The sequence below is a fragment of the Labrus mixtus genome, chromosome 15, assembly GCF_963584025.1.
Source record: "Labrus mixtus chromosome 15, fLabMix1.1, whole genome shotgun sequence".
Lineage (NCBI taxonomy): Eukaryota > Metazoa > Chordata > Actinopteri > Labriformes > Labridae > Labrus > Labrus mixtus.
Genome location: NC_083626.1, coordinates 23,971,366 through 24,043,008, shown reverse-complemented (window position 1 = coordinate 24,043,008; position 71,643 = coordinate 23,971,366). Strand labels below are relative to the sequence as shown.

Genomic DNA, 71,643 nt, shown 5'->3' with positions numbered 1-71,643 from the left:
TTTCAATCCCCTGGGCTACAAAGCAATTACAATATGTGAATGTTTTTTGGGGTTTTACTTTCTCGGAATCGAGAGATTATCCCCATCCAGTATAGAGTGGCCTCGGGGGGAAGTTCTTTTTGCTCTCAGGGTGGCTGAAGCCCTGTAGATTTGATACGAAGCTATAAATCCATCAAAACAGCCACCCTGTTTCTTCACGATGCAAACACAGTCAGGAAAGTCACTCCGTCAGATGCTATCATGCAGAAGGAAGCAATGTGCCCTTCCTTATCAGACAAACCATTGAGTTTACATTCCCTCAGGAGGTCATGAGAAGAAAAACTGGATTCCTTCATTGTGAACATTCTTAATTTGGCATCTCCGAGTCCCTGTGAGGCATTCGGTAGAGACAGAGAGGAGCAAAGAGCAAAAGAAAACTCACTGGCGGCACTTGAAATAGGATTTTCTGTTTGTCCTGCTTTGATAATGGTTTTTCAATGGACAGCAGTGAGTGGAGCGTCCTCATGACTCCACAGAGACTTGGTAAGAAGTTGCTTTCTGTTTTTTTTCTGAGAGATTCTATTAGGTACGCCACAAAGTACAAGGGGGATAATGTATCAGCTGTCGTGGAGTTAGATAAAGGCAGGGTTGTGAATCAAAAGACGATCTGTGAGGTTCCATCATTCACTCACCACAGGCACTAATGGAGCAGGACTCTGAGAGAGAGGCAGTGATGTCTGAAACAGAGGAGACATGGTAACAGGTGTAGGACTTTTTTTTATTATGATGCATAGAAAGAGCCGTTCTACACATTGCACGTCTGTGTCTTCTTGCTGAATGAACACGCAAACATGAACCATGGGAAGAAAGACAGAATGGATGGTCTTGTGTGTGTGGAAAGCCGAGTCGATCTGACTCGAGCGCTGAGTTCAGAACAGGAAGGGCAGCCCCGCTCGGGAACAATAGCTGGGCTTTAAAACAAGCCTTACATAACGTGTCCAGCCTTCAGGACACAGTTAACCATGAGCCAGTTATAACTGGAGGTGAACAGGAAGTAAACTGCAGGGTCTCCTGTCCTTGTTTGACAGTCTGCAGATTTAAGGCTCCTTTGCTTTAACTGAAGGAAAGGCATGAAAACGAAAATGTCCCCGACTCTTAAATAAAGTGATCCTATCATGTTTGTCCGTGTCTCACACAGATACTGTTCAAGCCCTCAGTATGGAAACTATGGTGAAATCCATATTCTCTCCAGCAAGACGCTGCACAGCGGAGATGTGGGAAGTAAGTCAACTTATTCTACTCTACAACCCAAGCAAAATCAATAAAACAACATTTAACCACAAACTAGGGTGTTTCTGATACCGAGAGGAGTATCTCAAACACCAAACATCCTGTAATGGTATTGGAATCAGTATTATTATCAGTATCTATATTGGTACTGGTAACGGTCTACAACAAAAACAAAGTCAATAGAATAACATTCAAACAAAAACTATAGGGTGGATCTGATGATATAGAGTATCTCAAATGCTAAACATGCAGTATCTGTGTTGGTTTTAGTTTTGGTTCCGATGTCAGTATGAGCATTGGTATTGTAATTGGTATGATAACTCTACAACACAGACAAAGTCATTGAATAACATTTACCCACAAATTAGGGTAGTTATGATAAAGATGAGCGTATCTCAAATGTCTTATAATCAGTATTAGTATTAGTTTTATTATCAATATAAATACCAGTAACAGTAACGACACACACAAACTCAATAAAACAACATTTAACTAGAAGCTAGGTTGGTTCTGATACCTATGGAGTATCTCAAAAGGCAAACATGCAGTATTGTTTTGGTTTAGGTTTTGATATCAGTGTCAGTGTCAGTATCCAAACTGGTACATTTACTCTACAATGCAAACTGATGTAACGATATTGTTTGTTTGTGTGTTTGAACTGACCAGGTGACAAATGAGTTTCCCCGCTGTGGATCCATAAAGTTTTCTAATCTAATCTAATCTGAACAAAGTCAATAAAATAGTATCTACTCACAAGCAAGGTCGGTTCAGATACTGATAAGAGTGTTTCAAATTGCAAACATGCAGTATTGGTGTATCATTGTCAGTATTATTGGTATCAGTATCAGAATCAGTATTGGTATCTGTATTGCTGTTAATGCCGTTCTGTGCATTGATCCGATACCCTGGTTTATTAGCCTGACAAAAACACTCCTTTTTTTCAAAATAGGTCAGTACTTCTTTGGTGCTTTAAAACAGTATAGCTTTGACAGCAAGTTACACTGTGCTCCTACCATGGATTGTTATGGCTGGCTGAAACTGGAGAATGTTTTAGGTCAGTTTAAAAAGCGCTGATTTCAGGTTATCCATCAAGCTGACGCCAGCAAACAATAGACGTTGTGTTAATAGACATTGTGGTGTTAGGTAGAGTTGGCAAAATTGGCAGCAATTTAACCATATTTTCACTGAAAAACAAGAAAACAAAAACAAAAATGTAATGTGTGCATTATGCAAGGCTCAACTTTCAATGAATAATGCCATAAAGGCCGATTAGGTTAGGCCTATTTTACTGGAATTGGATCTGTTCTTATTATGGACAGAAATATGAATTGAGGTATCATTATCTGTATGTGGAAGGAAAAATTGTGGTATAACATCTCCAATGCATACGCCAGAAACACACAGAAGGCAAACGAGGCAAACGTCATTCTCATATTCACTGAGCATCTCACCTGAGTGTGTTATATACAGCAGTGTGAGTTTTATGAATCTATAAACCTGTAATGGGTCTGTAACAGTTTAACACCTGTCCAAAGGCCAAACACCTGCAACCAAACTGAGAAATGACAAAACTACTGATGAGCGACATCAAGTGCTGTTCTATAAAACTTAACTGCTTTCTAACCTAGAGGCAGTTTATCTGAGCGCCCACAGAGCGGGCAGAGTCAGACAGCTGGACAGCCTGATAAGTGTGTGTGTGTGTGTGTGTGTGTGTGTGTGTGTCCAGAGTTCTGCAGCTCAGTAGTGGGGGCCGCTCTGTTGTAAAACAAAAAACAACAACAGACAATACAGTGCCTGCATGGAACATCGTGCCTCCTTAAGTAACCTTGACCCAGTTTGTATGTGAACATACACAGAGTCAGGTGATCAGCTCTACAGGTAGTTTACAATCCTCTGAGCCTGTTCAGTGATTGAGTGGTTTATTGTGGTTAAGGATGTCAATTAATATCATAGTGATGTTTTTAAATAAATTATGGAGAAGAGGAAAACAGAACTTATATCTGGAGAAAATTAAGAAATATAAAGGCCGATAGAAATATATGCGGAATATATCATGTCAATATTTCAAGGAATTACAAATGCTGTCTTCAATAGATCCATCTCACCTGGGCTTTTCTGTGTTTTACATCAAAAATAACATGTTTTGTATTATAAGTGGTCACTGTATAATGCTGAGTTATTGTTAAAATTGAAAAAATATCAAGGAACTATTTAACTATTATTACTATTGTTGTGATTTATAGTAGTAGTAGCTGTTGTTGTTGTTTTGAAATTGGTATTTTTTTTAGAACAATGCAATGATAAGATGAATTGTTGTTAAAAAAAAATTGCAACAAACGATAAATCAGGCCCCAAAAAAATATGGGGGCACACTGACGTCACTTTCTCGGGCAATCCCGTTTGTGCAGATGGCAGATGGATGTCCACCAAGGAGTCTGGTTCAACTCGAGGTGTCCGCTTGTTTGGAAAGATTTCATATTAAGTTGACTGATTGATACACTGAGGATTATGTGTCTGTCTGTTTTATTATTATTTTGTTGTTGTTTTCATTTTCAAGAAACAAATAAAATAGTGAAACAGACACAAAATGTTCACCGTGTACCTGTCCGTACACACACGCAGTTCAATTATGTCACTAAACCAATCAAACGCCGATAATTAGGCGGTGAAAGCTCCCTGGGAGGCCGTCAGTCTGGTGACTCCGGGTAGTTCCTGCCAGAAGCCAAAGAAAAGCGCACACACGCAACTCAGCAGTGCGCCTGTGCTGCAGGATGGCTGGAGAGTATTACGCACTCCTCAGCGAGAGGACACGTCTGGAGAGGTGCAGGGTCTGAGTTTAGATGCAGGGGCGAAGAACAGGAACAAAATGCGGAGTCCTGAGCTGCTGACACTGTCGTCGCTGTACAGTAACAAGAGGTGTTTTGTGGGTCGATCCTCTCTCGCTGTGAATCATGTCTGCAGGTAGATCTTGTGACCGGGAAAGTTGTTCGTCGGTTGTTTTGATCTGAGGCGAGATGCATCTGTTTCGGAGTCATTATTACCGAGTGTTCCCGGACCGATTCTCGGTGGAAACGCCGAGCATCCGAGGCATCAGCTGGGTATGCTTTTTTTCTGGTATTTTCTTTAGAGAAGTGTTCATGGAAGACACAAACGTGTTTTTGTTGTAGCCTAGTTATAAAGTGACACACATAGATGATCAGGAGAGGAGATTACAATGATGTTTATACTACTTTTATTTGATCAGTGTAAAGAAGTAACCTAACCAGATATTTTAAACAGAAAATACTTAGCTGCATTGTAAAAATATAAGCCCTTCATTAAAATCTTAGCTGCACAAATATCCTAGGTGTATTATCACAATGCACTATAGACCTACTTACTTTGCTGAGTTGCCCATTTTAGAATGCTTTGTTGTTGGATTATAGCTTTATAAGGGAGGCATAAATAAGAAATCTCTGTTTAATGGTCCAAATCTGCAAAGCAATTTACCAGTGTTGTAAAGTAGCCTAAGTTGTATTGATTGATAAGTAGAACTCAATAACTCAATATTGTACTTATGAAGAAGTATGTACCACTACTGATAGCCCATGTTACATTCCTCCAACGACTTAAATCGCCACCTTCAGCATTTTTTTTTACTCCATTACCACTACACACTTGTATAGTGTGGGATCTTTATGAAGCATTGATAAGGATAAAAAATGACATTTTCCTTTCTGTGAATTCCATTAAATAGTCCCAACACCACTGCTGGAGGACACTGATGAATCCTCTGAAAACCCATAATCATAATCTGTTGTGCAAATTGGCTGATACTGAATGTCTGGTGCGTGGAGGTTTAATAGCCCTAAAAGCTTTTTTTTGTGTGTGTGAGTGTAAACACAATCCACTGTGCAAGCAAAGCTGCATTTTGTCCTGAAACTGAAAATGAAATGTGTGAATGCGACAGATGCAGCATTGTTACTGTACACTCGCTTCTTTCTCACCTCCACATGACACTGTTAAAGCCCCCCCCCCAAAAAGTATGCTTGGCAGATATTCCAAGAATGCTTGAAGTTGACTGAGGCAGATTTCGCTATTGTTTTAGCAGCTTGGGTGTGGGGACACAAGGAGGTAACAAAGCCCAAAGGTTTTTTTTTTTCCCCCCAATCAAACTCAGGTTATTAATAGTGTATTGTTAACCCTCACCACACACCCCCACTCAGTTTACAGAAGACTGTAGAAGAATGAGCAAGGGGCAGGTTTCCAAGACGCAGGAAGACAGAGAAGCGGCGAGGACTCTAAGGTTCTAAATTTACTTGACTTTTAAGCATGAATAGGTCAAAGACGACTGTAAATCTAGACAGGCCGCCTTCTGAACTTCCTGCTGTTGTAAGCCAAATATCAACGCAATATTTTATACGAAGCTGCTCAAAAGGTTAGGCTACAATAAACTGTAAATATAGCTGACAATTATGTTTTGGCTGTGGCGTCCTGGTTTGACCTGAAAACCTTAGAGCAGTAGTCCTTTAACGTAACATGTTCGACATATTTCTCAAATGTCACGAGTGGTTAAACTTGTTGTCTCTGCCAGGTGAGTTTGTATTTATTCAGGTTATCTCACACGTTATAAATCACACAAGAGCTCCTTCAAAAAGACGTCCTTGTTAATGGATCTGCACAAAAGTGTAACGTTCAAGCTGACAGCACCTCCTCATAAAATCAACAGATGCATTAACCTGGCATTGTTTGCATATTTGGGTGCATTATTTGTAATATACTGAGTGAAAAGTAGAGCCTCAATTCTCCATTTTGTGCAGAGGCCATATTTCTCTGACATCCTTCTCCGAGAGGGAAGCTCAGGTGCCGTAATGACGTCAAGCTGCTGTTTCCCAGGCTAACAAATCATGAACTGGAGGAAATCTGACAAACAGTTATTGTTTTACAGCGTCTGGATTATTTAGCAACTGCAAAGTCTACTGAAAATAGTTGCGTTTCTTTAAAGGAAAAGATGTTAAATCCTTGCTAACAGAAGGCTTGCTAAATTATCTTTTTCACGTAGCTAGCAGTAATGTTAGCTTAGGATTGGTGAATTCCTACATTAGCTGTTTTTGGAGCTTTGAACAACTTCATGGAATGCTAATGGCATGCTAGCTCACTAACATTTCTTAACTGTAGAGTTAGCAGGAAGAGGTAGACTTATAATGTTAGTTGGTTATTAACCCATTCCATACATTGAGGCAACAGCTTACATCAGCTATCAGGTATTTTAGCTATCATAATTTAAGCTAAAGCTATATTGAATAGGACTTGGTTTGATTCTGAAGGTAGCTTAGTTGTTCGTTAACCCATAAGAAAACTGATAGACAGCAATCAAACAATTCCTAGCTACCGGTAGTTTTACATCAAACACGTAAGTCCCAGTGTAATAAAATGTTGGCTGACTAATTTGAATTAATCCTTGAATTTAGCAAGGCATGCTAACTTGAGCTATGTTTTATTATTACAGCTGACCCTCTGCACCCCCTCTGGTCAGAGTATGAACTCTTGAATTCAGGGCGCAGGTACAGAATGCCCAGGATGAGGACTAAAAGAGGCGTTACATCCTTTGTACCGCGCAGTATTCAGCTGCTTAACAAGAGCTGATTATACAGGACGAACTCGACACTCTGCACTTTATTTAACCTGCTGAAATCCCTCATTGAATCATGTGATGCTTTAGTGTGTTTTTATGTGTTCTTACGTGCTGTCCTGTAAATTTTTGTTTGTATTGTGTTTTTTAGCTCTCTGTGCAAAGGCCAATTCCCCTAGGGGCAATAAAGGTTTCATTCATTTTTGTAAAACTCTCTTGGAGGGAACTACAAAATCTAGCCAAACCACTTCCAAGCTAACACAATTGTTTGCTAGTGTTTTGTTGACAGAAAACCAAGAATATAAAACTTTCAAAAACCTCATCTGAGCTTTCCAGCCTTAGCGTGATGTCAGAAGAAAATGGCTTCCATGTGAAATAACAAGGTTCATTTCATAGCTGTGTTTACATCTTTGTTTTGATATCCACCAAAGCTGAGTTTTTCATTTTTCCCTGAATTACATCCAGTATCTGTGTTCGTTGAGGTGTGACATGTGCAATGAGAACGATTAATCTGGAACTGAGGCATTGGCTAATTCCTTCTCTGAGGGCACGCGGGCACGGGGACAAGACTGAGCTCATTTTTGTCGACATCATTAGGATATGTCAGGGCTTCATTTCTCTGGCCATGTTTCCTGAAATGTGGAGACAAAGCAGAAAAGAGCCTGTGCGTGTCAAAGCAACTTTGAAGGCATTCAACATTTTTGGTTTACACATGGGGAACATATCATTTTGGTTGGGTCGTAGCTGTCATAAACTCTTTTATATCTGGATTTATGGAGTCATATTCAGATGAAAATACTTTAATATGAACCAAAATTACAGTGTGTTAAACTGCATCATGTTTGTCTTTCTCTTAAGCCACTGTAAAAGACGCGCAGTAGAAACCAATAATTTTTTTTTCACGAGTGAGTGAAAACAATTGGCAATATGTCATTCAGGCTTCCAGAGCAGACAAAACATGCCACGACGTCTGCCTGCTAAAGGCCTGGAGACTCTTGACAGATGTTTATCGGCGATGTGAGGAGTTGATCGCAGCTTCTGGATCAATGCTGACGGCTACTGTATGTTTGAGTGTCGGCTATGCCATGTGATTACAGGGCATACTTTAAATGTTTGTGCAAGCTCTTCATACAAAGCATCACATAGCACAAAGACAGACATTCCTATAGAACAGGTACCCATATCATACATTTGCAACATGAGGAACCCTAGTTGTGGTACCTGTATGTGTGTTGTCTTCAGACATAGCAACGCAAGCTAATTACCCCCGAGCTAACAGTTTTGAATATATTTGAACTCATTAATTGCCTCGAGAAAGGCCTTCATTCATCTCTGATCTCTTTAATTCCACGGAAAGCATTTGTCTTGGGAATACAGGCAGACAACAGTAGCTGAGAGTGAGGGATCATAAAAACATAAAAACAGAAACACATAATCCAGAAAGAGGAAATGCAGCCTAGGCTGAAGTATACAGACATGGGATTTTTTAAATATTTGGACATGCAGCACCAGGTTTAAGTTCAACACAGCTGATCTGAATCTTCAAGAAGTTGTGGAGATTTGATCTTCAAAAGATTCAGATTGTCTAAAGCACTTTAATAAGAGAGGATAGAGGTGGTTAGAAGCACCTTTCCACTTAAAAAAAAAATGCGTGGTAGCAGACTGTGTTCTGTCCTCCGCTGAGGTCTGTGTACTCTTTCCTCCCACTCCATTACACACACTTCACACCCACCCACATCCCACTGGAGACAATGGTAACACTGCACAAGTTGAGATAATGTATTTGTGTTGAACTCCATCCCAATGAAGGAAAAGAAGAGATCTTTGTATGTGGACGGCCCAGCTTGGTTCTCTGTGTTTGTTTGTGTGGAGATTATCATCACGTCCGGTCCAGCTTGTTCCAGAGGAATGTTGCTTTAAAGAAAGTTATCTGCTTTTATTTCAGAGGCGTAAGATATGCAGAAATGGTTGAGCGGTGGTAACGTCTCTCTCTTTTCTGTTTCCCTTCTAGACGCCGCTGCCGGAAGCCCTCGGTCCAAAGGACACAATGAAGCAGGTGTGTATGCCAGAGATGTGAGCTATGCTTTGGTACGTCTCCTCCCCACAGCCACAGGAGTACTTCTGTGTTCCCAGCGGTGTTTTTCAACTCCTGCTGAAGATATTAAGAGAGACAGTGTCAGAGGAGGAGCAGGATGCCAGCAGGTTTTAACCCTTAAAGTTCCTTTGGAATACATTTTAATCACATCCTTCTCGGGCTGATTGTTGTTTAAACCCCAGTATCCAAACTAACACTTTTTTATTTTCTCAAAAAAACAAAACAACTGAAACATGATTTCTAATCCTGCACTTGGTGTGTATTCCAATTTTTCAATTTATTTCATTCTTTGATTTTTACAACCCCGCCCCCACCCCCCATGACTGTGTATCGTGCCATCACCACCAGCTGGTGTGCAGTAACTACAGTTAGTAAGTAGCAGTTCTTGGTCTTTGTGTTTGAAGCAAATGTAAACCCATATCCATAAAAGTAAGCAAATAAAAAGTATGACAGAGCTGTTGCAACAGATCACTGGTTTCTTTTAAGGAAACATCTGACTAAATATGCAGAGTCAAATACCAGAGTTGCAGTGTTTGCATCCTCTCAAACTGCTGATCTCGGTCCTTTGTTGTTATTATATCCTGCATTGCCACTCAAGCGAGTCTTGGAAAAAAAAAAAGAAACACATTCCTAGCGAGGCAAGCAGTCACAAGGAGTCTAAAGGGCACTTCAGGGTTCTCGGTTAATTGACCCTCTCCACCCTCCTTAGCCTTACCTTACCCAACCCAGGCCCCTCACACTGCTTTATCTCAGCTCCTCCAACTGTGTGTTCAGGGGGAGAATATTAAAAACACTGATAACAGGGTTTGACATGGAAAATGAATTCTGAGTGGGTTCAGGGAGAGAGCATCTTTCAGCGCTGGGGAGAGAATATAGAGAGTAATGGTGTCTGCAGGAGGCAGGTGTTGTTAACCTCTTGGAGCTTTGTTTGGTTGCTTAGCAAGTGTTGGCTCCAGGTTCTTAAAGTCACTAAGTAGTATCATACATTCTCATCTCTCTATACAAGATAGATCGTTTTTAATAACCTGTCTTATGGGAAACATGCAGTTTTTTTTTTCTTCAGACAAATGCACCCTGATTAGAATTTTCCAAATGTAATCACAAGCTTTATATCTACCGATCCTTGGGCACATTTAAAGATTAATTCGTCAATGCTGTAACAAAAGTTTGACATGTTAACGACCTGATCTAAAAGGGCTGGAAAAACACATTACGCTTATCAGTCATGGGGCTTCAGGATGGGAAAGTTGCCTTCAGAAACCGGCTCTTGTATTTTTCTCACGCAGCGAGAGGGGAGAAGTCAGGTATCTGTATTCCTAGTCAAACTCGCACACAGTGTTCATCCGAAGCTGCTTCTTCTCACACGGCTCAGCCCACCGAGGTCAGCGAGAGAGCAAGAAACAGAGAAATGTCTCGCCTACAAAGGAGACAGAGTGGATCGCTCGCTGGACTCACCATCGTTCCATCCCACAAAGACAAATGCATCAAAACAAACCACCGACTTCACACTTAACACCCATTTGGAAACACCCCCGATAGCTTTACAACCATGTTAAGCATCTATGAGTGTTAGAAATGAGTAGCTTCAACAAAGTAAACAGCAGCTACTCCTTTATTAGCACCAGATTCATTCTGACAAATGGTGACTAAAAATGCAGGCTAATGTTCAGGGCTGCATTGCTGTTGTGTAGGTGACCCAGGGACACACATTAAAACGAACATATCTAGGAAGAGTTTATCACTAAAATTGCCTAAGAAAGAAAACGATATCCATCCATCCGTTATCTATGCCGCTTTTCCCATTCGGGGTCGAGGGGGGCTGGAGCTGATCCCAGCTGTCATTGGGCGAGAGGCAGGTACACCCTGGACTGATCGCCAGTCAATCACAGGGCTGTAAGAAGAGACTGTGTAGGACCGTGGGAGGAAGCCGGAGTACCTGTAGGGAACCCACGCATGCACGGGGAGAACATGCAAACTCAGCACAGAGAGGCCCTGTCCGACGGGGATTCAAACCAGGGTAAAGAAAATAATGTAAAGAATAGAATTTGATTGTGCTATAAAAAATAAAAATAAAAAAAAGATGGTGTACACCATTGATCCCCCAGAGGAAATTGGATGTAATAGTAGAAGGAGACAAAAATATGAAAAAATATGAAATTTCAAATAGCGATGAAGGCCATTACATCCTTCTTCAAAGCAAACAGCCTTTATGTTGGTGTAAGTGTATGCTTTGCTCATAGCAGACTGTACAGGTTGTTCAGCAGCTGTTCTACACGAACCCTGCAAAAAAAATATTTGCAGTCATTTTTGATCATAGGTAAAGGTCATGTAAGTCTGACAGTGAAAGCTAAAGCCAGTATGATTTATTATACATTACATCAACAGTCTTAAAGCACTTTTTGACTACAGACTGTTAAATGTAAAACGGCTGTCTATTGACTGTCTATTCAAACTTCACAGATGGAGTTGCACATCACTGCCGGGAATCAAACTCTAGCTGTGTGTGTATTGTACTTGGGGAAAGGTGTTTGCAGTGTAATTTGACTCAGTGGGAACACTTGCTTTCCGAGATGGCATGATTAGCTGGCCTACATGCAGACAATAAACAAGTAGCACAAGCACAGTATGCTGAAGAGATCGAGAAGTGAAGGAAAGGAAAATAGTTCAGTTTTCTGCATTCAATGGCCCCCAGTGAAATATTATGACGTTTGAAATTGTTTTCACAAGGATTGGGTTAGGTAATGGAAACATTTCCTAATCAAGAAAATCAGTTTTGTTGACATGTCTGAGAATGTGCCTACGGGATTCCCAAGGGGAAAATTGGGCCCCATGAGAATACTGGTGACCTCCTGAAAACATAACTCAAGTTGGGCACAGCGGACGCTTTGGGCACATTTACTCTGGTTGATGTCAGTTCTGGGAACAGGCTGATAGAGGACACGATAGGTCGACATTTGTACAGTACTTTGGAACCCACGGTAATTAGTCAAGGTAGTTTTATCTGTTACAATTTGCAGCCCTCTGTGAACTTGGATGTAACGAGCATGTGTCGTGGCCCCAAGTCAAGGTGAAAGGGCAGATGTTGTTGTTTGTGTCATCAAGGCACGGGTAGGAGGGTCTGTGAAAGGTCAGAAGGCGTTTTTAGGCTTCTGAATGAGATGGAGAAAACTAGGGGGAAGGTTCTTATTAAACACTATCTCCCTTTCAAGCCTGCTATGTAGAAAGAAAAGCGATAATATGTCATGCAATAAATAAACATCACCTTAATTCTACAGTTCATATGCCTTTCTGCTAAAATGTTGTCCTTCCTGACTGTGAGATAAATTCAAATAGCAGAAGGGCTGTACTTCACCAACCCAGTCTTCTTGCTCTGCTTTTCTGTCTTAGCTATCATGCTTGCCAACTTCACACTTGCCACCCTAAGACGTCCACTTATCTGAAGGTTATCTCCATTAACAGACTCAACCTTTGAATGCAGAATCTAAAGGCCAAGACTAGACATGACTTATGGGCGAAAGGTTTCCATTTGTAGTCCAAGTATAATTGTCCACTAGCTTCTTAGCTTGAAGGAACATAGTCTGTGTGGGAAAACGAAAGAGGGCATGCACAATCTGCTTTAATGGGAGCCCTGCACACATCGGATCACCTCCTGACAATGATGCCTTTCATTCATTTCTACAAATGAGCATGTGCATGTAAGTGCACATTACATAAAATACCCTAACTTCATTCCCTCTTCTCAAGTTGCTAGTCCAACTGAAAACATGCAGAGCACCTAAAAAGATGTATTGAATGGATTTTTTTTTATTGCTAGCTGCTGGTTACTCCAGAAGCCCCCAAAAGTTGGCGGTTCGTCCCATAGGCCACATTGTCTCCTGACGATAGTTTATGGGTTCAGGGATTGATCAGAGGGTGGCTTACATCTTCTGTAGGTTTGCATGCTGAGTTTGCATACATGCCACGTTAAACTTCCTATATTTGTATTCTGGCGGTGTTTGTGTAAATGGGTTTATTGCACCTGTTCACTTTGGGATGATTCATTGTGCAGCCCCATTTCCTTTACATGCGCTCTCTTCATAAAGAGAAAACTTCATCAGTGTCAAGTCCTGTGTGCATGTCAAGACCACCACCTTAGGCAAACAGCAGAGCTGCGAGGAAAACACAAAGAACAAACATGCAACTGTCTGAGTCACTCGTGCAATCACAAGACTAAATGCAGGAGATGTGAGGGAGGGAGCCAGGAGCAGAATTAAGCTTGTGTTAATCATTAAAAGAATAAATGAAATGTTGTTTTTGGGGGTTTGATTTGTTTTTGAAGCAGTGGCATAGCATGCTGTGTGAATTGTACCGCCGCATTGCAGGCACAAACAAAGCACATTAGTGTTACATAATTCTTTCTGCACCGGTGGCTTACAGGTTTTGCACCAGCTGTCTGCAAGTCTTTTCGGGTTTTGTGAGCTGTGTGAATGCGTGTCTAGAGGTTGAGGTTAGGGGGGTGCAGAGGGGGAAAGAGAGCTTCAAAGGAAATACACAACGCTAAGTGTGGTCGGAAAGTGAAAGTGTGCCGTCGCTGCTTTTCCGACTGAAGAATGAGTTGTAGAGGCTGAGAACTCAGAGAGGTGTGGGAGAGTTTAACGCAGCCATTTTTACACTTTCCCACCTCTCTGCAAACCCCCCCCCCCCCCCCCCCCACACACACACACACACACACATACAGCACATTACACTCCAACACCCACAGAAATCTCCACTCACGCTGTTGACGTACATGGCATGCCACATTATCTCAACACTGTAGGAATAAAGTCCTCTCTCTTTTTTCAATCACACTTGTTTTTTTTTTTATTCTTCAATGCCAACACACGAGTTGGCTGCTTCAGTAAACACGACAGCCTGTGTTACTACCCTCCTTTCTTTATGCATGCAACCCGTTCTTCATATCCTTAAAGGGAACACAACTCACATTCATCTTTGGGAAGTTTTAATACTTAATCTTCTTCTTTTTTTTTTTTTTTTATGTTTTCTGAAGTTTCTTTCAGATCGTGTTGTAAAGGCAGCGAGATCAGTGTACAGCGTCATGATCGAGAGGAACCCCGGTCTGATCCGAGACAGAAAATATCACCTGAAAACATACAGGTGCTCATACTGGTGGCAGGAATATCTTCAGTGTCAGAAATCGCATGCAATGTCTACAGAAGCATGCAAACTCACGTGTTAAATGTCCCTCACAGACAGTGCTGCTCGGGTAAGGAGCTTGTCGACTGGCTGATGAAGCAAAATGACGGCCTGCAATCAAGATGCCAGGCTGTGGGAATGTGGCAGGTCCTGGTGGATGAAGGAATCCTTGTACATGGTAAGAACTAAAGAGCTGCGTGGTGGGTTGGTGAGCCTGCCCAATGTACAGAGGCTTAGCACTTGAGAGTGAGCGGCCCGGGTTCAAATCCGGCCTGTGGCTCCTTTCCCGCATGTTGTTCCCCACTCTCTGTCTCCAAAGTATCTGACTCTATCTCTAGAAAAAAACAAACATAAAAAGTCCAAAAATAAGTCTTAGCTGAAAACAAAGGCCATGTTAACATTCTATTGTATTCACTATTATTTGTATTAACTGTCAGTGTATCATGCCTTGCCGTGACTGTACGAGTATGAGGAACAGTTTTATAATAAATCCAGTCATATTCTTGTGTTTTTTCAATAAATTTATATTCTGATGATGATTGTCTTTAGAGTTTCCTCGAAGCCCTTAAGAAGCTTGAAATTTGGTGTCTGGGCCCGCCAGAGCAGATGTTAGACAATGTGTCCTCACTCAGTCAAGTGGTCACTAACTCACAGCTTCTGCTGTCTGGATTGGACACAGTCTACCCGTAAGAGACCACTCCAATCAGGATATAAGAGCTCCATCATCACACGGAGGGGATCGCTCACAATAGATTTGCACTCATTTCCATGTAGCTGTATTTTGTAAAAAGGAACTTTAAGACAGTTGAATTCCACTAAAGATCAAAATGCATTCAATTAGGCTATTCCCCATTTTTAAGGTAATCACTGCATTTTAGATTCATTTTCATGCAATCACTAGTATCTTGAAGGGTCAATCCTCTTTGGGTGTAATTCATGTGGTTTCTCTGTTTTTTTTTTGCCTCACTCTAGTGAAAAACGAGGTGAACTTCCATGACAAGGACACCCAGTTCTACCGCTTCCAGGACTCTGAGTGCATAAAAGATGAGAAGGACTCAGAAGAGGAGCTGCAGGAGGGCCTGTCGCTGCTGTCTCAGCTCGGCCCTGACGCTCTGCTCACCATGATTCTGCGCAAAAAGTCAGTATGTCAAACCTCTGAACGCATGAAAAAATATGTCACATGTAGTCTTACCAAATTCTATGCTTACAAAGTTATCACATATGACAGTTTGAGTTTTACGTTCTGTGATTACTTACATGTGTCCTCTCTGCGTGTGTCTCAGTCCCAGTCAGAGGAGCGCTGACGACCTGGAGGTTATCTATGAGGAGCTTCTCCATGTCAAAGCTGCAGCTCACCTCTCCACCTCTGTAAGTCTGTTACAGGCTGCTCGTGACATCTGTGCCCTAATGATCATTAAAGTCCCCAATAGTAGAGTTTTTATGCATTTGTTGTATTCTTAAATTATTTTAAATGTGGAGGCCTTTGGGTGTAAAAAGTGAGACAGTTCAGAAGCTTAACATTATTGGTTATAATACACCTTTCATTTAATTTGATAAAAGAGCGACATTTTAATGTATTTTATGGGCCAGTTGTCTTTATAGTAGCTGTATATTTCCAGAAAAAAATCAACCAAATAATGCATGCTGTTTCCTCTGATTCTTAGACTACTATTACTATGCAGCTCAGTGTAAATGTTGCCTTGTTTGTGCTGTAGGTGCGTAAGGAGCTGGCGGCGGTGCTGGTCTTTGAATCACATGCCAAGGCCGGAACAGTCCGTGAGTGTGACAGCTCTGCTGACGCTTGAGCTCTGGTGGTGGAGAACCTTGCTTACACACACAGATTTATTGTGTAGTAAAAAAGCACACTGCGGTACACTGCTGCTCTGATGTGCACAAACACCACGTCACTGTCCTCTATGCACAACAAGCCTCCATGATTAGAATAGTTACCGAAGCATGCACCACATGAGGAATATTCAAGCTTGCTCGTGTCATGATCTATTCATTTTAACAGTGGGGGGGCGATCATGTGTCCTTATTTTCGCCTCTCGTCTCTCGCTCGGCCCCATCTGGTCTTGAATATGAAATGACTACATACGTAATAAACCCGGTGTGCAGTAAACGTGATCTCCATCCAATTATGAGTGTTTACACAGAGACACGTGTGAATGACATATGTTGGTGTTGACCTTTTTTTTTTTTTTTTTTACGCTGTAGTGTTCAGTCAGGGCGACAAAGGGACGTCTTGGTACATCATCTGGAAAGGATCTGTAAATGTGATCACACACGGGAAGGTGAATGAACTAGCTGCAATAATAATCCTAAATCATATGAAGGCCTTGTTTTGCAGTATAACAATGAGTGATGCGTTGTGCATGCAGGGTCTGGTGACCACGCTACATGAAGGCGAGGAGTTTGGGCAGCTCGCCTTGCTGAACGATGCTCCTCGCTCTGCAACGATCATCCTGAGAGAAGACAACTGCCACTTCCTGCGCGTCGATAAACAGGACTTCATACGCATCCTCAAGGTGCGTTTGTGCTAACTAGTCACTATGCGTGCGGTGTTAACGTGCATTAAGGCCACGTGCGACTGTATAAACGCTGCAGGCGTGTTTGTCTTTATGAGCCGCAAACTCAGGTCTACACAAATATGTATCATTCTCAGGTTGTCATACACGTGTGTGCGTGTGCGTGTGTTGTTCTATAGGATGTGGAGGCAAACACAGTGCGACTAGAAGAGCATGGGAAAACCGTGCTGGTGTTGGAGATGAGCACGGTCCGGGCCGAGCAGGGAGGAGCCGGAAACAACTGCAAGTGAGGACTTAATATGACGCACGTGTCTCAGAGGTTCACAACCATTATGATGCTTATCCTGAGCGGGGCAGATAATGTATTATTCAAATAACTCAGACCCTGGTGTTGTTCGTCTAAGCATATTGACAGACGAGCGTGCAGATGCTTTTGTTAAACGTGGTTAAGTTCTCAATACTTAGACTGTGTCTCAGAAAAGAGAGGAACCAACCTTTCTTCACAGCATGAATTCGTATCAGCTTCTTTTTTTTTAGTTTTTAAGTAAACATAGTCATGAATTAACATGACCTTCCAATTAGGTCAAACACAAAACCTACCTTAACACTCTTCACTTGCACGACTGACTGCTCACACAAACACTACGTACTCTTTTTGTATTCACTCTAACAAAAAAACAAGATGGATTATCTGAAGAGCCCAACAAAAACAAGATAACATGTTTTTTAAAAAGACACTCAAACTTGGCATTAATAGAACTACGTTGCAAATACAGTATATGCTCTTTACAGTCTAACCATGAATATAGGATCTGTAATGGAGCATTTGGCATTTCACGCAATAATATGTACACACCAAGTGTTGTGACAACCAAGACAAGACACTACAGGACTCAGATCAAATGCTCCTTTCTGTTTCTTCTGTGTGTGTGTGTGTGTGTGTGTGTGTGTGTGTGTGTGTGTGTGTGTGTGTGTGTGTGTGTGTGTGCGTGCGTGTGCGTGTGTGTGTGTGCGTGTGCGTGTGTGCGTGTGTGTGTGTGTTTACTCTTACTTTTCCCAGGACCTCTAGTTTTTATTTCATTCCTTTTGGCAAATGTTAGCATGCTAACAGACTAAGCTAGGATGGGTTAGCATACAGCACCACAGTCCATGCACATTCTCACACAGGCTGCTAGCTTGACTGTAGTCTTTGTTGAGTTCCAGCTCACTACCTCTCTTTTCTTAAATAAATGGCTCCCTCTGTATTTTTAAAAGGAATATAAAAGAACTATCATTTGATTGATTGATTGATTGATTGATTGATTACATTTATTTCAGACATATCAAATAAAATCAAACATATCAAAAATACAAAACAAAATGAAAAGCACGAAAATACAATAAACAAAAAACAATGTTCAAATTATTTCACAAAAAAAAGAAAAAGCTAATTAAATATATTCAATTGATATGCCTGAAAAGGAGTAGGAAGAAGTACAAAACTTATTTAGTCCTACCCCTTTTCCACAGCTCAATAATTAATATTTATAAAATTAAATTAACTTCCTGTGTTCCTTATAATCTATCTAATTGTGGCTTTTGATTTGGGCTTGGGCTTTGAAACTGATGAAGGCAATCAAAAAGTATGGAAACCAGTCAAAGGGAGGAAGTAAGACAAGAAACACCGGGGAAAAGAACTACAAAGTAAAACAGGAAACACTTAAGACAAGACTAGGGAAATGCACACAGGTACATTTAGAAACACGAGGAAGGGAAAGACCAAATAAAAGTAAAAAGGCTAAAATCTAAACCCAGAAATATAAACAGACAAATACACAGGAATCAGAGAAACACAAGGATATATGAGTAAATAAATTAAAAATACAAGGAAAAAACAAAGTAAACAAAGGTAAATCATGGCATGTTACCCTCAATATAGACTCATTGTTATAAGCATGCAGAGAAATTAAAATGAAAGCGAGGCACTACAGTGTTTGCATGAACTAACATCTCCGCCCTGTCACGCTCTGTGCAGGTACACAGTTATGTCAGGAACACCTGAGAAAATCCTGGAACACCTGCTGGAAACGATGAAGCTGGACTCCAATGGAAATGACGCTATAGGTAGGATCCTTTTCCTGTTTTTACTCAGTGATTCAAGACGGTCAGACGTGGTCAGCTTGTAAGTTATCATCATTGTTTTTAATGTTCATCTTCCCTCAGATCCCTGTGTGAGCGACTTTCTGCTCACCAACAAAATCTTCATGCCCTCCAGTCAGCTGTGCCCCGCACTACAGAACCAATATCCTGCGATGAAAAACAATCATGCACAATAATGAGAATGACGCTGATGATGAGTCTTAGTTTGTACAAATGTATATGTCATTGTCCTGAACCGCCATTGCACCTACCGCGCAGAGCTCTCTGAGGGTTCAGATCTGGAGAAATCCTCCTACATCCTCAACACCAAGCAGAAGGTAGTGAGTCTGATATGCCAGCTGGTGTCGCTGTATGGCCTTCTGCTGAAAGAAGACCCTTTTGCTTTGGATTTCCTGGAGGTGAGGTTGCTGGCTTGATTTGATTGGATTTTAGTGTTTTTTTGGGAATATTTCCATTTCTTTTAAGAGGCTAAGAATTGATTTATAAGGATTCATTAATTACATTTCCGCATTATATAATCCATGTGCCTGAAACAGAGGTTGAAGAATGAGGTAGCGGCTGATTTCCGTCTGTCCAACATGCTGAAAGAACAATTTAGGGACAAGAGGAGAACAAAAGTGTAAGTTGGCCTTTTTATCTTAGAACATCATGCAATTTCTCCAGCATTTCTCAGTCCATCATGCAATATTATCTTATCTTTCCATACTTTTTTACAGATTAGAGAATGGATATCAGTCCCTAACCAAGGTGAACAGAATACTATCAGATATAGTTCAACGGTTTAAATATTATGTAGTTGTCATTTGTCAGTTTTTTGAATGTCACTGACTTGATAAGTCGCTCTGATGCTATCGACAGATCCAGAAATTTGATTGGTTTTCACACTGTGAGGAGCCAGCGGGGAGGTTTCAACCAATCAGAGGGCAAGACAAAGGTGAGTGACTTAAACAATCCAATCAACTGAATCAGGAAAAACTTCATGTTCATCTTTGAAATGTAATCAACTTGTTCTGCTCTTTGTCACATTCATAGTTACCTCACATTAACTCTTCGTCATCACATCAGCACATCTTGACATTTCAGCATCTGTGTCCTGTCTGTACAGTTCTGTATGAGATCTTCAGACCAGACAAAAAACCTCTCACCCTGATGCTCCCAGTCAACTCGTCTGTGCAGGAGGTGATGTCAGCGGTAGTCAAACCTGGAGGGGATCACATTCTGGTCAAAATGAACTCGACAGGAGGTAGGACTATGAAAGTGATGACACTTACTTATTTTTTTTTTTAATATAAGTATTATTGAAACCCTAAGAAGCAGGAATGGGGATGTTTTTTCCTCTGTTTATTACTTAAGAACAGTTAAAAAAAAAGGTTTTGACAGAAAATTGACTTGGAATTCAATCCTTTTTTTTTTTTTACATGTGAAAATGGTTCAAGGCTTATCATGTTAGATAACTAGCTATGATAATACATGCCTTAATTATGGATTGAAAGAAGAATGTATAACTCACCTGGAGTAGAACTGGAATTATATAAGAACATGTGGTAGTTGTGCACTTTAGACCCTTGTGGCCAAAAAGTAAATTACAACATCAGACCTTTTAAAAATGTGCCAGAAATGTATTTTTTTTTCACTTCCCAAACTTTTTCTTTCACAGCCCCAAAGTTAGACAGATAAAATATGTTGAATATCTCACGAAAACCTTTCATTTCCCCTGTTTTTAAGTCATAAACACAGGAGATCTTGCCTCTTAGGGCTCCCGTTGAATACACTGTTTTTCATTTAAAACTGCTGGCACTCATAACAGTGTTTTAATAAAGAGTTCAGAGCCGCTAATTAATTATGCTTTCCAATCTAGCCTGACTCACGTTCATTAATTTTTCAGCGTTATTTCTCAGTTCATTGAACCTAAAATGGGTTTTTTGTTCTGTTTAATGCACACAGAGAGAGCTCAGTTAAAGCTGGATGCGTCAGCGGTCTACACCGCTCTGGGACTCAACGAGAGACTCTTCATCTGTACAAGCAGCCAAGTGGAACATCTGGTGAGGCATCGGTGCATCTCATACCTTTCCATTTTGTAGAATCAAATCAGAAATGTCATCACTTCAGACTTCATCCAATTAGTTCATAATCAGTTATGCAGAGCCTTAATATAGTGGATTCATTTAAAGCACTATCATTTTGGAGAAAGTCCCCAAAGGAACAACCCAACACAACTTAGAGCCTCTCTCTCAATCTAACAGATTCCCCTGAAGGAGCAGCAGGGACCAGAGCAGGGGTCAGCCGACATCCTGGAACAGATGGGCTCTAAAGACATCGCCAATGAGCTCACCAATCATGACTGGGAACTTTTTAATGCTGTGCACGAGGTAACTCAGCGGAAATGACATCAGTCCATGGCATCAAACTTTTTAGCACTATATTGTGTCCCTGGTCTGGTTGAACCTAGAAATCACATGTTGAGTGACCCCAACCCTTCCCACGCCCAAAAAAGCCAGCAACACCAGTCAAATTCAGATTTAAAGCAGCAAAATTAATTTTCTTCGGGGGTGAGTTAATGGCCAAAATAACAAAACAAAACGTATCTAATCATTTAAACAAATGACAGTTATGTTACCTGACCTCCGATTCACAAACAGGAGAAAACTAGTGAACAAACAAAAAGGGCTAGTCACTCCTACACAGCTGCTAAAGTGCTCAGTATTAACAATGTCTTACAATTAATCTGTTTACAAAAGCATTGACATGCTAACTGTCACTAAATCTATCAGAATCTAACACAGTCTGAAATATCAGAGCTACACAATTCACACACACACGTACAGATCAAAGGGCGATTTACACACTGCTGGTTTTGTTGGAAGTGAGAGGTGAAGTGGCCGGGCAGACTGCAGCAGCTGAGATTTAAAAAGATGTGATGTCAGGCTTGATCCAATCAGGAAAAAGCAATCCAAGTTGTACTGATCAATCAGAGGGAGCACCTGTATCCAGACCTTGATTGACAGACACACACTGCTGGGGAGGAGACACAGATCTGCACATATACTAAAAGAAACACGATCAATAAACAACATGACCCAAAAAAAGCAAAAAAGAGAAATTAATTTTTTATACCTTATCAGAGCTTAGCTAAGGTAGTCTGTCAGGTGAGTAAAGCCAAAGGTTAACCTGCCATTCAGAGTTGACTGTTTTTATCTGACAGCCATCAGATCATCTGGCCGTCCTGTACGACACTTCCTGCATGCTCCACATGTTTCTGAAGCAAGGCGCGTTAATTAAGTCACCTGTCCTCTCTCTCTCTTTGATTTACAGTTTCTCTTTCACAGATGTGTGTGTGTGTACTAACTGTGAGCGTTGTGACTCATTGTCCCCGCCTCTCCAGGTGGAGCTGATCTATTACGTATTCGGACGCCACAAATTCCCCGGTGCCATCACAGCTAACCTGGAGCGGTTTGTGCGTCGCTTCAACGAGGTGCAGTACTGGGTCGTGACTGAGCTGTGCCTCTGTGAAGACCTGGTGAAACGAGCTGTTCTGCTCAAGAAGTTCATAAAGATGGCAGCAGTGTAAGAGATACAGTTACACCAATCTTTACATGTAATATAGGTCAAGTGGTCCACCACTTTGACCAGGACTGACATATCTCTACATATGTTGGATTGGCATCACGTCGTCATAAATGGTCCGTAAGGGATGCTGGTTTCCTCTATAAACACCATGAGGTTGATATTTGGGATTTTTGAGGGACATGTCTCAAAACTAATGGATGGATGACCATGAAATGAAACAAACGTTCATGATCCAAACATGTTGTCACTTTAGAGATCTTTTGACTTTTCATGTGGCTTTGTGTAGCTTATTTTTCCAACATTAATCCATGACCAAATACCGTAAAAATGTATTTATACCATTCCTATCAGGCAATGTTGTGTTTACTGCTTCACGCTAACTAGCAACATTAGCATGCTAGTTAGTTAGTTAGTTAGTCATGCTGACTTCTTGATAGTTTTTCATGCAGACACTAGTTTATGACCAAATACCTAACTAAAAACTAACAAACATTTCAGGTTAAGTTTGACTTTGTTTTTAGTTTGTGTCAGTCATTAGCAAATGTTAGCACGCTAACTAGCTTACCCTTCATGTTGCAGTGTCGGAATAACCAGAATATAAGTTTCGAACACTGCAAAATGTATTGCAGTCTTCCTCAAGTCCAAACAAAGTTTGAGAAACATGCTATACAATATTTGCTAAATTGACAGACTTGACGTTGAAGTGTGTAGCATAAATATGCTAATAAAAAGTAAATGTTGGTGCCATATACAATTTCGAAGTCCTTGTATTGAATATAATTATTTTAGCTAACATTTACTTTGTGATGTAGGTTTTAATCATCGTCTCTAACCATGTAAAATGACCCAGATTAGCTTATTATGTTGTTAGAGTTACATAATATAAATGTCTTAGTAGCATCCACAATGATTCTAGGCATGATGACTTAAAGTTTATGGACATACGATGTCAGAAAAAACATCAAATCAGGAAATGGCACGTTGTTGCAGGGTTAATCTCTTTTCTGTCACTTTTACCATGTTAGCATGCTGATGTTAGAATTCATTTGCTAAACGTGGCTAACATATCTTCATGAACAGCGCTGTCAGCCTTAAAACTTAAAGTAGATAACCCTGTGTCCTCTCCGTCACAGATTAAAGGAGCAGAAGAATCTCAACTCATTCTTTGCTGTGATGTTCGCTTTGAGCAACAGCGCAGTGCAGAGGCTCTACAAGACCTGGGAGGTGAGGACCCCCTGAATGCAACAGTCAAGATTATATTTAAATGTCATCTCAACGTTTACTGAACAATATTTCTGGTAATGGCTCATGCAACAATGTGCTTGTTATTGTCTGTCACAGAGAATACCCAGCAAGACAAAAAGGATTTACTGTGCATATGAGAGGCTGATGGTGAGTTATATTGTGTGCTTTCATTTCAGCAGACTGGTCGATGTATCTACTGAAAGAAAGGCAGGATTTTGATAAGTTATGTTGCCAGAGGATTAAGTGGCAACATAACTTAACAACAGGGTGACAATATTTGCGTATAATTATACAAATGTAGTGTTACAAGTGGTGCTCTCTTTCCTGTTAGGACCCCTCACGGAACCACAGGGCCTACAGACTTGCTGTGGCTAAACTCAGTCCTCCCTACATCCCCTTCATGCCTCTGCTGCTCAAAGGTAACACACACACGTCAGGGTTTTTGTGTCTTCAGTTTACATAAATGAGTAATTCACTGATAACCAACAAGTTTCCTTTTCCTGTCTATTCTCAGATATGACATTCATCAATGAGGGAAATCCAAACTATGTAGAAAAACTGGTCAACTTTGAGAAAATGGTGAGACAGAAAAAAAGTGTTGGTGTCATTGTTCAGCTCAACTATTCAAATCAATATCAGACTGACATTAAATATTTGTTTGTCCTCCTTTCAGCGCATGATTGCCAAGACAGTGAAGAGTGTACGAGGATGCAGAAGTCAGCCTTATGGTGAGGGATTCAGTTTGATTTTGACGCACTGGCGGTGTTATGTGGTTGCTTGGTTTTTGGCTCTGACTGATGCATGCAGGATATATTCAGTACATTAAATGGAGCGTAGCGTTAGCTCAGGCAGGTCAACGCGTCACGCTCTACTATCATGCAAGAGTTTCAGGAAACGCTGATCTCACACAAGCCGCGTCAGCTGATGGCCAGCTGATTTGCTTCAAAGCATCCTATTGGTCAAATAGTACTTATGCCGCCTTATTTAAACTGCTCTAGACCGCCTACTCTTTGCTGCTCCCTCTGCAAGCCGCATGTGCAACCCTCTTCCACCTCACCTCCTTTTATGCTGTTCTGACTTATCAGTGCCATGCTTGTCATCGATGCCTGCTCTTGTTTGGGTTTGCTGCTTATCGCCCTGCCTTATGCTTTCCTTGTATGCACGGGAAGGGCAGGAATGTGTGCTGTTCCTGCCTAATGCTTTTCACGTAAGCACATGGAAGGGCAGGGAAATCCCAGACAGAGCCAATACCGCCAAATATAAATAATTGCAATAAAGTAATTTACTTGACAAAGTGATCCTGACTGAACTTCTGTTTCTCTTCTGCAGTGGCGTCATCTCCACAGAGGGGCCTGGCAGATCGGATGTTTCTGGAAGTGCCTGCAACTCGATTGTCTACATGTAGGCAACCTGTACATCTACGATCCCAGTTGTAATATCACCTTTTCACCATTTCAAAGTTAAACATGTCTTGAATGGTTTCTTCTTCTCATCCAGACTCGGACATCACCCTCCCTCTGCGTAGTCCGAGCAACATCAGACACTACATCTCCAACCTGAAGGTGATCGACAACCAGCGGAAGCTAACGCAGCTGTCGAGAACATTAGAGTGAAAGGAACGTCTCACCTGCTGATGTGCAGAGGCTGTAAAACAGTAGCACAAACCTGAACCACAGAACTGACTGCAGTGGGATGAACAAAAACGTCAACACTGGATGGACCCCGGCTTGGACACAGACGGATGAACTTTCAGCAGGAAACAGTTTCGAGAGTGAAAATGTGCAGTGTGCACAGTAATGACCTCTGAGGGGGAACCAGAGAATCCAGTGTTTTTTATTCATGGGATACTTACCCCAGTGAGAGTCATTTTTAAAACCTGTACAGTGTCAATATTGTGTCAAAACTCCTTTATGTAACATTTTATACAGCTATCTGAAAAAGAAGGACTCTGGTGGTTCTGCATAAAAGGGCCGTAGGAACACATATCAGATATATTTCACAAACCATCACAAACCACTAAAGGTCATTTTTCTGTGCACTAGTGTTTACACATTAAAACTAATATATTGTATGAGACCTTTAATTGGCAGCAATGCCATAAACTGACATGCATATATTTCATACGATGTTGTTTTATAAATAAATTATTTTCTCAGTTATGTGTATTTAACCCTTTCATGCATGATGCATTAAAGACAGCAATGTTTGTTTTTCACTTCTAAGGGCATGCAAAGTGACATCTTTTTTTTTATATTCATCACTGGGCAAGTTACTTGAAAGCCCTCTGTGGTCCAGAGAATCCATTTGAGTACTTGAAATTGAATTTTGAAGTTTAACTCTTTTTTTTATGGGAAAAAGATGCGATTGAGGTGATCAAACTAATTCAACAACTTTTGCCAGGAGGCTGCGAGAATATCACAACAGCAGACATTTAATGGGAGAGCATGAATTTGATTTTAGACTTGAGCTCTACCAAAAGAAACACACTGATGATAACTAACAATACAATTATATAATGCAGTGGACTCCTCCTTCTCTCAGGCAGGATCCAAAGAAAGTTTATCGAAACGTTAGTCCTTTACACCTTAATCTATTGGCCTTAATTGATTTATGTGCTCCAATACTTTCTTTGGATCCTTTCTGAGAGAAGCACTCTACTGAATTATACTTTGAATGTCTAAGGTCCTTCTCTGAGAACATTGACCTCCATTTGTTGAGTGGCTGAAACACAAGAGTGTCCTACTTAACAACATAAATCCATTAATGTATAGAAATAAAAGTTGAACTCCAGATTAAGAATTCTCAAGAGCAGCCAAGTAAAAAACAATGTTGTTGATTGTAATTGAAATATAGCCAACAATGCATGACACCAAATTTAAAAAACAGATGATAAATCCTAATTTTCTCCATGCATAAAATCAATACTCTGAAATGTTCACAGGTTCATTGCTCCTTAGTTTGTACTTCATGTCACAAAAAATGATCACCCTAATGCTCATCTACAATACAATGATTGGCGAGATATCCATTGGCCATCAGAAGTTTCTGGTACACTTACGACATGTGGCCAGTGTGTAGCAGTATAAAGGGTGAAGTCCACTAAGGTGGTTGATGTGTAGCCTTACCATCAAAACCAGTGTGTTCTCAATAGCTGTCCACTGTAGTGACCTCTATGTGTGGGTAAATGAAAGCACAAAAGTTTGTAAAAAGGGAAATATTTTATTTAAAGTACAAACAATTACAAGTAAAAAAAAAAAAAAAAAAAAACCAACAACCTCCCCCCTTGAGAAAATGTTCCCCCCAATATGGGGTGAGAAAAAATTCACAACAAATCAGTTTTTCCTTTGAATTCAAAAAAATACTCTCCTTGTCATAAATATGTACAACTTCTTTGATGGAAGTCTCCGGAGAGCCAAAATGTGTTTAAACATGTGAAATTAAATATAAAAACCAGTGCCTTCTCCTGATGTAACATGGAGGAAGAAGAAAAAAATGTATCCCCTGTCGTTATAAATAATGGGCTGACATGTTCAGTTGGAAGAACAAACTTGACAAATGCAATGTTAAAGGTTTTTTAAATGAAAAACCAAATGGGGATTTTGTGGATCGTTTGACGAATAGTAAATCACTGTCTTATAGCAAAGGGGGAAAAAAGAGTGTGATGAGGGAAACAAATGTTGAACATATGGTTAGTATCACGTTGGTGTTTGGACAGGTGCAGCTGCAGAGCGCATACAAAAAATATCCGATGATTTCAACATACCAGATCTCAACTCAGATATTCGACTCTGCAGTTCTTTGGTTTCTGTGTCAGCCTGTTGTGTGGAAACGCTCAGTACGATCAGAAAAGTGGTCCAGCCGTGAAGTGGTGAGTAAGGTTGTACATTTTTTTTTACAAACTTTTCGATACCTCGTGTTTTAAAACGATACAAGCTTTAAAAAAGAAACATCTATTTCACATGAGACACATGTGTAGGACAGATGTGAATCCGTTAAAAATTGCATGCAAACTTCTGCACAGTCTAAATTGCACAACTACATTGGCACCCATATAGTGCAGTGTGTGCAGGAGCCTGATGTCTAGGACTTCTATTGTCATGTTATGTCATGTTTTGTTGCCATGGTATCGAAACAGGTGTCAAAATAGTTGGATTTGAACTAGTATCGTATCAAAGTTTAAAATTCGACTTTTATGACGTTGACAACCCTAAGTGGTGAGTACATCTGTAGTGGAGAGCAAAACAAATCACACTTAGTGAGAAAGCATGTGACAGTGAAAAAAGCTGAACCTCACACATGATTTTGATTGTGCTTATGACAGACAATGACACAAAATGGGTTTTTTTTCACACGATAAAACATAAAAACAAAAGAAAGCACTGTTAAAAAAGAAAAAAAAGAAAAGAGTGAATATAAATATTGCACTTCCAAACAACATTGAGTTCCCAGTGCCTAGTTGTTATCCCTTTGTTCGAGGTTCACAACATCCTGTTGGACGCTAAAATATCTGGACGGCAGCTTTTTTTTAAAAATGATTTCCACTGAGGTTCTTGGTATTACATTTGCTACCTGAATCATGAATATTGACCGTCTTTATGATATAATGAACATTAGACACACAGAATGGCTTTACCTCTATCATCTGAAGCTACAGAGGTGACGGGGACAAACGAGACGAAGCAGTGGGACGGATAATAACCAGCTCATACCGAAAAACAAACATTCATAAATATACCATTCACACAAATGCATGTAGTCACACTTACATACATGCAAACTCACACATCCCTTAACTCTAACCCACAGGCATGAAGTATTAACATTTAAGGCACATCAAATCTATGTACATAAAAACACAAAGCATTTATATGTTCAGTCCCTGCAGCCCTTTTGGAAGTGGGTTTTCCGCCATTTCTTAGCTAAGAATAGATCTTCTTTTACTCAGAAACAACTCGAGAGTACACAGTAACACACACTGTGACCTCAAAATGGATCCTTCCCACTTGAAAAGGAAGCATTGATCCTGCCTGCTCTTACAGAACAGCTGATTGTCCCCTCTTTGGATCAAGACTTCAAAACAGCATGGCTTATAAATGTGTGGTTTTCTTTTAAAGTAATTTGCTTGCACGTGGGTTTCCAAATCAAGCAGCAAAAATGCTCTTTTGCAGAAGCACCACATTGCTTCCGAGGCCCACTGTGAGGTTCCACAGGTCTGTGGTGGTTCCAGTCCCCCATCCCAGTTGACTACGCTAACACTGGTAACTCTGAACATGAGCAAAAAACAGGACAGAAATATTCCAACAAAATTCATTCATCAGTAGGAGTCAAAAATAAGAACTCAAAGGAAGGTCAGTCAGTCAGTCAGTCTCAGGTGTCTTTGGATTTAAATCAGTAGATTTCCTTTGAGTGCAAAAACAACCCAGCGCTGTCCACCAACCTGAGTGAGAGAGATCATTATCATGAACAGTTCAGAGACATCCATCCGTGCGCTTTTCTATGCCGCTTTATCCTGCTCGTGGGTCGCAGGGGTGCTGGGTTAGCCTTTCCCAGCATGCATCAGGCAAGAGTAGAAGCAGAAAAGGGATTGAATTACGTAATACTTAAATATTGAACAAAATATGAGTTATCACTGGATTTGGCCTGAAACTCTAGGCAGGTAATAAACCTCTGCTTTGGGCTGGGTTTGCATTTTTAACTGAAGCCTGTTTACTGATCTTCTGTCAATAAAACTCCGTGTTCAGGAGACACCAGGCAGATACTTTCAGGCCTCAGCGGGCACCATAAATCACAGCTCCTGGCTGCCTCGTGCTACATGTGAAAGCATCAGATCATTAGCACCGAAACAAGGCTAACACAGAACTCTCCATCACAAGAAACCACATAATGACACCCCGACAGGCGACTTGATTGTAGCCTGCGCCTCTACTGTAGTCACTCCCCACATGTTCAGTCTCATGTTAGCCTCGAGGCATTGAGAGAAAGTTCTGTTGTTGCCATCAAAAACATAAATAAAAAAGAAAAAGAAACATTCATTTGGCTTGGAGAACTTTGGATTTTTGTCTCTTCTAGTGCAGCACAGTGGAGTTCCAGTGGTCTCTCTTTCGCTCAACTGCATCCTGATCCACTCTACATCCATCGAGTTTCTCCATTGCAATCATACGGCCAGGTACTGTGGTTCCGTTCGCTCGCCTAGGCCTCGGACGCAGCCTGTGGTTTGAGTTGAGCTTTCTCCATGGCCGTGCCGTACGGTAGAGACCTTTTGAAGAAGCCGAACTGCAAGAAAACATTTTTTTAGACAAGCAGAAATTAGGAATAGGAACAGGACGCATCAGTTAATTTGAATGGTTATTGATTATACTATATTAAATAATTCCATGCGTAAGCACTGACCTTGTATAGGACGTATATTAGCAGAGCCAGGAGCAGTAAACCAGCCAAAATGGCCAATATGATGATCCACAGAGGAACCGAGTTCTCGATGTCAGGCTTGTTCCACACAATTGGGGTCACCACCTGAGGGCAAAAAAGAAATAAGTGTTTCAGATTAACTCAACAGTTAAAATCAACAGGATCCTCTGTTTGAAGTAGGGCCACTGGAAGGATTAACCAATGAATGAAAACAAAAGAAAAAAAAGATGAAAAGTACCTTTTTGTGTCCACTTGGAGAATATTTGGGCAGGATGGCGTATGGCATCGTCTTCACGCTGTATCTGGCCAGGCACTCCATCACATACTGCTTGTAGGATCTCTGAAGGTTTGAAGAAAAACAGACACATGCAGTACACCAGTTAAACACTAGGTGGCAACAAAGACTGTGTGTGTTCTTCAGAAGAAATTCACTTCAGCATTCCTATCGTGAGAGAGGCAGTGAAACTAGATCGTGAATTTCCAGTGCATTCACAAATATGCCATGTGTTACAGCAGGCAGGGTGTGTAAACAGTCTGTAGCTAAAACATGGCACATATGACAGAATCAAAATTTTTTTGCAGAATCTGCAGTCAGCTTCACTCAGCAACTGTTGTCACATTTGTTGGGACGGTTATGTGTCTGACCGTGCAGAAACTGGCAGCTCAGTTCTTAAAAACAGATCCAGAATCAATGCTGGGGCCGAGTCAACATCAACAAATATGTGAGACCGACTACTGCAGCTCTGCATCTGCGCCAGAACCACATTTAAGGTTTTTAACTCTCTGTGTTTCCTTCTTTGAGGCTAAATGAAGAACAGCTACTTTGTTCCTGCCAAGGTCTGACCTGAGAAAATACACAGTGACGTGTGGGGTGAAGACTCCTTTATATTGGCGGCTTCTTCCTCAGCCTTCTCTTTGTCGTCTAGTGGTAACACGTGTAAACGGACATGTGTATGTGCAGCGAGAGTCATCTCTGACAAACCTCGATGAAAGTCTCGGCCCAGACGCGGGATCGCACTTTGAGGATGGCTGTTGTCCCCTTCTCCAGAAGACCGACTTTGCACTGCAGCGTCCAGCACTCAGCGTTAGAACAGGACTACAGGGAGAGAGAGAAAAGAGTTTACTTAATGCATGATCAGATTAAATAGTCATTTGGTCGCACGCATGAAGATTATTCTCCACACAAAACTTAACCTTTAAGATGACAAACCTGCAGGGGAAGTCATGCAGAAAGTAAAAACTGGTGGAAAAAAATGTTTGAAGGGCAAATAGCAGCCGTGTTAATGCTACATGTTGAATAAGTATAACAAAGAGGCCAATGTTATGATCTGTATTCCACGCCTGCTTCAAATTAGATTGAAGGAATGTCATGAGACTGTAAAAATGCAGCATGCGCCACTCTCCACATTATTGCCCAACCGCTGAAACCAACCCGTTTTCCCCAAGACTGTAGAATACTCAGTCTTAATTAGAGCCCCATAATGCCGCTTGATGCTTCTTACATTGTAAAACATGCGCAGACTGTGCTTCAGAGCTGGTGCTGCAAGCTCGACCACCAACCAGACACAGAGGTTTCAGCGGGTTTCCTGCGGGATCGCATTAGTTTACTTATTAGAGCGAGGAAGGGCAAACACAGGAGGAGAGGAGAGACCCTGCCTCGTTCCTTCAGGCTCATCAGTCTTAGACTTAATGAGGGTATTCAAGACAGACAGAGAGCGTATCAATCCACTTCCTCGTGGTGGACCTCCTTGATGCCCGCGGGCACCGGGGCTGCTTAGGTCTCTGGAAATGACTCGAACATGGACCGGTGCCAAAGTCGCCTCAGACCCACATTTCCTCCCTGGTGGGATTATGTGGTCAAGATCTGGAGCTTCAGGGGCCACAGAGGCTGTTCCCATCATAGGTTGATCAAATTAAGTGTTGGCCTTGCTGTGCAGCATCTGTACACGCAGGTCCTGCAAAGGTTGACACTTTATAAAAGTGCTCAAAAGATGATTCTTTGAATCAGTTTAAAGGATGAATCAACAAATCAGCAGGACATTATTGGTGCTGCACAGAATATTCATGAGCTGGCAAACTGCAGCCATATTTCTAAAATACAATAAGAGAAAATCAACTCCTTATTAGAGCTTAGTTCAAGAAGCAGTTTTGGGCTCTGTAGGTCATATTTTGGTTGGTAAAAACTGTCCCGGTAGTTTTTTTAAACTCTTCTGTTTTGATTATATTGAAGCTGACAGTCAGGCATGTATTTGCGTAAATTCTGATGTGATTGACAGGTGGGCGTGTCAGCTGTTTGCCAGGAGGCTTGAGGCCCACCTCAGCTCCACGTCTCTGCCTGTGACTGGCTTGATGGAAAGTTAGGTTGAGGTAGCATTTCCAATACGGGGACCTTCGTCATTCGGCATCATGACGCCTCTTCAGGAACAAATCGGTGACATCACTGAAACTACGTGCATGTTTTGTACACTCAGTGGTTTCACATATTCTCTGCAGGTTTTTCTGAACTGATCCATCCTCTGAAAAGATGACTTCTCTGTTGCAGTATGAACTCCTAAACAAACTGGAAACCCTAAGTACTTTCTTTATGTGGCTATCAAATGATCTATTCTCCAGTTATTGATCATTGCAGAGCCATTGGTCACAACATAGAACAGAGAATGATATCAATATGACATTCTCCATACTTACAAAAATCAAGTATAACAACCCTGAGAGTATTGGAAACTCGTTTTTATAAAGTATTCTTATTATTAAGAAATGACTTTTGATGATTACTGCTGTTAAAGCTTGTCTTTTGTTCTTAATGCAAAGACGGCAGGTCATTTTAAAAAGTCTCTCACTGTGACCTCATTTGACAACTTCAACCAAGCATCGCTAAACTCCAACACACTTTGATCAAGAGACACTTTGAACAGAGATTTCTGTCCTCCCTGGCGTAGAAAACAAAAAGTGCAGACTTGGGGAAAACAGGAGAATGGGGTCCTTCATGCTAACGTGCCGTTTGGACATGGGTGATAAACGAGCACAGTCAGAAGCGACAGGCACAAGGACAAAGAGCTCTTTGGTTGACGCAGGTATCCACAGACGGAGGCAGAGCGAGGAGCTACCTGCAGCTGGGCGGATCAATGGGGCCAGTGTGTGTGTGTGTGTGTGTGTGTGTGTGTGTGTGTGTGTGTGTGTGTGTGTGTGTGTGTGTGTGTGTGTGTGTGTGTGTGTGTGTGTGTGTGTGTGTGTGTGTGTGTGTGTGTGGGGTGCTCAGGGGTCTCACAACACCCAGAGCTGAAAATGACAGAGCGGTCTGTGAAGTAACCATTGCTTCACTGTTAAGAATCCTCCTCAGCCTCCACTACTCAAGACTCTTTAATGTTAATCACCACAAGGGGACCAAGCCTGTGCCCTCTGACCCCTCCCTTTTAACGACGCCATAACCTAATTAGCCAATCCCAGGAGCCTCATATAAGATCAGGGCCAGTTTGACCAAAATAGATGCAGACCTCTACACTTCACTTACAGTGATGGAGCGACATTTACTGTTTAAAGCGTCTGTTTTCGTCCTGACCTGCTCTGGAAGTGACACAGAGTTTTAACAACATAAACACATTACCTCTTAACTGTTAACTCAATCTCCTCATTCCCTCACTTTAAAGTCAACTATTACATTAGACTTCACCTATTGGCCTGGTGGCGTTCATTCACACATACAATATGGTGTATGTCTATGTGTAGGGGCAGGCTGTTCACGGCAAAGCTTTAATGAAATAATGTTTTCTGAATGAAGGACTTGTCTGAAAACAAAAAGCTGCGTTGCCAGGGGCGTTGCCGGGGGCCTGGTTGTTAGTTAGTAAAACCTGGGTAACACAATAAACTCTAGAAAAGTCATCATGTGACAGTTCAATCTGAGGCCTTCTGATCTGTTGCTTCTGCACTGATCTGTGTACAATGACGCAGGTAAAGAAACAAGAGCGCACTGATTCAATTGACAAAATATGTGACAACTTTTGGTCTTCCTGGGAGAGTACTGAATCATTGACTTTTAATGGTCAGCCCTTGTATTTGAATATTGAATTTCCCTTTTTTTTTAAGCGACTCACCAAGTTCGTCAAATGAGCAAGTTGATTTCTGTTGACATCTCTCCTCTCGACTCGGTGATCGTGAGCCTTTAGCGCGAGGATCGGTGCTTCTGTGGATGTGCGCTGGAGCTAAGGGAGGAGAGAACACAGACACACACACACACACACACACACACACACACAAACTATTAGGATTACAGAGAAAGTGACCTCAGCAGGCAGAAGAGCACACCACCCTTTCTGTCAATATGAGAGAGCTTATGTTAGCATGACCTTGAGGCTTTTTGTCATTAATCAAAAGCATGTGAGCTCAACTCCACATGGATTCTCTTGGAAACAAACAGTACTTAGCAATTCACCAGGGGGAAAAAAAAACCCATTAGATTACTGCTAAGATGGATGACCACCAACAGCCCTGCACAACATATGTCAAGTAAACACAAACAAATGCACCAAATGCTTCCCCACAAAATCCCAAAGCTACAGCTTGTGTGTGTGTGTGTGTGTTGCTGTCTGACGTGGTTCATCACGCTCTGCTGGGCAAAGGGAAGAGCTGCAACTTCAAAGGTGTGGTGGGGCAAGTGTCCTGGGTGGGGCTGAGAAGCCGGGAGGAGGAAGGTGGGTGTGGAGCAACCAGCAGAGAGCCAACTGTTAATCATACATCTAACTGGGAATCAGTGGGGGGGGGGGGACGTTTGCCTCACATGAACCAGAGAGGTGTGTGTTTTTATTGCGAGACGACTCACTTTGAGGTGTAGGTAGTTCATGTGTTTGTCGGCCGTGCAGTTGATGGGGCCTTCTGTGGAGAACTCCAGAGGGTAAAGGATGGTCTGGCCCTGCACACTGAGGGGGCAGCGGAGTTCGAGGTGGGTGTGGCTGATCCGACTGGGCCCGTTGTTCACAAGCTGGAAGAAGGAAATGAAAGTTAAGTCTGTGAATTATAAGTGCAGCTTGATTGCGCTCATATTTTACTTGTAGCTCGGAGGGGGTAACATATCTTTCCCATCCTGAAACAGAAATAATTTCCCTTTTAAAAGGTATGATTATTTATGTCTGTCTGTTTTATAACCAGTTAAAAACTTCTCACAGTACGTTTTAGTAAAGCGCTGTTCATTCTCACACAGAAGAAAAAGTGAATTTTCAAGAAAGAAAATAAATCCCAACGCCTTATCTTAATGTGTTTTCTTAAGTTTTTCTTTTCTGCAGATTTAGGAACTCGACTTGCTTTATTCCTCTCAGCCACACTGAGTCTGCCTGGCTACAGCTAAGAAATACAGCTGATTACCTCATAGATGTGTTCCACTGCAGGCCCGACGTCCTGCTCCACCTCTTGGGTTTTGGTCACTTTCCAGTTGGCCGGCGGGAAGAAGACCTTATCTGGTCGAGACACGCTTTAAAGAGAGAAGAGAGGCGGTGAGAACTCGAGGCTTAATGAAATTCCAAAAAGATCAAATGAGTTAGTCTTAACACTCAACTCACCCTTGAAGAATGACATCAGCCTGAACAACCACCTCCAGCTTGTAGGGGACAGCCTCGCTGTGGGAATTGTTCTCATTTTTGCTGTTGAAACAAAGAGAAGAAGAAAAAGATTTGATTAGCTGACACTGGAATCACTCCAGGCGTCAAAGTCTGTGCATCTGACGCCGAATCAAAAGATCCCTTTGGCCTCTCTGTTATATGTTCACATCAAGTTGTACCTGCGAATCTGCAGCTCAAACTGGACAGTTTTGTGCGAGTCCTTCAGCCGCGGCACCGTGAAACGCAGACCCGCCCACATCTGCAAAGAGATCCAGCACATTAATCATCATCATCTTTAAATAAGGGAGGGTAGATCACAGAATATAACATTTTCCATTTACCTCATTCTGGATAGCCAGATTTATCTCCATAAGGAAAGGACTGGCTGAAATGATTCAAGACTAAGGGGGAAAAAATCTCTGGGTTGTCTCCATTTCTTTAAAACAATTATAATTGTCTTTGGCAGATTCGAGCTTAGATTGTATCCTCGTTCCAAATTCAATATGGTGTTGGGAAACTTGTTTAAAACGTTTCTCAAACTTAATGATAGCACACATGAGGGACAAAAAAACATCTTGAAACCAATAAGCAGCACCTTTCAACGACACAGCCGGTGGGAGCTAACTTATCAGGGCTTTTGGTGTGATCAGCAGTTAGCGATAAAGGCTCAGACTTCCTTTTCTATGTGTTGCCATAGTTACCATTTCGACTGGCAACTTCAGAAGTGAGGAAGTGATTTGTGTTGAGGAACACAATCTTGTGTTATCTATTTGCACACAGATATCCGTTTATAGACATGAATTAGATGGGACTGAAATTATAAACAAGAAATATAAAGGAAAGACTATTTTTATATATCTAAACTAAAACTATAGAATGACTCTATGAGGTTACTTTGTCTTAAAAAATGCTCTCAGGCTTTCCTCATAATCACATAATTTACAAGGTATGTTATGTTGTTGGGTGTGTCAGTCTGGGAACTCTTTGCCAGCAGACGCGAGCTTCCTGTCATTACCTTTAAATTAATAATGCTACAATCTGATAATCCTACACAAGATTTTACACAAGAACACGGGAGCTGATTCTTCAGGAACACAAAGTTTGAACATTGAACAGTCTAGTCATCTCTTCCAGTTAACACATACTTGATGGTTTTCCTCCACAGACCTATTAAAAGCGTGCCAGCTTGTGACTCCATCATTAAAAAGGGGAACTCTACCCAGCAGGGAGCTGAGGGCACAGATGGAGTCTGTGCTTCCTGTCACAACATTTCCTGACACATTCTGACTTTTCCTGTGCTGTTCACACTCAACCTCTGGATAACATGCAACTTTTTTTCCTTTAAAGAGCAGGAAATTATGATGGTGTGTCAACGTTTTAGCCCTTTCAGTAATGTGTGGTTTCAGTAATGTGTCCTCTCAAATATCAGACATCAAGCTTGACGGGGAAAAAATGATTAGAAACTGTGTTATTCTTACATCGGTACCAGGCTTCATGGGGTTGCCCAAATCACAGCTGAGGTATCGGGTCTGGTTTTCCGTCTCATAACTGCAGGTCAGCTGGGTCAGGCTCTGAGAAAAATGAGGACACATCGATCAAATCACAGCAAAAAAAAAAAAAAATGATGATGGTAAATAAGTTGCTGGGAGTTGTAGTGTTTTCCTGGATTTACGTTTCTCACCTCATTATTTCGGGCGATACCGCTGTAGTCAGCTTCAGGAGGGAGGACCACATACAGCTCTGCCTCGTACGCCCCTCCCTCACCCTCATTCCTGTAGTTGAAAGTCAAGGTCAGCGAGTTGTCATCACCCAGGTAGACTTCCTTCCTGTTCCTAAGGGGCAGAAAAAAACAACAGAAATGTATTATTAAGGTCAATGGGGGGCTTAAATGGTGTCAGGACTCCTTAAACAAATAAAGATGGCCGAAGTTGTGTTACGATGTTTGATAAACAATGACAGACTTTGTTTGTTTTTGCTGACAGAGGAGTGGGCATTAAATCCTTGTTGCTTGAATGAAACCAATAACATTTCAGGCTTCTATTTTCTTAAGTGCCCAACTACAGAAAAAAAACATCGCCAAGATTTATCTAACTAAGCCCCCCTCCTATTAAACCAAAACTTTTCCGATGTGGTAATAAAGTCTTACATGCTGTAAAACAGAGTGTAGGAGTGTTAAACGCCTCCCCCTTTCTTGCCTTCTCTCCCTCTTTAACTCCCTCTCACTCTCTCTGCAGCTATAAGAACAATGAGAAATTCCATATGGAGGGCCACACAGACGCTTTTAATTAGAGCCCCCTCTTATAAAGTCGAGGAAGGGAGAGAGGGAAGATTTCTGAAGCCGAGTCTGAGCGTAAATAATCGTCTGATTCAAACTGGCGTAGCGCTTCTCAAACCAAACAAAGGCTCAAAACTGAAAACGCCACAAAACCTTTAAGCTCCACTGAGGGATATTTTTGTCGTTCAGTTTATTAGCTTTGGCAGTGCAAAAAAAAAAGAAGCAACATTAAGTATATTCACACCACAGCCATCTCATACTGATGTCATGCTCAGGTTGGGAAGCTCAAACACTGTTATTCTGTTGTCGGCTGCTGTTATTGTGTCCCAGGTTAAAAGTTGTAAACTTATTTTATTCAACCATTTCCCAAATGGGCGAAAGTCAACTGTGACATTGATAATGAAAACCTGAAGGGACTTTGGTCCATGTTACAATAAAGAGCAACATTGGTGGTCAGACAACACAAACATTTCTGTCAGCAGTCACCAACTTTTTGGGCTAACATAACGTTTCATCATGCTACACAAAAGTAGGAGCATTACTGCTAGCTACTGCAGGGCTAATGTGTTAGCTTAAGAATTCTAACAATTAACATTGCCAAAAAAGCGAGATGAAAGGAAAGTGTAGGCTATATCGTCGCTAACATTACTATTAGCTAGAATTGGCCGCTAACAATATTGTTCTGTGTAACACTATGAATGTGAAATGAACGCAAGGAAGTAGTTGAGTGCTAAAGTTAGCAGCTGTCATCCATTCTACACTGTAGCTAACACTACAACGTGATTGTGTTGAACGAAGGATAGGTACATAACCATTAGCTACTGCAGGGCTACTGTGTTAGCTTGTTCACTAGTTTGATAACAATTACCAAAAAGCTAGGAGTGAAGTCTTGGAGTGAACATTTTTATTATTGTTTTGTGTATCGATTGAAAATGTAAGAAAATAATTAAAGTGCTAAAGTTAGCTTTTTTCGAGTGGAAGCTTATGGGTTATCAAAAAATAGTTGTACTTTGACATAAGGGCAAATTAGAACAGAACAGTACAACATTATTCTTTTGAACGCCATTTCCCTTATAGCCCAAGGGTGACATTAGCAGTGGTTGTGTGTGCAAATATGGTCAATAGCCAATTGATTTATCTGTTTTCCCCCCACTGAATAATGACCATTCAGTCAATACCAAACTACTTAGGCACTAGAGAAAGAGCAAAAACACCAAGCAATTATTCTGATTTCAGTAATGACAGCTTCTGTGGCGCAGTTTCTTGAGTTGCAGTAGCACGTTGCTAACACACACCCTGAGCCAGTTGTACCATATGCTATGGATCAGCCATACATTGAGAAAAGATGGAGGCAGATGGTAGATAAATATAGGAATGTGAGATCAAAATGACAGAGGAGAGAAGGGAGTATCAGGGAGGCTGTTATTTTTGAGAAAAATGCTTGCAGATTTCTCGAATCAAAGTGTGGCGAGCTCCTGACGGCTGCAGACATAGGCGAGGTTGGGACTCTTTCCAAGCTGCTCCCTTTCATCTCGCCTGTCTTTTACCCTTAACTTGTTTGTTGCAGCACCTGTAGAGCAGAGCGGCTTCCTGTTTTCAGAGGATGGTATATCCCTGCTCTACTGTAACACTGAGGCCATTAACAGCCCCCCTCTGGTATGCTAAGCTAAACAAAGCAGTGGAACAACAAAAACAGCTGTATTTACAATATATCACTCAAATCCAAGGCCCCACTCCTATTGTGAAGGTGAAGAGTTCGGTGTCTATGACCCTGCTCACTGTTCACACTCTGATATATTTCCTGAATTTGACATGCTTCGGGGTTTTTAGAGAAATATAAGGAAATGAACAGACTCACCCGTGCACTGCCAGCTTCAAGTCAGGAACACAGATGTTGTCTTCTCCGCAGTCCAGCAGAATCTGAGTCTGAAAGATGCACATAGGGGATGATAAAAAAAAAACTTTAAAAGAGGCTGCAGAGAGTAATGACCCAGCAGTAAAAACACACTACTTTACATGTGAAGAGAATTAGGCACAGGAAATAAATAACATGTATTTTTTTAAAAGGAGACAACAGGATGAGTGTAGCAAGATGCAACATGTGGTATGAGTAATACATTCCAACTCTTCCTCTCGACCACCTCCAAACACACACACACACACACACACACACCTGCACTGCAGTCCCTTTGAACGACAAGACATCAACGCTGCCCATCAGACAGTCAAAAACAATGTTGTGCCTCAGAGGGACGATGACTGACTCAGTGAGGTCATAACAGGCACACACACACACACACACACACACACACACACACACACACACACACACACACACACACACACACACACACACACACACACACACACACACACACACACACACACACACACACACACACACACACACACACACTCCCCTAAACCAGCTGTCCCCAGAAAACACACACACCCACACACATGCTTTCTGTTTGTGGCGTTAAGGGGTAGGAAATGATGAGCGGTGGAAGAGTCCGGCGCAAGAGAGAGAGAGAGCGCCGGAGGAGATACTGCTGTGGAGCTGAGCACAAAGCTGCACGCTCCGCTGCTCTCGCCAGCGTCCCACATCACAGCGCTAAGTGGAGAACCGCACTTTCACCACACGCTGCGCCACCCTGCCAACCACAGCAGTATATGATCATATGGAGAGGGGAGGGGCCTGTAGCCTGAAGGAACATACTGAGACATAGGATCTGTACGTTGACCTGAAAGGCAGAAACGAGGGTTTCGAGATTACAGTGGAGGGAAAGACAACAAAGGAGCAGAAACACGGCTGGGTAAGTGGATAACCGCCGAGCGTGTGGCAGGGAAAGCCCTGCGGCTCGCTAAATTGCATCCCGCTGCGACTCTGACAGTGCGATGATGCTCCTGACGATGAGGATAATAAATAGAAATGGAAGAGGTAGATTAGAGAGAGCCAACTGCCCACCCTAGTCATTACACCATGCATGAGGCTCTAATTATGGACACTATGGTAAGCAACATGCTAAGTTGGATCTGTACATCTGCGCAGGGAAACAACAACACCAACAACAACAACATCGTCCTCCTCATGTGCCATAATGAGGGCGAGCAGTGGAATCAAAACGCTCACTTGGCGAGATGAGCTGAGGTCGTTACTCAAATTGACGCTCATGTGTTCAGATGTTTTTTATTTTCAGAACAATGAGGGTATTTATGCACAACTTCATCAATTTCCAAGCTTCCTCAAGGTGACAACAGTTGCTTTAGCACAAACAGACGCCGATCTGAGAATTATGACACTAAATAGATCCATCATTGTGCCATAACTCCTTATAGACACATGTGGAATATGTTAAAGAGGAGAATAGAGTTCAACTTTCCTGAGCAAATCAACCCTCTTTAATTCTCACCCCAGCTTAAAGAGAGTAAGAGTTTGGCAGAGACGTATGAAATGTTACAAGGCCTGCCACACATTCTCCAAGACATATGTGGAAATCAATAGGGCATCATGTGTCTGATCAAGGCCATGGCTGTGGTATTAAAGTCACCCTGCACTGTGTTTACGCACTGTTTCATTCACACGCTCCAAAGAAAGATTAATGAAATATGTTGGCAGGCCCTCACTCCCCTTTTTACTCACACATAAACACAGATCACACTTGGCTAAAAAGGGCTTTTTTTCAGGTTTAACGTCAATATTTTAGCCCAGGCTTCTCTCAAGGTCTCAGCTCAGCAAAAGACCACATCTGTTGGAGGCCTGGCTGCTTTCATATCGAGGAAAAGCATCAATGACAGGGTTTGTTCTGGCCCAACAGGGAAAAAGATAGAAACACACCGGGACAGAGAGAGAGAGAGGGAGAGAGAGAGAGAGAGAGAGAGAGAGAGGAGGGGATACGATTACGATGATTGCTGATTCTTCAAATACGCCTGATGCTGCATTCACATATGGTGCGTGCTGTGCCACAGCTGAGAGGATGCCACATGTCGAGCAAAATCAACTCACCGCCTGAAGGAAAGCGGCAGAATGCCGAGAGATTTCAAACAGATGGGCTGTGCCCCGCCTTGAAAAATCTACCAACTTTCTGTGTCTGAATCTCATGGAAAGAAAAGCTCACCTGTGTGCTGTTATGCACGCAAACAGACTGAGAGCAATGCCTGCTGGGAAAGGGTTTTCACTCCACTGTGCATATGCCTCACATTTTCTTTTTGACAACAGCTTTCCAGACATCCTGGACCTTCTCCCAGCAGAGTAGTTAAGAAGCTACACTAAAAAGGAACAGATTCAGTCTTTCATCGAGGACAAGAGGAAAACAGGGAGAAGTTGGCCGGTGCTACAGGGAATGATGTCGATTTTCTTATCATCAGTCCAGAGAGAATGAGTCTGAACCATCTTAGAACCATATGTGCAGTTTCAGGGAGCTTATATTGATGTTGGATTCACTGAAGATCACTCCAGGCTTGGTTAACTCTGCTGAAAAGAAGATTTTGGGGAAGAAGAGTGAACATCAAAGTACCTTCTGCTCGATCACATTGGTGGTCTGATAGTTGAGGATAGGCCGCAGGCCTTGGGAGTCCGCTGCTGCCGACGGATCCAAGCTGAAGTTCAAGGCCACGAAAATGGAGGAGAGCTTATCCCTGAAGTCTTTCTCTTCCTGCAGTTAGGAAAACATATACCAAAGTTTGTTCTGGTGTTAAAAAGTGAGAGTGTGTTGCAAGAATGACCAAGAATTGATCGTTTTTGACAGAATACAACGTTAGCTGCTTTGATTTTTAGATTTTTGACTGCTCGATGACTTCAATGACAAGGAAAATCATCTTCACCGTCATCTTTTACTGGTATGAAATATTGCTTACCCTTAGGTAGATCTTGGTGTGGTTGCACGTACGCTCGCCGCGCCTCACCGTCACAGTTTTCTGCTGTAACGGCTGCTGTGAATCCAAAAACAAAGCCCTCTTCACCGCCCCTTTCTGCTTGTGCTTGTGGCTATCGAGCAGCACCTCCACCTGGAAATCTGCAACACGTACCAAACACACGCACAAATGAGTATTCACAGAGTCTTGAGTCACCTAATGACAGGGTTAAGAACGACTGCCATAAATACCAAGACGCTCACACAATGTAGTCCATGCGACGTAAAGTTAATGGCACGAGGAACGCTTGTATATAAAGGATGAAGTGATTAAAGATAATAAACATGGGTTGATTCAGAAGGGGACTGAGCGCTGAAGAGGTTTTCGAAGCTGATAAATGAAGATGTTTGGCATACTGTGCTCGTCTTTCTGTGACAACACAGACAGAAAAGCTTCATCACCTGCCAAAACACTTTAACCTAGAGACTATTATGGATTGAAAACATTACCATTGGTGGCTTTTTGACAGTTTCCGCTCTTGTAATAAAGTGCAGATGAGAAAAGTTGGCTCACCCAGGATGTCTGGAAGGTGCTTCCCATCTGCAGATATGCAGAAACTCAGGTTGACGCTGTTTTGAAGAAGAAAAAAAAAAGGACAAGGAGATAATGAGGGCCGCATGTTCATTCATGGAATTGAATCTGTGCAAATATCGAGTTCACACAAGACACCTTAAATGCCCTCGCTTGTTCTCCAATTTTCTCTCACCGCCCACTTTGCTTGTGTCCTTACATGGTCCACATGTTCACAGGGCACCAGGCGTAATGGGAAAACATTGAATAATATGAAAGAAATGTTTTTGGAGGCATCCTGGCATCTGACCGCTTTCCGGGCTGATAAATCGCCGCGTCTCCGTTTCCCACCCTCTGCCACCCCCCCCCCCACACACAAAGGCATAGCAGAGTTAAGAAGGGTGAAATTGGGCCAACGACTCGAGTTTCAGTGCTGACCAGTCAATGGCTGACTATATAAGCCTGCAGCTCTCTCCCATGACATCAGCTGCACAACATGCCGCTGCTGTCCAATAGTCTGCAACCCCCCAAAAAAACCCCAATCCTTTACAAGTAAACCCACACAAGGTAAACCGAGGGGACAGTCAAGGAAGTGAGAAGAGAAAAAAGGAAGGAAAAGGAGAGAAGGGCTGAAAAATGAGACAGAAAGACGCACAGGCTACAAGGACTTCTATGGAGTAGCAATAACTTTATATGTTCACTCTTGTGTCTGCACGGATTTCTGCGCACGCTCGCAGGAGTCTACGTGTCCTGATGTTTCCCAGCTGTGCTCCACCACTAAACAATATCTCATTCAAAGCAACAGCAGAAAAACTTTCAGGCCCTACCCTCCCTCCCATTATCCCTTGTGCTCTCCTTTTCACCCCCACCAAAAAACTCCTCATCGCCAGGCAACGTAGTATAATCAAGACACATGTGTATACAAGAGTTTCCTTTATGGATCAGGATCTGGAAAGGGGGGGGGAAGCAGACACATGAGTGCAGTGTCAACCATGTCGAGCAGCGAGCAACCGTCTGTTTCCTCTCCCCTTTTCTGGAACTGAACACTGTGCACATTTGGAGGAGGCCATAAGGGGCTAACAATGCTGCTATTCAGCATGTTATTTCAATGCTGCACTACAGAAACTGTGTGATATGGAGACATTTTGAAAATAGGTCAGATAAGAGCAGCCCCACGGTACGTTATTAATACCGTGACTGCTGATGGAGAGGATATTTCTTATCGGAACTTCCTGCAGGATTGGATTGTTTATGCATGTGAGGGGAAATTGGGAAGCCCATCTTTCTGGAGATAGGTCAAACAAATACCAACAGAGCAGAAATGAAGCCTTAGCCACAGGATGCTGAGTGTTGCTACTGGACAAGCTGAACACTCACCAGGAAACGGGAACGCTGTTGTTTCCATTGGAGATCATGCAGTTCTTCTCCTCAGGGTTGATCATAGTGGGGTGAACTGTCAGAGTGGCACTGGTGTTTACAATTGGTCGCGATCTGTGGGTCACAAAGAGGATGTAGAAGAAAGACACTGAGTTAGCCATGTCGCTAAATGCAAGTTTAAGTTTCATATTTAGTGAAAACTCAAGTGGGCCTTAGATTTTCTCATTAATAATTCATATAAGCATACAGTATTTTTTACATCATCAACTACAAATTTAAACAAACAGACTACAGGATAACATGAAGTGTATGATTCAAAACAACAAACCTGTAGAGAACTGCCTTATTAACACCAAACGCACCAACGATGAGATCTGGGGAACAAAGACAGAGATTATTAAAACATTCAAAAGGATTCTTTTGAAAGTTATTAAGTGTCTTTGCACACTTCAAACCTCGCTCACCTGGGTATCCATTCATGTCCAGGTCCTTATCACCTCTGAGAGCAAATCCAAAGCTGGCAGGGAAAGTCCCAGCGGCCCACTGGCCAGCGATCACCTGAGACGGATTTTCCCTGAGACCTCCTGAGTATCCGTTATAGATGTAGACCAGTCCCTGCCGATCCTCACCTCCAAACGGAGCGCTGATTGCCACATCTGCCAAAGGATAGAAGCCAGGAAAAGTTTTAGAGTCGTATTAAATAAGCCCTCAAAAAAGTGAACGCACCAGCTAATCCTATGTTCTAAATAACACGAGTCCACAGCCAGTAAAGGCACAGCGGGGATTCAAGCTAAATACTAATGTTTGCTAATAAGCAGTAAACACAAGAGTACATCTGAGGCTAATTATGTCATTACTTCAGCTAGTATGTGGTCATAAACCAATGTTTTAGCAAATGAATAAAGGGCTAGCTGTAATTAAAATAAAGAAAAAAACATTAGGCTCTTTCCTTTTGGTAGTTTCATGTTTACTAAGGAAGACTGTAAGCATTTAGAATCATACTCTCAAAAGTAACTTAAAATGTACTTATTATTTAGATCAACTTTATTTGTTTTTGCCCAAATTAGCCAATTTGTTACTTATGTGCACTTCAAAAAATCACTATGTAAACGTTTAGTTTTAAAACGATATACTTCATTGAAAATGACACCAGTCCTACTACTCCCTCATTCTTACCGTTGAAACCATCCTGGTTCAGATCTCCCAACGGGGCAATGGTGCTGCCAAATCTCCCAAAGACCTGCGTGCCTGTCAGGTGAGGTAGGAGGAGTGTCAGGTTCAGGAGGCCTTGCTGAAGGTAAACATAGACCCGGCCCATTTCTTCCAGACGCCCATCAGAGCCTCGGACCATGAACATCGGTGCTCCCACCAGCAGATCAGCCATCCTGCAGACAAGTAAAGTTAAGTCACACAAAGTCATTTAAGCTCAGACAAAACGACGCCTTTAATGAGTTGTTGGTGGCATCCAATCTGGGTTCTGCCAACTTATTGTCTGGCTGCAAAAGTGAAAATGAGAGAGGGTGGGAAAAACCAACAAGAAAAAGTTTACTACTCACCCGTCACTGTTGATGTCAGTTGTTGCCACTGCATAGCCAAAATATGATCCCATCTGTAAACAGAAGTGTTTCCATGAATGTCAGAATCCATAAAAACCATCAAGAGTGCGCTTGTTCTCAAATTAAACCCAAGAAATCATTGGACTCCAAACTTCAAACTCGCTCTTAAAGAAAAACGAGAGTATTGAAGGAAACATGAAGGCTTGATGGGTTTTACAGGTTCAGCCCAGTTTCTTTACTCTTTCTGTTCCAGGTCGGTTCAATTTTCTGAATATTCTGCCATGAACTTTAATCTAAAAAGCACAAACTTTGCAGAAACAGTCTGAAATGCAGAGCATAAGCAAAAAATCACTTGTGATTTTATTTATTCAGCTGAATCCATCATCACTGTTTTTAACGAGCTTGGTGCTTTTCTATTCCCAGAACCATTTGCACAAATTGCGACTGCTCTTTCCCCTCAATAATTGAGCTTTACAGCAAACCACCAAGGAGACCAAAATCTAGTTAAGAAACTGCTGCAAAGGAAATTATTGTTGCTAACACTGACTCAACAAATTGATGAAAAGGCAAAGAAAATCCTGAGGAAGTGGAGCGTGAAGGAGCTTTTTTGTTGAGGGTTGGAGATAAGAGCTCTCAGACTTACCTGCTCGCCAGTGTAGTTAATCATGGTCTTCAGATCTGTACCGTTCAGGATAGACACCTGCAACACAGCAGCCACATATGGTGAACGTCTTTTTTATATGGACTCATATAAGCACAGACTCTGGTATGGAATTTGCTGCAAAAATAAATCCCACTGTGACAATAACACTCAGACTATTTTCTTTCTTTTTTCCTGTATCAGCCCCAAATCTTAACCCCAGGCGTTTTATTCTAAAAGCACCAAATTGAGAGCCAAAAAGGAGAGCGATGATTAAGCTTTCTTACCGAACCGTAAAGCTTGAGTCCTTTTGGAACGCCAGCCACAAAATCTGCAAGGGGCACAGAGAACATAGCAAAGATTTAGGAGGGAAATATCCAGATCTAACCCAGCAGGAGGATAAGAGAATTCCATTAGTGACTACTTTCCAGCTCAATAATCAGGTAAAATATTGTAGCTGACATCGATTAATGTTCACTTCAGCTGTAATATTTCTGTGTTCTCCCTTATGTGCGCCTCAATGAACATTGGCCATGACGGTACGTACTTTACTTTATTGACTTACCCTCCACCTGATCGCCACTAAATTCCCCAACAGCAACTGAGTAGCCTGTAGGCGAGAGTACAAATACAGTCTTAGCTTGCATGGAAGAAAATGAAAAAACAGATAAATCTTCAGTTTTCATAGAAGTGCCAAGCCGACGTTTGCTTCTTTACCTTGGTAGCTGTCGTCATGTTTAGCCTGGACCTGTTTGGTTTGGATCTGGTTCTCCACAGACTGCATGAAATAGCCTGGGTAGTATGCTTTGATGATGTCCTCCTTAGCTGCAGAGATAACCTGACCTAAAGTAGAACCAAAGAGGTATGAAGATCAACTTAAAAGGGTTTTTTTTGGGGTGGATTTCCAATGTAGTGGATTTGTTTGTCCACCATACCTTGCCAGTAGTAGCTGCCTGGTCCTCCTAATACCACTTTGCCATCCTGAAAGATAAAAACATTGGAATTACTACAATGAGAAAGAAAAAGATTGTCATTACATAAACAGTCCTTTATCAGAGAGTCGAATGTTGGAAAAAAGTTATTTATACCTTTACGTTTCTACTTTTCCTTTTCTTTTTGAATGACAAAAAAGGCCAATTAACTATTTCTTTATGTTTTTTATTACAATAGACTAAAACGTTGACTAGTTGGATCACTCTCAAAGTTATATATGACCAACTATGAATCTTTATACTTTTGTTATCCATTTCAATTTAAATAAAGTTTTTTAAGGAAATTATAATACCAAAACCTTATGGTGGTTCCCCAAAAGGAATATAGATTTACCGTTGTGAAGTCAGCACTGAATCCTCCCTGACAGTAGCCCTGTCCCATCGCATCACTGATCTCTGAAAACAGGAGTAGTGCATCATGAATTATTCAAAGTGATAACTATCCAGAACATCTTCAAGGCATAAAATCACATCAAGAAATAATACTCAGTACAAATCACAGGAAAAAACCTATCCCAACTCCATTACAGAGGAGTAGTGTCACATCAACACAAGCTATGTTTGTGATAATTGGTCAAAGCTCACATCACTAAAAGATTACAATACAGAGGTGACAGTTACCTGTTCGACAGGGAGCATACTCCACAAACTTTGTGAAATTATGCGCTGAGAGGTAGCATGTTCCTGTAGCGTCAGAGCGGGGGACATCCTTTTCCGTTCTCCAGGAGTAAAGGGGGGCGCATGCCTGGGGTAGATGGGAGGTGGAGAGAGAGAGAGAGAGAGATGGGGAGGGGAGGAGATGCGTTGATGCATGGTGTGAGCTTTGAGGTGGGAGATGTTTTTCCAGTTGCAACAACACCCCGGTGAACTCAGGAGGAGACCTGGGCTGAGGTCACCGGTACATCTGGAGCGGGGTAACCATGTAACTCAACCCAGGTCACAACCCCGACTATCAGACCAAACAAGAGGCTGCTAAACTTTGATGTCCCAGAGGGGGGCAGAAACATTTCTTTACAGTGGGTCGAGACAGAAGGTGAAAACTGTACCTGAATGATAACAGCTTAATGGACAGTAATCTGAAAGACAAATTTCTGACAAAGAAAATACACATTCCCCCTGACGTCTGACGAGGTAGCAAGTTTTTAACCACTTAAGAGACCAAGAGCCTGAGTCATAACAGAAGAGAGCACCAGTGGCGTGGTGCAAAGTGGAAACTCTAACCCTCTTTGTCATCTTCCCAAATCATCCCTGAGAGTGTTGCCTTACCAGAATTGTATCACCGTGTGATCGCACAGTGGCGCCGAACCATTGGTGGGACTTGAAATCGATCTTATGTTCTGTGTCATTAATCAAGACGGTGCGATCCCCTAGGAAGAAAACACAGAAAAATGACACTGAGCAACAGTAGTCTGACAAAAATAAAGCATTCCATCAGTTGGACATTGAATATCTGAACTCTTTCCAGACCCCTGTGAACATCTGGACAACTGGCGAATAGCAGACTCCAAGACTTTAGTTTCACCCTTTTTCATGGAAAGACAATCATATTAAGAAAATGAAAAATGGTGTTTGCTGCCAGGCCACTGGTCAGGACTAGACTTGTCCAGATACTGATCGGACTTCAATTCTGCATTAAATGCGGTATTTGGTAATGGTGAGTATGCCAGACAATGCAATGATCCAGTCTAATAACTAATCAGCCAAAAAGTGCTCAGTGTACAGGGTGTAATGTTATTCAAAGCTTATCTTTGTTTTTATCACAATAATATCAGAAGGGTAGTTGGTAGGTTTCAGAATTAGGATTAGTCAAAATTGGTATCTGAACATCTCTATCCAGGACATAAGAGAGCTCTCAGGTCTTCTGGGTTTGGACTGGGCTAACTTAGCTTAACCTCCCTGACCCCTTCACTCTGTTTGGCCACCTGGTCACTAACGCTGCTGATCTCCCACTTCAACGCTTTGACAGCAGCAGGTGACATGACAGATGGTCCGGGGAGTCAGGTTTTAAACACAACTTTATTGGAGGACAGATGTAACATCTGTGCTGCAGTGAAGATTGAAGTGCAAACAAATTGATTTGGCAAGCAAGTCACATCACCGCGATTGACTATCGCAGACACAGTGAGGGGACGTGAAATCAGTGTGAGATTACATCCGCAAGGAGAGTGCAAATGTGAGGTCAAAAAGCATCCAAAGCATATGTGAGACAACCAATCTGCCTTCATCTTCACAGTCCTTAGACTCTTTCCCCCTTTCGTCTGGGATGTGTAGAAAAAGTGTAGAGCCTCATTTCTACTATGGACTGATGGATACTGCCAAGATCACGACCTATGTGGATTTGAAGAAAGCAGGCTGTGTGTCAGGCCTCTCCGTCCACTCCTGTCCGCCCCTGGGCTTTCCTCCCCAGCCAACACGGCAGCCTGGAGCTGCTCTGTGTCTTTGTGGAAACAGCGAAGGGGCCGGGGTCCAACGAAAACATACACATTCTGGCCCAGTTTCCTCATAGCAACCTCACAGTCATCTCTGTTTAGGCACACACTCCTGTCTCCCTATTCTATGTTTTCATTTTCAATATTATCTCCATCTTGCCATTCATTTTTTCTTTCACTAGGCTTTTTATGTCTTTACAGATTTTGCTCTCCAGCTTTCACTTCACCCAAGACAGTAAGCAGAGAGATTATAGTTTTTAATAACCTGACTGTATTTCTGCTTAATCGCCATCACTGGGCTTTCCCTGCTTAAGTTATTTATTATGGGCTGACGGCACAAAGACCTTCCCCCCTCGGTGTGGTCAGAAGTCTATGTGTGAAAAGAAGTGCTTTAGCCATACAGGCAATAACATGACCGCCACTTCAAACGGATCTTTATGGGCTTGTTACTTTAACTAATCTGCCATAGCTGCATGGTGCTTTTCCTTTAAGCGTACGCCTTCTAAGTATTTTCATAACCGGGGGGGTCTTTGTTTAGATAAGGCCGATGTAAAGTCACCACAGAGGTAAGAGCTGAGCAGTGACTGTGTTAATTTGAGTCGTGTTACCACTGCAAGCGCAAGTAGCAGCAGAAAAGTCCTCTTGTAATCCATGTAGTATTACTATGATCCTCTCTCTCTACATCTGTATGCATTCATGAACCTTAAATGCAACTTGCACATGTGCACTCCTGCAAAAATTCTAGAAACGTTTGAGGACAGTCTGCCCCTGACATTTTCCAGAGATGCCCTTTAACACATATCCCTAACAGTGGGAGATTTACGTTTTCGGATGGGTCGGGCATTTATATCAATGCTGTGTGCACTTAAAAACGTGGAAAAGAGCAAAATGGCAAGCAGAATAGAGCATGAAGCAGCTTCATTATGTGCAAGAAGATCCAGTCGGTCTGGCACTGTTTAGGCCATGTTAATGTCTTCACCCTTGCCTACTTGCTCGCTGTGAATTTTCCCAAATAGCCCTGTGCCACTACTGCAAAGGGCTTGCTCACTGGTGGATTAATATTTGGTTATCTTCCATAGACTACCATCCGGGCCTGCTCGACAGGTGACCTTTTTTAAGTCAGGGAGGAAACACATCAGCATAACCGCCCAAAGAGGCTAAGCAAAGTTCTCACATGTTAGCATTAGTTCTCGCATTAGTTCTGTTCTGTGTCACTTTAATGGGCGATGAAAAGTTCTGTTTGTTGTCTGGGAGTTGAGTGAAACCGGCCAGCTCCAGCTGGAGTTACATGAAATGCTTTCAATGAAAAAAAAGGGAGATCCAGAGGGGAGATAGCCGGGGAACCCAGAGAAAGACCACCAAAAAAGAAAAGCATGTCATCCGACTGAAACCTCCTGGGACAGTTAGCCCTGATGTGACATGGTGCCCGGCTCGGTCTCTCTCCCGGGACCAGCAGAAGAGTGCAGGGAGCTTGAGTGCATTCATAGACTTGGTCTGCCTTTGAACTGTGTGTGAGAGGATGGCCATTAGTGAGGGTAGAGCCTCTCCTTGTGTGTGTGTGTGTATGTGTGTGTATTTGTGTGTCACTGTGGAAGACAAATGGCCAAATTCACTCATCACATCAGCCGTGATTCCTGTGGGAGTACCGACAGCAGGAGAGCAGAGGGGGACAGAGCGGAGGAACGGGGCTCTGGTTTCTCCCGCTTTCCTCCCTCCCCTCCCTCACCCCTGGCTTTCTCGCCCTGCCTCTCTTCCTCCCATCCTGTATGTGCCCCTCTGACACCCTCCCTACTGCCCTCGGTCCCATCTCTGATCCATAGAAAGGCTCTTATCTCAATGGAAGAGGAAGTGGATGGGAGGGGGCCTCGAGCCACTTTGACCCAATTAGTTAGGCTAATTAAGAGGGTCTGTGGCCTGTGGGTCAGAGCTCAAACACACCCAGAGACTGCGAGACCTATGACACCACTTTGTTATAGAAATATACCGGTAAGCAACAATCCAGAAGAAGATCAATTATAATTTAGCAGCACTCTTTTTCTCTAAGGCGAGACAGTGTCCTAAAAAGAGATACCTGAATGCCAAACACAGAAGCTGTCTATTTGACCCTTTAAATTATGATAATCTGGAAACCACCCTAGCAGCAGCGATAATTAATGAAGAAACATCTAAGAAGATGTTCAAAAGATAGCTTTGAAACTAAAAATAAAATATGTTTGTGATTTTATGATGTACAAAAATCATTAGCATGTGCTAAATGTTGCAAAAGAAGCATTTTTAAGGACCAAGTCTTTTTGTCAACTCCATTAAAAAAACGGTATTTATCCCACTGGAGGCAACTGGTTTGGTGTTAAAAATATGGAAAATGATTTCAAATCTATTAAGTAAAATGTTAAATAAACTATCAATGTGATTTTATACTTGATTAGCTGCAGGAAAAATATCATAGTTTGGGTTTATAAAAACATCCCTAATGTTGAATTGTGTCAACTATTTGACACTATTTGTCCCACATTGAAATTGACCTCTAATCACCTGGATGAAAGGCAGGGAAATTGTTTATCCATCAATCTACCACAACGGCCAAGCTGACTTTGGCTCTTCTTCTTTGGCTCTATATCACCTCGCTTTATCGCCACATCAGAATTATGAGCGAGAGGAGTCTAGAAATGAAGGTAGAGCGGTACCCTTGGACATATTCTGAAGCTTTGGGACCGTTGACAGGGCTGCAGTATTTGACGTCTTGGGAGTCAGAACATGCTGAACAGCCAGTATCATCATTGCATGTACATTTTTATTGCTCTGGTATTTACTATCAGGATTGGAAAGAAAAAGCTACAGTAAATGAATCACAGCAGTAAATGTCATCCACGCAACAGCTGTTTGGCATGGCGCACATTTGCATGCAGATGTCCGTGTTCCCCTCGTCAACAAGGAGATTCTGCCATGATCCAGATGTCAGAACCACCTCTGGCACTCAAATCAGCTCCTTCAAAGCCCCTTTAAAATATATGAAGGACGTTCTCTGACAACCCAGGGGACCAACCTTCACCGTAAGGCCTCGCTGCTTGCACATGACATCACTCGCTGTGGCCTCCAGCCAGCAACCCTGGATGTACAACACATTTTATGTTGCAAGAAAAACAGCGCAAAAATAGGGTACCAAGCAGCGGTGTCCAATAAAAGAATGTTGTTAAAGCAGGCTTGTGAAACACTCAGTGGAATATTTTTCCCTATTGTGCACGATGGACTGTAAATTTAAGTTGGCGCATAATGCTAAGCTTTGATTTCTAAGGAAAGGAGCCAAGAGTGCAGCAGGAACTGTCTCCTTATATGCGTAAAACATACTGTCAGCGTGTGTTTTTAGTGGATGTTCAATCTTAAAACTAGTCACAGCACAGGCTTTCTGCTTTCATTGTCCATTGCTTCCCCATGGCTCCATTATTCCAAACAGGCTGAGAGCTGCTCTGTCAACACACCGAAACATGAATCCATCATTAGACAATCTTACGCACTTCCTTTTGTTCTCGCAATCCACTCTGCCCAATTCTCAACTGGAGTGTTTTTGTCACGACCGGTGGTGTCTACTTCACCTGTCATACAAACAGCACATTTCTTTGTCTGATCTATTTGTTTATTGGTTGCTTATCTCCCTAAAGTTCCTGGGGCAAGGCATCACAAACACGACCTAAAGGAAGGGAGGAGAATCCTTTAAAAAAAAAAAAACTTCTTCAACACCCCATTATCCTTTTTTGGCCTCTAAAGAGAAGATACGAACAGGAAGAAAGGATCATGCGTCCAGGAAGTTCAGTGGAGTGGAATGAAGACGCCTGATCCAGACCTGCTGCTGACAAAAGGAGCAGAGAGGAAATGCTCTAGTGGCTTCAAAAGTGTCCAGAGATCAGCAAACCTCGGGTATTTTAAAAGGCTTTGAACTGGATCTCCACTTCAACATCCACAACCAGGTCATTGAATACTCAGTAGCTTTGTTAAGCCAAAGGTGATAATCACTGCTGTCCTCTTGGATATACATTACACCATGGCTTCTGCGACATCCATTTTAATGTCGCCTTATCTCCAGAGACTCACCCCTTTGTGAAAGTTCAAATTGGGAAGATTTCAGAGGCAGGCTTTACAGAAATGTTCTATAAATGTGTTCGAGTACATGTGTGAAAAGGACTTGATATTTGTCTTTGGTACTCAAATATCAGAACAACCAACGGATCTCTTAAAAGTCTTACCTTCAGGATCAAACGCGATGGTATGACAATCTGACTGGTTGAAACTCCATGGACAGTAGAAGACTGATCCTCCCTCCGTAACATTTACCTGCCATGTGTTGGCCTTTGGCGCTCCTATTACCACACTTGCACTGCAAAAAAAGAGACAGAAAAAGAGGAAAGTTACTCTAAATCTGATGTTACCAGTTTACCATACCTTGGGATCCTTACAAACCTGTAAATTACAAAGGTTTGAAGCTCTTAACCTGGCCTTGATTAAAAAATTGCATTCCAGACCTCCCCCTCGACAGATTTAGACACATTGCAGTGTGCACATTTTACCGCTTAGCTAGCTACATTCTGACTCAGAAGCAAAACATTTTAACAGGTTGCAGCACAGTTTTACATAATCCCATACAGGCCAGAGGAAACTGATGCTTTGACATGTGCACATATGTTGCTTGACAAACACATTCGCGCCACTTGTACATTCAGACACACAAGGAGAAACACTCACACAGTCACACATGCATCCCTGAGGGGCAGATTGAACAGGAAAACAAGAAAGCAGACAGGCTAAGTGGAGTCACACTCTTGTTTCTACAGCTGTGACAGCAAACTTCCCTGTCCTCGGAGCTACAAAGGGAACGGACTATTTCAACCGACATCAGTGGTTATGATTAGTCCAGGACCAATAAAACACAGGACAGAATTGATAGATGAAAGAGGAGAAGAAGAAGGGGCAGTGAGAGATCATATGCCAATGTAGAAACCTCAACTCCAGCATGGGGAAGTTCAAAAAAGTATACCCCAAGAGACTGAGCTGCTAAAGTGTACAGATTAGCCATTACCTCATTCTGGACCGACTTGACCCAACAAGCACCACAGAAAAATTGCTGGCATTGATGTGGGTAAAAGAGGCATGGGACCATAGAGACCAGATGGTGTCTAGGGGGGCTACTAAACAGGAAGAGAGACCACCCTTTCCGGCCCCTGATCTTCCAATAGTGCATGAAGGTTGACAATTTAGCTAAACTTAGCATCCTGCCCTTGGGGTATTACTCATAAGGGTGCAGAGGGAGACAGGGAGCTTGCATGAGTCAAAATGTAGTTAAAGTAATTTACCATATTTATATGACGTCATGCTCGGGGTTGGAGCTCCAGTGCTGTTTTAATGTGGTACTGCTGTGTAACAATCTTTTTAATAACAGAGAGCATCAGATGCATCATCTCAAGTGTATCTGTCCTCGACTTTTGAGCAACTAAACTGACAATGAAAGTGAACATCTGGAGAGAGACATATTTTGAGTGAAACATATTGTTTAACCCAAGAGATGTTAAAACATGCAATAGAAGAAGAAAAACTTGGCTCATGGTGATGTTATATAAATGTTATGTTAGCTAACAGGTGGTCAAATATAACCTTGCCTGTTGTGAAGCATATGCTAATGAGTAAGGCTATGAAAGTGTTTTAGCTTCAAATGCCCTATAGGCATCCTGACCCCCCAGAGTACCTCACAACAGGGTCCGAAGGCTATTTGGTTACTATTAACATAACCTCAAGGTTTACCTTTTAGTCAAGTCAAGCCAAGTTTACTTCCCTAGTTTTTTTACAAAACATTCCCCAAAAGTACAGCTCAATAGGCTATGGAGGTTAAACTTGCTAGTTTACTTAACAATTAGCTAGCTAGTTTTACATTTTAGCAAACATGTATCCAAACGTGCAACTCAACAGGATCCACTGGCTATAGTTCACTTTACTATTAGCTAGCTAACATAACAGTAAGGCTTAAATTTTATGAAGACACTGCATTATGCCGCAAAAAGTAAAAGTCAATAGGGTCCAGAGGCTAATAAACATGCTAGTTCACTTTACAATTGCCTAATAAGGTTTACAGTGTGGCAAAACATAGCATCCAGCACTACACCACATGGTCCAAAGGCTTTAAGTTGCTTAATTGTTAGCTAGCTTACATTACCTTAAAATAGTTAACATTATATTTAGCAAGTGCACGTTAATGTTAGCTAGGAATTTGAACATTTCCTATTGTTGTTACAAACTAACATTAGCTGAGAGATGGCTGAATGCGCAATAGTTGCTAATAATTTAGCAAATATATCATTGTAACCGGAAATATTTGCCCAACATCTCTAAACTTTTGACTAGGCCTGCTGGTTTTGCTTTTGGTTATTTACAGGAAAAGCACTAGCATGCGGATTTATCTACTTTCCTTCTTGATTGACGAAGCCGACACAGCTCTCCAACACTGCAACATGAAAACCGTCTGATTATGGTTAATAGTCTCAGGCTTTGTTATGGGAAAAACTCATTCCTGAGAAGCCACTGATAACCTCAGATGACAAAACACAAAAAGCGCTGGCTAGCTTGTGGAAAAATGTAACAGAAGTGGGCCAGGGTTTGTTGGTGGTCAGCACAAAGCTTTCAAATCATGTCAGAATCCAAGGTTTTGAAAACACACAACTGATGCAGAACAAAGGGATGGTCTACAAGCAGAAGTTATGAGTTAAAGGATTATATGTGGTCTAGATACCTCAGAAGATGTACAATGCCAATTTTAAATGTAGAGCAGAAATCCTTGGTTTGGGTTGAAAGAGGGAAAAAGAAACAACCAGTCCAACTTTGAGAGCAAGAAACAGTTTCTGACCTCATATGCAGACAAAGGAATACCCAGAGCAGCTGAGCTCCACCTGCAGAGGGGCTTCGTGTTCAGGGACCCTCACACACTGAGATGGCTAGAGATCTCCCTTTTTCTGCCTCAAGACTTTCACACAAATGTACATTCTCTAAATATCTAACACTTGCAATTATGCTCTGTAAAGCTGTTCTTTTTTTGGGCTTTTTATGCCCAAAAAAAGAGAGAACGTAGAACGGCGAGAACGTGGGGAATGACATGCGGGAAAGGTGCAACAAGTTGGGTTCGAACTGGTACCCAGCACACTCAACACCTGCAAATCATAGATATGGGCTGAATAAAAAAGCTCCAAAGATTAACTAAAGTGATAATCTGTGCGAAGTGAAAGAATTCAGAGCCAAGAAAAGAACAGAGATTAACACATTTTTCTTGGGCAAAAACCTTTAAGAAAGAATGTGAGTGTAAGCTCATTTATGCAGTACATGACACCACTGGAGGAAAATGTACACACTCAAGAGGCCAAGGACACTGGAAGCTACAGATCTGAACCGAGTCCAAGCATAATTGACCATGGCAGCTTTTCAAAGGGAAATAATAAAGGAAATAACAAAACAAGCAGATCATGCTTTCAGCACGTTGGCAGCTGGAGCACGTTTTCCTCTACCTTTCACAGAAAAACACAGATGTGAGGACACACATTCAAAGATGGCTATCTGAAAGTATTGCAAATTAGGAGAAATTAGCATTTAATGGGTCCTTATCAGACAAGGATCTGTCTAGATCCAAACTGGTGTTTCCCCGCCCAACACTTTATCTGCTGTGTGCTCTGAAGGTAAAGCTTTTGTATCATTAGCATTTAATGAAGCTGTAAGTGCAGTCGACTGAGAGCTGCATTACAAATTCCTTTGTAAGAAAAGGTGGAGTGTATTGCTGGCTCTTGGGATGGTATGCAAATATATGTAACTGGTAGGGGGGCAGCTGTACTGCTTAAGGGCAGACTCATCAGGTTGTATTGAGCCAAAGTGGCTAAAATGAGTGCAGACAAAAGGCTGTTCACAGAGAGAGAGTGATAGGGATAACAGCAGGCAAAGCTGAAAAGCCATGACCAAACTTTAGTCAAATGTTTTGGCTACTGGAGAATTAAAGCGATCCTCACTTGCTTATTTCTAAGTGCCATGTTGCTATGGAGAAAAAGCAAACCGATTTCACAAGAGACCTCTGCAATGCCTTAGTGGGGGACTAGTTCGAAGATAAGCATTAGTGACTTCACCATGTCTTGCAAAGTCAGCCCCACCGGCTGCCACACAGCAGCCACTAATGACCTCCACCACTCAGCTGACAATTAAGCACGAATTAAGACTACTGTAAATGATTCGAGCAGCAAGTTTGGAATGCGTAAACAACAGCTTCACTATTAGCAAAGACTGGGTTTGTCTCATTTGAAGCTAAAATGCTACCAAAAATCTCCCACCACACCATAATTGCCAGATTGTAAACCGCTATTTTATGTGGGGTTGAGAAATAAGGGGTGCTGGAACTTGCTGATGTGACACTATCATGCGTGCGTAGCTATTGCTAATATGGTTTATGATGAGGTTACAGAATGGGGTTAAAAGAGGGCAAATTCCTCTGTTACCCCCTGCTCCTTGAGCCCAGACAACCCCCCCCCCCCACACCCATTCCACATTTAATTGTCTTCCACCCAGCTGCAAAGCTGATGTCACTCGAACACTATTATAAAAGCTTTAATCTAGAAAGTAAGGGGGAAAATCGCATTCGTTAAGCCTGCCAAAGTCACCATCTGCAGTCATAAACATGGCTCAACAAACCCTATAACACAAATGGGGTGGGTTTGTGTGTGTGTGTGTGTTGAGGGTGGGGGGGGGGGGGGGGGGGGGGTAGTGGCCTTCAAACCTCAGCAACACCTACGTAAAACATGTACAGTGACCCATGGAGTGTACACTGCTCTATCAACACATGCTTGAACACTGAAGTGATTCTATATCGTTCAAATGCAGTGACCTGATCCGAGCCAGAGGCCGCACTTGACCTTCACCGCTCTCGCTCAGGCAGAAAATAAATGAAGCATGCCCAAACACAACAAACATGTCCAACCACGGCCATTCTGAAGAATTACTTCATCAACAAAAATCAAACATGGTTAAGACTAATGGGGGTTGAATTATTGAGCTGGATAGTTAGTTCACATTATTCAATATATTAATGGATAGTTGTATGATGTCATGATCTGTACTATTGACTTTTTGAAATATGCATGTGCACTAAGAGTGAGATCAGCTGGATGACAGAAATGAGTGTGTGTTGACTTATTCTAGACCACATAGAGCCAGGCGAGCAGTCTTGCATCTTCTCAAAGCCAAGGCCAGACAGAAGCTGTTTGAGTCTGCTCGTCTGCCATATGGACGATCTGGACGATCTATTCCCATACACACCAAACACACACACACACACACACACGTGTTTTCAGTGCTGCTGTCCAGGAGTCTGGGGATGATGAGAGTAGCAGTGCCTGTTGGGATGGCGTGTGCTGTCTACAGAGAGTTTACTGTGCTGTACAAAAGCCACTTTTTTTTTTTTACGAACGGTCAGATGTTACTGCAAGACGCAGAAAGAGATAAGGGAGTTGTTTGTTGCTCTTAATGCCTGGAGCAAGTCAGGACTTCTTTAACAATTCATAAACTTTTCCACATGAACTGAATAAAGTTGAAAGAGAGCAGCTGAGATCTGAACCCGCACCGAACAGATCTGATCAGATAAACAGTCCAGGATCTGATTCCACCATCACCACAAAACTGCTTCCTTGGTATCCTCAGAAGGATAGTCGTGGTGAGCAACAGGTGGTCTGCAAATTACAAGTGCTGGAGCAGAGGAAATCCAACATCGTTGTTTATTGTCACACAGGAAAACGATCAGACATCCAAAACCAATTTGAAATAGCTTTAGACTAGATGATTTTACACTGCTCTGCAGCTGGGTAGGCATTGCTAGTCTTCTTACTGAATCAGCAAGCTGATTTAGCAGTTGTCGTTTTTACTCCCGTCCTTTCAGCAAGCATTGCTGACACACTCTGTGTCTGTATCATGCCCTCCAAATACGAAAGCTTTTACTGTTAATGTGTCTGAACCAGCAGCTGTTTTGTGAAAACCACAAACCATGCAGAAAGCATTTCACATGTGGCAAGCGAGAAATTTCAAGCATCCTGCAACATGAAGATGACTTGTGTTCAGGCCTGTGCATTATCTCATACCAAACTGTGCCCACCCCACCCCCCCCAAATACCACCCCTCCCTTTGCCTTTCACAGTCAAACTGCCCTAAAATCTTCCCGCAGGGAGTTTAACTGCTGGTGGTTCACACCTCTCCACAATGCCCACGTCAGGGGGTCCAGTCCTCTCACCTCAGGATAGAGGGCTGTTGTATTAAATGTGATGATTGGGGCGGGGGGGGGGGGGGGGGGGGAGGCAGCTGTTGAAACACTTCGTCTGCCCCCCCTCCCCCCCTCAAACTCTGACTTAACCCACACATGCATACAGAGACAGTAATGGCCAGAGGTATTTCCATCTTTAATATGAATTCTGATGCAAATTTTGAATTTCATCCAGGAGGATTTCATAGGACGATGTCGTCATTGGCCTCTTTCTATATAAAGGATAGCCTTTATCAAGTTACCATACACGTGAGTCATTTCATGACCTGGGGTTAAAACAAACCAGGCCTCCTGGCAGTAAGAGATTCAAATCTAGCAAAGTGTGAGTCAGGACGACCCTGAACCAATGGCTGACTCCATTCAAAGGTAGACATGACGTCCTCTGGGCATTCCCAAACCCAACGCTGCAGACGTGACAGGAGCAGGCTCCATGGGTCCTTTTAAACACATCGTCACAATCAACGCAGACGTCATTTTCCAGTCAAACACACACAGGCTCATTTTCTAAAGCTCCCTTTACCAACAGCGCAGTGAAAGCTAGACAGGCACTTTAAAATTTGAGAGCGTGCAGTGTAGCCATGCTAAGTATATCCTCACTGACCTTTACAACAACAGACACTTATATGCCCAACCGAACGGCCTGATCGTCATAGGTGCATATAAAGTTTGACAACAGAGAATTAAAGCAGCTTTTCTAAAATTAAGTTAGAAATAAGTCATAGTTAAAACTCCGAAAATGGAAAACAGGTAAACATTTTCAGTCGTGAGGACAAAGGGCTCTATTGTCTGCAGGCAATGACGAGAACCTGGATGAGGCAAAACTTGGCAGGCCCAAATATATAAACTGGGCTCCTGCAGCTCAAACACTTAACTGGTTTGATTTAGAAATAAGGTCCATAGAAAGAGGACACTGGTGAAAACAATAACAGAAAAGAGAGTGATCTTAAATGGAGAGGGACCTCAGTGTAGTCAGAGAAAACATTGCTGCTTCAGTGGTCAGAAGAGAGACCAGGCCAATGTCAATATTAGTTTTAACTCGAACCCTTTTTGGAGAGGGTAAACTCCAGGAGAGTGACCTACATGGACTGGTTGACCTCTGCACGTGAACGTCATGGTCAAACCATCCGTGAGTCAACGCACATCACCGGCACATCCCTGAAACATGTGTGTGGACTGGAAGAGATTACTAACTCCATCGGAGGGTTCTCTGTCATTGCACAGAGCTTTGTGACGGCAATATCGTCCCCACGGCTGCTTCAGACTAAAGGTATGCCTCGTCAGTAAGCAGTCTTCAGTTTAAGATTTTGCTTGACCATCATTTTCCATCATTAATTCATTATCCATACTTTTGGGTCATAAGACAATATTTTGAGCTCCAGGGCTGAAAAATTATTTTGCAAGAAAACATCAACAACACTGTAACAGGAACATTGTTAGCGGACTGTTTTTGGGAAACGTGTTTGCATGCAAATTCTTTCCCATCCCCTGCTTTGGTTATTGAAACTTGGGTTGGTAAATCAATGGTTCATTTAGTGTGTTTTAATTAGCTCCAGTCTAGCTATATACTGCCAAGAGGCGAACTTGCTCAGTGTTGAATGTTAGCGACAATTGTTGTGATAATGTTGCATAACATTACCATAACATTACCACCATAACCATAAAGAAACTGTGAATAACAGTCGCTTTATTCACTCAGTGTAGCAAAAACAGAAAAGGACCCTTTTCCCAACTTCTTCATTTGACTAAGAGCTTATCTGGACACTTTCTGCTGACTGCTGCGACTTCAGAACATGTGCTTAACTGCGTCTAATGTAAAATCTGACTTTTCCTTGAACAGAAGAGACTCGCTTCTCGTGGAAAAAAGGCCCAACTTTTAATTAATGTGACTTTAACCCTTTTAAAAAAAACATGGGCACACTTCTTATGCTTATATATTAATCTGCATATTTGTATTCTATATCCAACATGGGAAGATCCAAGATTCAACACAACAATCAGAAAATGTAAAACTGTCATTAAAACCATCAGCAGCAGTCATCAGATTTGAGATGCACGCTGAGAATTTAGAAGTTTGCTCAGACAACAGAAAAGTTGGCAGTCCTGCATTGACATTTTTTTTTGCAACTAAACAAACAATGAAACCTTGATTCATCAAAGACTTTTTTCTTTAACGTATGTTTGGTCAACTATAAAGGGGCAGTCATAAGTAACAAAACAAATGGTTTTGAAATGTACAATCCCTCAAAAGTGCTACATTTTTTTGGTGGACAGGCACCAGAAGCTGTCTCATCCTCTCATTCGCTCCAGGACGGGTCTGTTATTATTTACACCCCCTGATCTCTGACCTCTTCTATCTCTGAATGATCCACTCCCTTATCACTGCCTGGCACCGGTGAGAACCAAAGAGGAGTCTGTAACCGGTGTTTGATTATTTAGTGTTTGGGGAGAGTGTCAGAGCTCACAAGTCTTTCAGAATAAAGAGGAGGGTGTGTGTAACAGAGGAGTTCATCTTCACAGATCATGAAATAACATACAAACACAACAGGGGACCATATATCCTCCTGCCCTTCTCGTATGTTTCTGACAGGAGCCGTCACGCACAGTTAACAGGCTCTGTCCTCAGGCGTTCTTCCATGGTGGGCTGTCTGCCAGCGTCCAAACTTAATTTTATTAGTCCAGGCCGGAGGGCACGACAGATATATAAACTCCATGTCAATGACGAGCGCCAAAGTGGGAGAAAGTAAGCCTTTGTGTTTGGAGGCCTGACAAGGAACGTTTATGGATGTGAGAACTATCTTCCTCCCTTGTCTCCACATCTGCAGCAGACCATTGGTCATTGAGCCGGAGATAAATAAAGTTTTTCAAAAGCGGCAACAGTTCAGTTCATAAAAGGTCAGAGGCAGGCTTACAGCAGCTCCACTACGACTCCCCGTTCAACCCTCAACTGACCTCACCCGGGGATTCCAGCTACTCCCCCTCTCCCCCAAAGTGTGGGAGATGATGATGTGACGGCAGAAACAGGAGATAACAGAAACTCAATTCCAGACTCTGCTGATATTTTTTCACGTGTCGACTTCTAAGAAAAGCGGGGATGAAAAGTGGCAGATATATGTGGTTTCCAGATTAAGCTCTGATTCACGCTCATAAATCTGCTTTCACTTTGTTTTGTTTGACATTTTGACTTCTGAACACACATCATCCAACGGGAAAATTACAGGTTTTCAGGAAGCTACATTTACATTATTTTTCTCTGCTTGAACAAAGCACGGTCTCATCTCCTCCTCCACGGCTTCTCGACTCCAGAAAACTTCAGATTAAGTCATCAGTATGATGACGTCTCCTGTGTCTCACACATAATGAGACTAAGGGGGGAGTGATGGGGAAGGCTAGACGGTGGGTTGGGTGGGTGAAGGAGGGGAGGGGGTTGTAGGTGGTGGATGAATTAAAAAGCCCTGCAGGATGACATCAGCATAGGAGGAAAATAGGGGAGGGGGATGTCGAGGAGAGAAGAGGGTCTACGCGTTCAAGCTCCACGTCCTAAATCATACCGCTCTCATGAAGCTTCCCAGGCTGGGACATGAAGAGCAATAGCAGCAGGCTTTTAAAAAGACAGCAAAGGCCGGGGGAAGAGGGGGTGGTGGGTGGGGGGGGGGGGAGACATTTCCCCATGTCTGAGTGTCTGCCGTCCAGGGACGCAGGGAGGAGAAAGAGGGGAAACTAGAGCTGCTGCTGAAGGCCCACTCGGCACAAAGCCCTTTCTCAAATCCCAGCATGCTGGCTGGTCGAACAGTGGGCCGAGACACAGGCTGAGCCAGGAAGTCTGATTACGTCTGAGTGAAACCTTGACTCTGGCCACAGAACCTTTTGCTAATCATTATTACGATTACAGGGTTGGGTCCAAACGTTTGACAGAACGTACAAAAACCCAAAGGCAGACCTGTCAGCATCTTATCAACCCTGGTTTGTTTTGTTATTTCCTGTATTTTTGTTGTTAATGCTCCTATAGGACAGTCAGGACGTCCCACACTGGTATTTTCTCCTCATACCGCGGGGGAATTAGACCCTGACCACAGGCATGTGTGAATGACTTTAAGACCCTCAAAATGACTGATGCCAAAATCTCTTTAGGAAGAATGCAGAGACAATCCAAGCATGCTGGGTGTCACGGAGCTCACATCCCCACAGAGCCAGGAAGCATCTCAATCCTCAGCAGCGTTTCAAACCAATAAGATGTGATTACTTAGGGTTGTAGTTAACAGGCTTTTTCAAGATAAATCAGATTAAAAGGTCAGAATTAAATGCAATTGTGTGGAGGAATGAGATTAGGATTTGAGGGGGATTCCAAAGGGGTTGATTCTTTTTTTTATGATGAAAAAGCCACTCTTTTAGATTAGCATTAGAGGGACTTTAATGTTGGAGTCACTTAGGACACAAATGTAATTTCCTAAATATATTCAATTACAGTGACTTGCGCGCACAGGGAGGGCGTGCGCACTGTGCGTAAAGTTCACATGTGTCCTGAGATCACAGTATGTACACAAAGCCCTGATTTAATGTCAGAGATAAAAACATCCAACATCCAAAAGAAAGTTGGCTGAATCCCGTATTTCCCTTTTGGAAGTTTGCCCTGTAACCTTAACACAGGGGTCGGAAATGTCCTGAAGTTCTCCAGTGTAACTGAGGCAATGGAAAGTTTGAAGGCTAAATGTTCAAGGAGTGATGAATTAATGTTTCAGGTTTTGGTCTGGTGTTGGTTTGCTGGGGGGGGGGAGCCCTCTCTGGTAAAGATAACAATTAGACATTTACTCTTATTCGGTGTCTTAGAAACTCACCTGGCAGAATCAGCCAAATAAAAGTCAACCGAGTATCCGAAGTAGCTCCCCTCAGGTCCGCTGTAAACAGCTGGGCTCTCCACGTCCAAGTTGAACGCCTCGCAGACAGGCTGAGAAAAAGTGAGTAATAGTCCGATCATACAAAGGACTGAGCGGGCGAGGAGCTCCGCTGTCCCCGGCGTCTTCACGTCAAATCGTTCCAAGCCCATTGTTGAGAATAAATTAATCCACTATAAGCCTCTGTCAAATGGCGAAATTGTTCCCAGTGCTCGGCGCGCTCAAGTCCGCAGATTGGAGCTTGAAACAGTGGTGGATTGTGGCTAAAACTGCATCCCTGTAACTCTAACCGGCCAGTATGTCATTAATGCTCCGTCAGCTCCTCTGTGCGTCCTCGCTCCTCTCTCTCTCTCTGTTTCTCTCTCTCTCTCTCTCTCCAGACACACGCCTCCTCTGCTCACCTACTCATGATACATGAGGCTGGGAGTTCCCACACCCGTGACAAAGTTTGGAGGAGGAGGAGGAGCCTGTGATTCCCCTCTAAAAAAAAAACATTATAGATGGCCTTCTCATCAACTTGCCTTTCTGCTTGATAACCAGATGTGGTAAAGATGTGGTCTCTGTCTTTGTTATCAGTGGGACAGAGATCATTAACCAAAAGAAGAATCCTCCTTTTGAGTTTATCTCTCAATTATCTTGAACCTTATAACACTGTCAACAAACTTCACATTTTAAACCAACACATTTAGATGTTTAGATGCTTCTGCTGTCCATGACAAGAACATCTTGTGGTTTTTTATCTCTTAGGGTTTTGACAGATAAGTCAGGAATTCAAACTGCTATGAAGCACCGCTTTGTTCTCTCTTGCGAGTATTTCAAGGCCTCATTTAAAGCACCGAAAAACTAAAGACCACTTTTATTTACCAAATGTAATCCTTCAATTGGCCCTTTGGGACTGGCTCCAAAAGTGAATCAACCTCCAGTGCAGAAAAACGAAGCCAACCCTGCTGGGTGCTGCTAGCTAATAGTTACTAAACTCAACTTGTTAGCCGTGCTTTGTTGTTGGGCCTTTTTGAGACTTTGTCATGCAAATATCTGACCAAAAATATGGTTTACTGTTTTGTTTATTGCAGTATCAGTCTTCCCCGAGAATACTGCCCTGGGTTTTTTTAAGGAGAGATTTCCACCATACATTAGCTTTAGTTAGCAACTATCGGTCTCTATTAGCATTAGCAGCTTATTAGCCCGTTTAGTGTTTGTTGTTATTTATCATACCAAGTCACTTTAATCATCACATGTCACTTTATCTTGTCGTTCTCTGCAAATACTGTCTCAGTTCCCTGCATAGTTAACTTCATCATTCATTTTGTGCTGTATATACCCCCTGTTTTTATTTTTATTTATCTTATCTATTCTGTTTAATGTGTATTTTGAGCTTACTTGTCTGTGCTGCTGCAAAGCCCAAATTTCCCCTCTGGGGATCAATAAAGTATCATCCTATCCTATCCTTGTTGTGTATTGATTATGTTTATTTTGCCATCCAATGTGAGAGGTGAGTGAGCAAACACCAAGTTCACTTTGTGCACCATCTTTCTTCAGTCTACAAAATAAACAGCTCTTTTCAGAAACCATTCTGCGGGAAACGCTCATAAACCAGCTAATAATTCAGCACCGCCTTTTGTCTGAATATTGTCCAAATACATTTTTTCTTCTTGCATTTTTTCATTTTTATATTTTTTTGTCATTTTGGTCTAAATTCCTATAGACTCAACGTTCATATTGTCGTGATGCATCCAGCCATGTTGTGTGGACTTTGTTGCCAGCTGATATTTGGGGGTTAATAAAAGCACTTGTTTGTTTTGAAGGTGCCAGATCAATAAAGCTATTTTTTTAAACTAATAATTAAAACTATTATCAACTGCTGGCTTGAGAAAACCAACATGGCGACGCCCAGAATAAGAATAGCGGTGCTTCAAATAAAGAAAGTTAATCAATTTTTTTTTTTTTAAAAGCAGGTGATGTCACCGTGGCAACAACAATACATTTTTTTTGTTTTTGATGAATTCCAATTATGTTTTTAACAAGGTGTGCTCTAGTTGACATTTCTTCCTCTCTTCTTCGCTGCGTTCAGAAATATGTCTGCTTCTTCTCCACATTTGGAGTAAACATCTCAAAGTTACATCTCTCATGATGACGCAGGGATTCATATTAACATCTCCTCACTAATTACTTTTTTTCACACACCCTTGAAACTCAATGTGTGATCCATATGTATTTCTATCTAATTACAGTGTTTCTAAGTCGGGCACATGATGTCCTCCGATGCTCTTGGAGAGGGTGTGGGAAGATTATGTATTCCTGCCTGTGAGTCACACGAGACCGAGGAAAGTGGTTAGGCTGCGTAAAGCAACTACTCACTGAAATGAGACCTTTAATAAACCTATCCAGGGCCGGCTGGAATTAGTGCCTGTTGGTTTAGTTGATTCACTTGAAGCCTCAGGGATTGAACACAGGGGTTAAATTTGGCTGTGTGGCAGTAGCAACATGAACTCTCAGTCAAGTGCTGCTCATATTTATAACCGGTCTGGAAGTCTGCTCGTAGACAGATGAGGAGTAATCCAGAGTGTCTGTTTGGGGGGCCACTTCACAGCTGTTGGGGGCACTTGATGGTTCAAAGCCCTAATCCTGGAGGGATCTCATTCTCTCACTCTGTTTTTAGTTCCTCAGGACGGGATTGTATGATGAAGGAGAGCTCAGAGTTGGAGATGTGGTCGACAGAAAGCCAGTTTATTTGAAGTCCAAACTTTCCCTCTGAAGTCAAAGTTTGGTTTTTAAAAACTCCATGAGAGAGATTTACATGAGAAAATGTTTGCCACAGAGGCACTAAAGAATTAAAATGAGTTACATGTGAACTCATGCCACTTGAATTCGTGTTTCTGTATATTTTTGAAGCCACTGGAAGTCGTCATCGTCCTCTACAAAGTCCCATGACCTCATGTTTGAGGTTAGTCAGAGGTGGGAAAGCAAAGACTTTGGAAATAGATCAAACTGATATAATCTCTGAGTCATTGTCACTTTAGAGTCTGCAAGATTCAGAGGTGGGACAACCAAAGTACAAATAGTTTTTTCTGTAGTGAAGTAGAGTTTTTAAGTATTTGCACTTTACATGAGTACCTATTTTCCTGATAGCTGTTTGCTTTAACCCATATTTTGTAACACAAATATCTGTACTTTCTGCCTCTACATATTGAAAACAGGCTTTTTAAACTTTAGGTTTAATGTATTTGAGGGGATCTTTTTTTCTATTGGTTTTTGCTTACTAATTTTTGACCAAACCTGGATATATAAATCAAGACCTGAACTGTGATTGGCTGTTTGCCTTGTCAGAGGCGGGACTATTTTGGCTGTGTTACAACAGGTTGCTTATAGTTTTCTTTGCAGTTCAGTGTTGCCCATTTCACGTTGTTAGTATTTTAAATGAGTGACATTTAACTTTGGACATAGGGAGCTGTTTTCAGTGGGTGGCAAATATGTGCCCTTAAAAAATTGTGTCAAAAAGTACCTTTTAAATATTGGTTTTGTTCCATTTCTTTGCTCTGTCACATGTTGTCCCATCTGAGGTCCAAACTGCACAATGTTTCATCTGATAGGTTGAAAAATATCAGACATTTGGGTCGCGATTTTTCATGAGGAGTTGGTGGTGGGTGCTGACCAGTCGAGAATCACTGATCTAAATGCTGGCACTTTATTGTGGAGATAAAAAGGGTTAATAAATGCGTTTCACTCATGTGACTGTGTGCGTTCCTAACACTACCCGCCACCACTGAAGAAGTCAGTGGCCCAATTCAGTCACCCCAGTCACAAAAAGTGTGGCCCCAAGTTTTAAAAAACATATCACCTGAAGAAGCCATCCGGTGGAAACGTTGTGCTTTAATAAACTTTTTGTGGCATTGAGTGAGTTTGCAGGCATGTCTCTTTCTTCTGGCTGATGTTTTTGAATTGCCCTGCACCTATGTGATTTGCGTTTAACCCCCACCATCTATCCATGCACAATGTTGTAGTTTAACATCTCTTCCTTTTCCCACACTTCTGAATTAGTTTCATCCAGTAGCAACTTAACCAACAAACCAGTGTACACAACTGTGTTCCATATTTTCTGTGTGAGGCCAGACTCTGTTCTGCTTTTTGATGATGTGTAATTGGGTTTGGCTAACTGAACAATATTTTCCATTTCCCTCCAACTGTGATTTCTGTTGCAAAAGGGGGTGTGGTTTTATTCCAATGCCTCTGCTCTGACATCATCACTTGGCCACTATGGCAACAGATCTGAAGTGCAGCAAAATACTTAGAGAACATTTCACCGGACTGTACATAGCTGGCCGACTTTTTAAATATAGACCTGACACATTTGCACTCCTGCAAGGCCAGGCATATATGTAGCTGCTGATATGCACACACACACACACACACACACACACACACACACACACACACTGACTCTCTCCCACTCTGGTAACTGGCCATGTGTTTTCCGATATAGTGGGACAGAATATTTATAGATCTACCAGAAGGCCACTTAGTGGTCACATGGTTTTATCGGATAAGAAAGTGTGAACTCTGTTCTCATGCCACTGCGCCTCCTTTGTTTTGCACCTTACACATATTTCCGTGGCAGTTCAACAATTTTAAAACACATGCAGCAAAATGTCATCCGTAATCATAAAAAGCTTTTAAAGGAATACTTCACCCTTTTCCAAAATGTCCTTAATTGCGGAGAGTTGGTGGAATGTTAGATCATACCAAACTTATTACGCCTGCATGTTAAAGATAGGGCAGGCAATTTATTGGTGCAGGACTTCTTGTTATTTGTTCAACTTATTTTTTTTTACATGAAATTTTAATTTATAACTCAATTACTCCTCAATCAAAACAAGAACATTCGTATTTTCAGAAGTCCCAGGCCTGAAATGGGTGACACTTATTCATGAACCCTTTGTACATCTGCACAGGCTAAAGCTAGCAAGCCAATTGCAAAGAAATTTAAGATTTAAGATTTTAAGACTTAAGATTTACTTTATTGATCCCGCAAGGGGAAAATTCTGTTTATCATGCAACACACACATAGGCTGAAATATACACACATGCACAAACAGGATCCTGTGGACATGCACTAATGGAGAGACGTCAGAGTGACGGAGCGGCCCACGGCGGGCGCTCCTGAGCTGGTGGTGGGGAGGGGGTTTGGTGCCTTGCTCAAGGGCACCTCGGCAGTGCTCAGGAAGTGATCTGGCACCTCTCCAGCTACCAGACCAACTTCCATATTTGGTTCGCACCGGGACTTGAACCAGCGACCCTCCGGTTCCCAACCCAAGTCACTTCAGACTGAGCTCCTGCCGTCAATGGCAAAGAATAAAACGATGCAAATGATGCACGAAGAGAGGCAGTGAGTGCATGTCTGTGTCTAGGGAGAGTCTTGTGCGCTTTTTTGGTTGGATACTTCAAAATCTATCTTTCTCTGGCTGGTTTCTCTATAATTGCCAGCCCATCTTTAACTGTGAATCCTAAGACAGAGGGCGTGAATTTAGCTTAGCATAAATACGTAGCATTGCTAGGTCCAAAACGCAACATAATCTGTCCACCAGAAATTCTGATGCAAATGAAATGGTTTTATCCGTACCAGAATGTAATGACTAGGCCTACTTTCATTTCAACGTTTCTTAATTAGTGATTTTTAAAGATTCTGGTTGCTTTCAGTCTTTTGTTAAGCTAACAACAAAACAACACCTCCTGTGCAGACAAGCGAATAAACTTCAAATGTAATTGTTTGTAGTTCTAAATTCAGAAAATGGTCACTTTATCTATCACTTTCCACTGGCACCTGCCTGATCTCCTTTCTCTTTCCAGCACAAACATTAAGCTGAGACTGATGGGGCGGGGAGGGGAGACACCAGGATGGCTGCCATTAGGGAACTGTAAGTGTTTTAAGTCACAGAGTAAACACCATTTTACCACTCGAGAATAGTCAGCAAATAAAGGCCAGAACAGGCAACTTGATAGTTTGTACACACACAGTGACAACACTCAAAAGGATTTCACTTCTGTTTGTTCCTTTTAGCGAGTGGTTACCAACATTTTGGACCTGAGCAGCTAGAACGTCCCTGACACTTTTTAAATGTAG

At 42.1% G+C, this 71,643-nt stretch overlaps 2 protein-coding genes across 5 annotated transcripts in view; one reads left to right on the top strand and one right to left on the bottom strand.

The window, feature by feature from the left end:
* The window catches only part of rapgef3 (Rap guanine nucleotide exchange factor (GEF) 3), a 29,000-nt gene extending 3,212 nt beyond the window's left edge, over positions 1-25,788 (top strand). For 2 of the 4 annotated variants that reach the window (XM_061057918.1, XM_061057919.1), the window contains exons 3-29: positions 1,178-1,260; positions 8,892-8,936; positions 14,005-14,111; positions 14,207-14,328; positions 15,123-15,288; positions 15,434-15,518; positions 15,866-15,926; positions 16,368-16,444; positions 16,532-16,678; positions 16,858-16,964; positions 18,693-18,781; positions 18,881-18,948; positions 19,054-19,215; positions 19,354-19,436; positions 19,534-19,564; positions 19,676-19,751; positions 19,923-20,060; positions 20,762-20,859; positions 21,061-21,186; positions 22,200-22,381; positions 23,518-23,608; positions 23,726-23,776; positions 23,961-24,048; positions 24,144-24,208; positions 24,303-24,357; positions 24,959-25,030; positions 25,127-25,788. In XM_061057918.1, coding sequence (XP_060913901.1) covers positions 1,198-1,260; positions 8,892-8,936; positions 14,005-14,111; positions 14,207-14,328; positions 15,123-15,288; positions 15,434-15,518; positions 15,866-15,926; positions 16,368-16,444; positions 16,532-16,678; positions 16,858-16,964; positions 18,693-18,781; positions 18,881-18,948; positions 19,054-19,215; positions 19,354-19,436; positions 19,534-19,564; positions 19,676-19,751; positions 19,923-20,060; positions 20,762-20,859; positions 21,061-21,186; positions 22,200-22,381; positions 23,518-23,608; positions 23,726-23,776; positions 23,961-24,048; positions 24,144-24,208; positions 24,303-24,357; positions 24,959-25,030; positions 25,127-25,242 — 2,571 coding nt within the window. In that variant the 5' untranslated portion in view covers positions 1,178-1,197 and the 3' untranslated portion in view covers positions 25,243-25,788. Of the gene's footprint in view, positions 1-373; positions 523-1,177; positions 1,261-3,944; positions 4,368-8,891; positions 8,937-14,004; positions 14,112-14,206; positions 14,329-15,122; positions 15,289-15,433; positions 15,519-15,865; positions 15,927-16,367; positions 16,445-16,531; positions 16,679-16,857; positions 16,965-18,692; positions 18,782-18,880; positions 18,949-19,053; positions 19,216-19,353; positions 19,437-19,533; positions 19,565-19,675; positions 19,752-19,922; positions 20,061-20,761; positions 20,860-21,060; positions 21,187-22,199; positions 22,382-23,517; positions 23,609-23,725; positions 23,777-23,960; positions 24,049-24,143; positions 24,209-24,302; positions 24,358-24,958; positions 25,031-25,126 lie in introns of those variants that run through there. The other 2 variants (XM_061057916.1, XM_061057917.1) reach the window with 2 other exon arrangements.
* A 2,402-nt stretch (positions 25,789-28,190) lies between these two features.
* On the bottom strand, positions 28,191-65,901 carry itga5 (integrin, alpha 5 (fibronectin receptor, alpha polypeptide)). Its single transcript, XM_061057915.1, has 30 exons — positions 65,469-65,901; positions 54,557-54,687; positions 49,156-49,256; positions 48,511-48,634; positions 48,224-48,285; positions 47,833-47,878; positions 47,615-47,740; positions 47,463-47,507; positions 47,185-47,228; positions 46,901-46,957; positions 46,258-46,310; positions 45,878-46,086; positions 45,166-45,357; positions 45,030-45,075; positions 44,702-44,815; positions 43,328-43,383; positions 42,758-42,915; positions 42,418-42,555; positions 39,759-39,826; positions 37,307-37,457; positions 37,104-37,196; positions 35,805-35,884; positions 35,587-35,667; positions 35,393-35,498; positions 34,854-35,012; positions 34,129-34,236; positions 31,020-31,133; positions 30,276-30,377; positions 30,020-30,142; positions 28,191-29,902 (listed from the first exon to the last, which is right to left on the bottom strand). Exons 1-30 carry the CDS (start codon positions 65,675-65,677, stop codon positions 29,819-29,821), a joined length of 3,180 nt encoding a protein of 1,059 aa, XP_060913898.1. The 5' UTR covers positions 65,678-65,901; the 3' UTR covers positions 28,191-29,818.
* Between the last annotated feature and the right edge of the window lie 5,742 nt (positions 65,902-71,643).

What these genes read in the sequence shown, in the direction of transcription:
- itga5 (XM_061057915.1), bottom strand. Translation starts at nt 65,677, where the DNA reads ATGGGCTTGGAACGATTTGACGTGAAGACGCCGGGGACAGCGGAGCTC. An exon ending in GCACCTTCCAGACATCCTGG is followed by an intron (nt 42,916 to 43,327) that starts GTGAGCCAACTT and finishes TACGTGTTGCAG; the next exon opens with ATTTCCAGGTGGAGGTGCTG. An exon ending in CTCCAAGTGGACACAAAAAG is followed by an intron (nt 30,143 to 30,275) that starts GTACTTTTCATC and finishes TTTTGCCCTCAG; the next exon opens with GTGGTGACCCCAATTGTGTG.